The 69,420-nt window shown below is 56.7% G+C and overlaps 2 protein-coding genes across 4 annotated transcripts; one reads left to right on the top strand and one right to left on the bottom strand.

Moving 5' to 3' along the window:
• Window positions 1-33,956: 33,956 nt before the first annotated feature.
• Window positions 33,957-34,957, bottom strand: MRPL36 (mitochondrial ribosomal protein L36). The gene is made up of 2 exons (XM_045807998.2): window positions 34,823-34,957; window positions 33,957-34,403 (listed from the first exon to the last, which is right to left on the bottom strand). Exon 2 carries the CDS (start codon window positions 34,388-34,390, stop codon window positions 34,052-34,054), a length of 339 nt encoding a protein of 112 aa, XP_045663954.1. The 5' UTR covers window positions 34,391-34,403; window positions 34,823-34,957; the 3' UTR covers window positions 33,957-34,051.
• A 1,291-nt stretch (window positions 34,958-36,248) lies between these two features.
• Window positions 36,249-46,090, top strand: NDUFS6 (NADH:ubiquinone oxidoreductase subunit S6). 3 transcript variants are annotated; one of them, XR_006781511.2, is made up of 4 exons: window positions 36,250-36,419; window positions 37,145-37,198; window positions 45,005-45,221; window positions 45,925-46,090. XR_006781511.2 is itself a non-coding variant. In XM_045807996.2 (4 exons), the coding sequence occupies exons 1-4, from the start codon at window positions 36,288-36,290 to the stop codon at window positions 45,988-45,990; spliced, it is 375 nt and encodes a 124-aa protein (XP_045663952.1). In that variant the 5' UTR covers window positions 36,253-36,287; the 3' UTR covers window positions 45,991-46,090. The 3 variants fall into 3 exon arrangements, 2 of the variants coding, with proteins under 2 accessions (XP_045663953.1, XP_045663952.1); XM_045807996.2 differs by having other exon boundaries at window positions 36,253-36,419; window positions 45,005-45,127; XM_045807997.2 differs by lacking the exon at window positions 37,145-37,198 and having other exon boundaries at window positions 36,249-36,419; window positions 45,005-45,127.
• Window positions 46,091-69,420: the final 23,330 nt, after the last annotated feature.

Genomic DNA, 69,420 nt, shown 5'->3' with positions numbered 1-69,420 from the left:
GGCTGCAAGCCTGGGAGGGGAGCAGGGAAGAGAGAGGGGGTGGGGGAGAAGCCAAGGCCAAGAGCCTTCTTTCTTTAGATGTGACCTGTAAATCTTGTAAATATTCTATAGAATTCTAAGGAAACTTTCACAGTCCAACCGCTGAAAGCTGAAAGCTTAGCACGCCGGGGTCTCGGCGTGTGTCAAGTCCTGGGCACAGCCAGGCCAAAGCACGGTCTCAGCGACTGCAGCACACTGACCAGGACCGGACTCCAAATGGGAGGAAAGTCGGGAAAAGGCAAAAACGACACAGGGCGTCCTGCCTTCAGCAGGTGGCCCGTGGCCCAGCGTCCAGAGGCTCCAGGTGTGGACATGGGAGGAGTCTATTCCGGAAAGCTGCCCAGTTTATGGACAGTCTAGGGGACAGGGGAGTCTGCAGGGACCCGGTCACCAGGATCCCATCAGCTGAACAGACCTGAGTGCTGAGTCTCGCCACTTCTGGGGGGCTGGTCAGCAAGAGAAGCCAGCAGATTTGGGGAGCAAGGCCCCTGTCGCCCTTGGCTCTGGGGTTGCCCAGGGAGGCTTTGCGGGGTCCCATTGTTGCTGAACCCTCTTGGCACCTGGAGACGAGGGATGAGGTCGCCAGAACCTTTTGCTGGGTGGGAAGGGGAGGGGGCACACGCCTGGGTAGACGTGGGCACAGGGGTTTCCGCAGACAGGGGTAGCTGGGCGCACGGGGCCACGGTGGGAAATCGGGGCAGCATTGCCTCGGACGCCGCTTGCTTCTCCGGCTGCCGGTCCCCATGCCGTGCTGTCCGGGGTGTGGCCACTCCACTCCCTGGCTTTGCCGGCGTCACGGGGCACCCGGACTCTAGCACACGTGCGTGTTTCACGTGCACAACCTCCACGTCCACAGCATTCCCCCTCCCCTCTGCTGCGGACCCCCATCCCCCAGGACCCCGTGGCCCTCAAGCTAGTGCCCCCCAGAGACAGGGGACTTTGTTTTCTTTGAGAGAAAAGTCTGCACTTTGGCTTTGAGGCCCCAACGCTCCGGCCCAGCCGTCTAAATCACAAGGATGGTTTTCTCACTCCGTTTAATTTTTGTTTTGTTTTGTTTTATTCGATGTTTTAATTACCCAGCAGTGTATGCTCATCGTAGCAAGTCGAACCACATAATGGAAATGTTAGCCGTCCCTCCGGAGCCTTCAGACCCATCCCTCGGAGGGACGATGCTAGAAATTGGGTTATCATCTGTCTGTACGCTTCCCTACACTTGTGCAAACGTGCACAATTTAAATTCCACGAGTGAGCTTTTTCTGTCTTCTTATTTTTAAACAAACCCGGGACCCAGGCCACACCCGCGGCTTCGGATATTCTTCTTCCCCTAACGCGCAGGGCAGGCTGTTCCGGAGCCGCCACGGCCCTGACGGCTCACACGCGGGGAGGCCTGCGGAAAGCCAGACAGTCCTGGATGGCGGACGGGGCGCGCTGACCTGATGCTCTGCGGGATGGGACGGTTCCCTCGGAAGCCGCTCGCCTCCACGGCCCCCACGCACCGCGGTTGCTCCGCGTCTGCCCACGGGCGACTGGGGGAGCAAACCGGTTCTTACCAGCACGAACCCTTACATGTGTGCCACCCTTACAGGTGCTAGTCTTTCTGTGGGACGGACACTCTGAAACGTGATTGCGTGAACACGTTCGCTTCTAACTTAGAGGACACGGCTTTCCTGAAGGTTGTTTGGGTTCAGGCTTTGGCCAGAGACATGACGATCGCGCCGCGCCCCTCAGCACCAGGCGAGCGGGTCTGCGGCTGCAGACGGACGGGGTGGGTCCCAAAGGCAGGGGTGGGCACTGCTCCCCCCACCTTGCGCTTCCCCAACCGCCGGTGAAGCCGGGCACCCTTCAGCCTCCCTTAGCTCTGTGCACACGCCTCCAGCCAACGGCCGGCTCCCCTTCTTCACTATTTTCCCATTGGATTGCTTATCTTTTTCTAAAGAGGAGGCAAGAGGGCTTGTATGTGAGGGAGATCAACCCTCGACACGTCACACGTCGTGTTTCTGCAGTGTGACTGTGCCGTGCAGAAACACACCACCTGATAAAGTAAAAGGTATCCCATGTGCCTCTAAGGGCCGGGGTCTTAGGAAAAGCTCTCCCAACTTCCAGCTTATAAAAAATTATCATCACATTTCTTTCTAATGACTTCATTGTTTTATCTATAATCTAACCTCTGGTGGTCTGGCCTTTTCTGCAGAGACAGGTGCAGGCTGACGTTCATTTTCTCCCCAAGGGGAACTCATGCGGGCGCGGGCACTCAGGGCACGCCGCCCCCAAGACTCGCCCGCCTGCCGGGCTGACCTCACCCTTCAGGTGTCAGCCCTCGGCCGCCTCCTCCGAGGTCCAGACCCTCGTCCTCACCAAACTGCCGTCCTTCCCCCGACCAGCCCCCCGCCCCAGCATGCTTTCAATGTCCAGGAGCTGGGCTGCTCCCCAGACCGGGGGAAGATGGAGCTGAGCTCGGGCAGGAACCGGCAGTCCAGCATCGTGGAGGGAAGGCCCCTCATGGGGGGCCCCTCGTGCGGCCCCAGCCGTGTCCCCCCAGAAGCCATCAGAAGGGAGGGCTGCTAACAGCAACATGGACGTGGGGCTCCCTAGAGAGGCCACTGGCAGGAGCGGCGGGGCTCTGGGGGCAGGAGGGAAGCTCGTCGTCTCCCAGGCCTTTGCCGGGCACTCAGCAACCAGACAGAAACGTCCCTATGGGAAAGATGGCAGCTCTGGGAGAGGCAGAGTCCAGCCTTGTGACAGAGGGGCTGCCGGGCCTGAGCTCAGTGGCCCCTCGGACAGAGCCCGCGAGCTCCCTGTCCTGTCTGCCTGCTCAGGCCCCACAGCCCTGACGTGTAAGAGGAACAGATCCTTGTGCACCGTGGACACCAAGTCAGCCGCTGTTACTAAAGGATGGGCCCACCCCGAGACACGCAGACACGGCGTGAGACCTCCGGGTCCTCCCTCTGTGACTACAGAATGTAGATCCCATTTATACTTAAAAAAATATGTGCCACACACGTAGTGCAGACACGTTCACACACACTCAGTGTGTGCACACACGCACGCGTGCTCACACACTCACACGTGCACTCAGTGTACGCACACACCGTGAACACAGTGCATACACGCACATATAATTCAGTGTGCGCACACACACATACACGCCGTGGGCACACACATGTGCACAGTTAGAACCAGAGGAATGCACACAGAGCTGTCAGCAGCTCACTTCTGAGGAGTCCAGCGATTTGCGGGAAAGTGTTAAGATGGGGGCGCCTGGGCGGCTCAGTCGGTGAAGCGTCTGCCTTCGGCTCAGGGTGTGATCCCAGAGTCAGGGTCCTGGGATGGAGCCCCGTGTCAGGCTCCCTGCTTCGTGGGAAGCCTGCTTCTCCCTCTCCCTTTGCCCCTGCTGGTGTTCCCTCTCTTGCTGTGTCTCTCTTTGTCCAATAAATAAATAAAATCTTAAAAGAAAAGTGTTAGGATGCCCCTCACTTTTAATGTGGTAAACTTCTATGTCCTTTGAATTTTATGCTGTGAAAAAAGGAAGCTAACGGTCATCTTAAACAAGAACTCCCTTCCTCTGGCGGGAACTGGCGGATGCACGAGAAAGCAGCCCCACCCGTGCTGCCTGACCTGCACCCTTGCTCCGCACGTCTGGCAACCGTGGAAGACGGGTCCTCTCCCAGACCCCAAAAGTGAGCTGCTGCCGCCTGATGGTTCACGCTCCACGTTAGAACGGGAGGAGCTGCTTCCTGCGTGTGGGCCTGGGGACCACCTGCTGCCAGGGCGTGTTACTGGTTTTCCATTTCCGTAGCTCCCGAGTGCGACGCCGTCAGCCTAGGGACTCCAAGGCCTGCTCTCCCTGTGCAGTGTGGACAGCAGTGTGGATGCCCGAGGCTGCAGAGGCTGCTGATGGAGGGGTGATTGCAAAAAATATCCTTTCCTCCAATCCGGTTCTCAAGGACTGCTGGGTCAGCTGGAAAACGGGTGTGTGTGCACGAGTGTCTATGTGTGGGGGGTGAGCGTGCGTGGGGGGTGAGTGTGCATGTGTTTAAGTATGTCTGTGTGTGTGTGCCTGTGAGTGCACGAGTGTCTGTATGTGTGGGGGTGCATGTCCGTGAGTGTAAGCATGTCTCTGTGTGTGAGTGTGAGTCTGTGTGCGCACGTGTGTGCTGGCACACTTTTCCTGTCACTAGGAGTCTCCTCCTGGATTCTCATGGAAGTCCCCAGGGAGATTTTGGGAAGCACCCCAGGGCTGTTTTCTGGGTGCAGGGCCCGAGCTTGACGGACGTGATCAGGAGAGGCCTGAGCTGGGCATGGCTGGTGCCCCAGGGCGTGCGGGGTGTGTGCTGCGGGAGCCAACGTGACTTCAGCCTCACGGCTTGTGGGAGTGAGACAGGCACTGCGACCGGGGGCCTCACGGGCCCGGCGCGGTGAATCCCTGCCTGGTTTTGTAACTAAGGCTGCACTGGAGCTCGGCCGGCTGCTTCATTCACCCTCGTCTGTGGCTGCTTAGGAGCCATGGTCATGTGTGTGAGGCCTGCTCGCCCGGCGATTGCTGTCCGGCCCTCTGGGAGCGCTCACTGACCGGCCTGCTCCCCTCACCCTGACCCTGACCCAGGCCTGGCCTGGAGGACAGGAACGTCCTGCAAAGAAAAGTGGTTTTACGCTATTCTGTATATGGAGGGTTACGCGATACACATTTAATTATTCTAAGAAAGCGGTAAAGCCTACGTTCCTGGCACTCTGACAGCACCGCCAGCCCGTTCTAATGACAGCGTGTTTATTTTGCGAAGCGTAACATCTGACTGAGAAGTATTAAAAATTAATACTAAGTCCAAGTCTGAAAATGTGGTCAGTAAACCACCTTATTCGAGCTCTAGAGAGTGTCCGTTGTCCCCAAATACAAGGGTTCATCCAGGATCAGAACAGAGGGCCAACTCTCTACAAAATGCTGTTCTTTAAGTTAAAAAAAAAAAAGTCCCTTCTTGTATGGTGTTTGGCAACAGAGCAAAGTGAAATCCCAGCCAAATGCGACGGTTTGCTGCGTTCAGTTCTGTAGCGAGAAGCCTGCAGAGCCCATGGGACCGGGGACTGGAGTGAAAGCCACATTTGGTTTAATTTATGAGGAGAGAAACCTGATCCGTTGTGTTTAAAACCTGGTGACACCACGCGGGTGGGTGTGACGGCCAGCTCTGCCGTGGGCCACAGGTCGTACCCCGCAGACCTGAAACCCCACACGCGGGGACTGCTCCCGCGGTTCGGGGGCAGGACGACCCCTCAGTTACAGTAACTTTGTGGAGGAACGTTCCAGGCTGCAGTTTCCCCGCAGGGTGGCTGGTGGGTGATGGGGTCTGGAGGAGGGTCCTGCCGGTGCTGGGGGAAGTGCCCATTCCCACACCGTCAGGTGGAGCCCTGGGTCCCTCTGGGTGCAGCCTCAGAGCTCACAAAGTCGTTTTCACGGTTCTGTTGGCTGTTGAGTCCTTTTGCCAAGTCTGGGAAAGCTGGCCTTTCCCCAGGGGGCTCACCCCACTTTGGCAGCTGGGACTTGGGGAGGAAAAGCCCCTTGTCTAGCGGGGAGGGGGTCACATCACCGCCCCGGTGCTCTGTCCTGGTTCTCCTGTGCAGTGGGGTTCCTGTTTGGCATTTGCAAGTCACAGACGCTTTAGGGGGGCCCTTAGCCCTCTGTGCTCAGAGCCTCCTCTAAAGAGCTCTCAGGGCGTGGGATTCGTGCAGCACCCCTGTACGCCCCTCATTTTCCCCACGTACGCAGCAACTGGATGTGCGGGCCTCCTCTCAGCCAGCGGCTGACCTCACCGGTTCCTCTGCTTGGACCCTCGGGCAGGCCACCCACGAGTGCCACGTAAATGCCAGTCCTGCTGCTCAGGGGGTGTTCATGGGCACAGCCGGGCACCGCCATGGGGTCAACATGCCCACCCTGCTCAGCCATGCCCGGGAAGGGCCACCCCGGTGCACTCCTGGGGATGAAGACCTCGAACAGGTCCCGGCCTCCCCCGGGCTGGGCTGGCGACAAAGGGCAAGGCCCAGCTCTGTTGTCTCTGCCGAGGCCTCCGTGTGGGGCCCTGGGCTGGACATCTCACACTCTCAGGCCATTAGGTAGGGGGCAAGGACTGGAGGGGCCTGGCCAACAGGAGGTCCCTGCAGGGAGGGTCGTGCTAAACAGCTCAGCCCTGGGGCCACATGCAGCCCACCAGCCTGGGGACACAGACCCCGCTGAGGACCGCTCTCCTGCCGACCCCCAAAGCTGTTGGGCTCATGTCCCCTGGGTGGGGACATTCCTGCAGGCCCCCCCCCACGGGTGTGCCCCCTAAACAAAGAGCCTTTCATGTCCTGCCACCAAGGATGGTGCGGCTTGCTCATGAGAACCTTCACAGAGATAGCAACTCAGCTTGCACTTCCAACAAGGGTGACCCGGAATTCTAGATTCTTCTGTCACGGGGATTTAGTGGAAGGGCTCCTCATCCCCATTTTGGGCTCACCCTTGAGAGCTGGCTGGGGAGGTGGACACTGAGTGCTGTGCACTCGTGGAACCATGGACGGCGTCCCCAGGGCCATCGGCACGGTTCCCACACTGACCTACAGGCAACGCCCTGTGGTGCCAGCGACCCTGTCAGCTGCCCACTGACGCCCACACCTGCCCTGCAGCTCACTCCTGCATCCCTCTGGACCTGCGTATCCCGGGGGGTCCTGGAGGCCTCAGAATTGTCTCCATGCTGCGACCCCGCTCAGCACCAGCTGGAAGGCTGTCCACCGGCCCGGCCTGGCTCCAGGTGCGCACAGGTGGGTCTTCTTAAATTACCCCCTCGCTGCGCTCACCCTTCCCCGGGGGTGCGGACAAGTGTGCGTGGCTCCTGCCTGTGCTGCAGGTATGGAGGGGTCTGGGCGGCCCCGGGGTTAGAGCAGCAGGAAGCCCCCCGTGGAGGAAGGGGTGTCACTGTGTCAGCTGGAAACTTGCAGAGTGGGCCCTGCCGACTGCAGCAGCTCCCGTGTAAGGGTCAGTCCCTGGAAGGGCTGCGGATGAAGCAAGCAGGGTGCGGCCTCCTGTGTGTTTATCTCTTGCACGAGGACCCCTTCAGGTTGGAATTCACCAGGACCCTTCCTTGTTGAAGTCCAGAAGGGATTCCGGTTTCCTTGTCACATCACCAAGCCAGACTGTCCCTGTGAGGCAGGCGGCAGGCATGGCTGACCATTGTCTTGCCTGTGTGCAGGGCGGCCTCCCTGGCACCCGACAGCCAATGGGCTGCCTGTGGTGCTCGTGCTTGGGGCCTGGCGCGGTCTTCCAACTGACTGGCCGTGGATATCCGGCAACTGGCTCTGCTCGGTGCCCGGGGCAGGAGACCTGAGTACGCTGAGCCAGCCGGGCTTGTCCTCACCAACAGGCGGCTGTGCCTCGGGTGTGGACGTGGAGCCCAGCGCTGCAGTCCCGCCTGTGGCCTCTCGTGTTGTCTCTTGGACAGTTGCCTGGGGGGCACTGGGGTGGTGGTAGGTGTGGGGGACAGATCACCAGCGACCTGGCCTCCGTCCTGGCCTCCCAGCCTGAGTGTTGGTGAACGGCAGCTTGCGGCTCCCCTGAAATGCTGCCGTTTTCAGCCAGCCCTCTTCTGTTCCCTTGGGCGGTGTCCCTGACAGCAGCGACCTTCTCTCTGGGCACGGGGGTGCTGAGGCCAGCTCTCCTCCGCACGGGGACGGAGTCCACAAACAGCTCTTTCTGCAGTCGTGGGCACTTCCAAATTCTACTGCTTCTCGAGAGCCTGTAGCCGCCTGCCCTGAGGGTCTTCACGGACGTCCAAGGGCTATGAGACACGGGGCCACAGATGAGGCCGAACCCTGGAGCTGGCTCTCGTGGAAAGGGACGGAGAGCATGGCCCTGGGAGCTGCGGTGAGAGCGGGAGAGAGATGGGAGGAGGCGCACTGACCTCCCCGGGCTCGCGGGCCCTGGAGAAGCTGAGCAGGAAGGCGGGTCCGGGGAACCCGGTGTCCATAGAGGGCAGTCTTGGTATACTGACGGGAACTGTGACCCAGAATCGCATTTGTTCTCACTTAGCAGAAAAATATGCTATAAATTTGCCACTACAACAAAATCAACATGTCTTTTTTATTAAGAATGTCACAGAGCCAATTATTTCTGTTTATGTCACAGTTGTGTATGTTGTTCCTTTGAGGACAAACAACACTCTCTCTTTGCCGCAGAAGAGCATGTGTTGGTTTGAAATGAAGCCCCGTGGCTAAAAAGTTGAGCCTTCCTGGCTGGTGAGAAGTCACCGCGAAGCAGGCTCTGAGGGGAAGGAAGTCGGGGGGCCTCCCGGTGGACGCGGGCGCCGCGGGGCTGGCGGTGGGGGGGTCCCTGCCATGTTGTTGCAGGACGGGACTGTCCTCGCCCCCGATGCCACCGCGGCACGAACGAGGTCCCCCCACCACGGCGCGTACTGTGCCTGCGGGGCGTGTGCGGTTACGTGCGGCCCCGACCGCTGTGTCCGCTCGGCGGGTGCACCTGGCTCTGCAGGTGCCATACGGCAGCCTTGGGACGAAAGCCAGCGGGACCCACCCTGCGAGCTTAGTCTTCTAGAGGAAGTTGATGTGCAAGAAAAAGTTGTGGGCAAAGGGAAAGAATATGCTTTTGTTGGGAATCTGCAAGGCAGTGGGGCTGCCTCTCTGGGCTTCTGTGGCCGCTGCTGGAGCCCGCAGTGACAGGCGGCCCCGGGCACAGCCTCCGTGCCATGCACGTGGCTGCTGGGACCTTGACACGCTGCGGCGCTGCCCGAGTCGTGGGCATCTTCCCCGGAACGCTCCGTTCCCTGCCACCTTTCTGCTGCGTCTCCGAGGTCGCTGCGCAGACTCATTCATTAGCAAGTCCCGTTTTGCCCTGAGTAACGAGGGCAGGTGAGTCTGTGGGCTTCTCGCTCTGGGTCAGCCGCCTGCAGGACTTGCCCCATTTCCTCCTCTCAGGTGGCTTCCTGCCAGCCCCCTCCCCCGGGCAGGTCCGGATCCGAATGATGTATCCACACATCTTTCTCCCCCTGGACTCACATCGTCTCCACATCCAACCAGAAGTCGGAGCCCGACCCGTTAACAAAACGAAGCATAAATCACGAAGGGGGTGAGTGAGCTTCGGCACCCCCGTACTCGTACCCGGGGCTGGTGTTTGCTGTTGACAAGGGAGGAGGCCACATGGAGCAGCAGGGTCAGACTTGGCGAGGCCGTGGTATGGCCCCTCGCGTCTCCCGATAATGCGGCCACGTGCCCGTGTATAGTAGACTTGCTCTCTGTGGCTCCGGCCAGCACAGCCCGGGAGACGCTGCTGGGCAGGGGGCGTCACAGCCGGCTGACGGCTGGACGAGGGTCAGCAAACCTCATCACAGTGCTGTTGCTCGAAACTCATGCCGTGCTGCAGTTAGGAACGTCAGTGCGGCGACCATCTTCCTCTGACCCCAGGGGTCTGGAAGACCCCCACGACTAACCGACAGAGTGTCCCGAACACACGGGGCCTGTTTCTCCCCAGCCCACAGGCTGGTCCATGTGCTCACCGCTCTCCACCTCTTAGCCTTTCCCTTGCCCTTGGTCCTTCATGTTTGCAGCATGGCTCCTGAGCTCCAGATGTGGCCACGTTGCCACGTGGTGGGTAATTTTTTTGTATTGACCAGGGTCGGTCATGGTGCCCATTTGTTGGGTCAAACGTCTGTCCGGGTGTTGCTGTGAAGGTAATTTTTTAGATGTAATCAGCATTTATTTTTTATTTTTTTATGTTTTTTTATTATATTATGTTAGTCACCATACAGTACATCCCTGGTTTCCGATGTAAAGTTCGATGATTCATTACTTGCGTATAACGCCCAGTGCACCATGCAATATGTGCCCTCCTTACTACCCATCACCGGTCTATCCCATTCCTCCACCCCCCTCCCCTCTGAAGCCCTCAGTTTGTTTCTCAGAGTCCATAGTCTCTCATGCTTCACTCCCCCTTCTGATTACCCGAGCTGACCCAGCTCCTCTGCCTCCAGACGTGCACACCCTCCCCGACTCAGGCTCATTCCCTGGGATTCATGCAGAATCAGAAGCCTCCATCATGAGCTGCTCAAGCCACAGGGGCCCTTGGGCCGTCCGTGGCAGGGAGTCCCTGCACCCCTGTGAGGGCCTCAGGGACGGTGAGTCGGGACACAAACAGGACCATGGACAGTGGAGGCACGTGTGCATTTTTAGCTGTTTGCACGATCTTGTGTCTCGCAGGTGGTGCCAGAGCGGCAGGTCCTGGCCTGGCGAGGGATGGGGGTGGCAGCAGAGACGGGGACGGTGGTGTCTGGGTTCCCGCGGCCCACCCGTGTGGGGATGGGCAGGGCGAGGCATGCGGGTGAGAAGCCAGACGGGGTGACAGGAGCCAGGGAGAGAGGGAGGCGAGTGTTGAATCGGGGAGCGGCACCCATGTTTCCAGCTTGGAGCTTGGAGTGTGAATCTGGACCCCGCCACAGCATCAGCTCAGACCCTTGGAGGGGTGACCGGGAAGCCGAAGGCCACAGAGAGCCCAGCCTGTGCCGGCACGGTGTCCAGGCCGGAGCGGGGCCCCCTTGGCACGGGGGCCACCGCGCTCGCGGTCCCAAGGCGGAGCTGAGTTCTGGAGGCTCCCTGCAAGGACGGGGCGTGAGCATGAAGCGGGGCTGGCCTGGAGGCTGAGGGCGGGCGCAGTGCTGGTGGGGAGCACAGTGAAAGCAGCAGCCTCCTTGTTCTTGACATGCGGGCAAGGGGGGCTCTGTGCTGCCCGCCAGGCCCCAGACCACCCTCAGTGACGGTGCCCGACATCCTGCAGGAATCCTGACGTGTCTGGTCAGGGAGAAAGACCCAGCAGCACGAGGGGGCGAAGCTCAGGTTGGGCCAGAGCCACACTTGCCTCCTGCACTTACAGCGCTGGCCATGAGCTCAGGTCCACGGACTGCCGCATGGCTCCATGGCCAGTCCGGGCGGGGGCGTCTGTGGGGCTGTTCGGTCCCCATGCAGACACGGTTCTGCGCTGGCTCCCAGAGCGGCAGCTGCAGAGAGGTGAGGACGCGGCTGGGGGGCCTGGGGCCAGCCCTGCTGCCGTCAATGCAGACCTCACACCCACGGGCTGGACCCCACAGAGGGCCCTGCCCAGGCCTGAGTCCTCCTCCCTGCTTCCCGAATTGTCCCACTGGAGCCCCCCCCCCCCACGCATGGCCAGCTCAAAGCCGGAAGACCCCGCCCGAGGACACAGAGACCCTGGAGCCTTTGTGCACTGCGGCCGAGAACGTGGGAACATAGTCTGGGGGGCTCAGAGGCTAAACAGAGTGAGCGCGTAGCCCAGCGGGGGCGCTTGTAGGTCTAGACCCAGGAGGACTGAATACAGAGTCTCAAACAGGCGTGTGCACACGGCACTCACCGCAGCCAGACGGCAGGGCCGGCCCCTGGTGGGTTAGAGGTTACGGCGTCTGTCTGTCTGTGGCTGTATCGTCCGTGCGGCGTACCACGTGTATATAACGGGGTATGATCCCACTCTCCAGAGCTACGCAGCCGTGGTAGACGCTGCATGTGGACCAACTCCAAATGTGCTCCCGTGAGAGACCAGGCGCAGGGGACCATGGCGCGTCAGTCCTTGATGGGAAATGTCCACTAGGTGAACTTGCTGACGGAACACAAGCCCGTGATGTGGGGGGCAGGGGAGGGGCGGGGATTAAATCTGAGGGGGTCCCAGGTCTCCTTCTAGGCGGACAGAATGTTCTGGAAGCTGGCAGAGGAGGTGCTTGTGCCACACCGTGAACGCGCCACAGGCCATGCAGTTGCTCACTTCAAAATCATTGGTTTTATGCTTGAATCTCGCCTCAACTGAAGGAGACAGAACAGCCCTCTGCCCGGGCCCGGCTGAGGCCCCACCAGCTCCTGCTCCCAGCCAGGCCCTGGCCTCCTGCGTGTGGCTCAGCCCTGAGCACGCCCTGAGGGGGCACCCATGTCCCCCGGTGTGGCCGGTCACAGAAGGCGCGGATGGCGCAGTCTGAGGGAGCCCGCGGCTCTGCGCCCCCCCGTGAGGCCGAGCACGACCCCGGACAGGCAGGGAAGCAAGCCGGTCATTTGGAGGCTCCCCTGCGTGTCCGTTCCCACACGCGTTCAAGTTATTCACATTCTGTTTTATGGGAAATATTCAGTGGGTACATATGGACCTGTGGACCGACACACTTCTTGCTTGTTTCATTTTTCTTTAGGTTTGAGGCATATGCTATGATTTTTCTCGCAAGCACTCGGAGAGTTAGAAGCCCGCCCTCGCTCAACCCCTGTCATTGCTGCAACGAAAGGACGGCAGGGCCGCGCGCCTGGGGCAGAGGTAGGAGTCCGTCACATCCTGGAGGGGAGCATCTGGGCCCTTCGCTGTCCGTCCCCTACCTTCCTGCTTCCCTCTGTGTTTCCCAAGTCTTCGCGGTCTTTCTGGCATGGGGGCCGCCAAGATTTCCCAGGCCCCCACAAGCTCACGGTCTGGCGCCTTGGCACCAGGGGCTGGAGGGTGTGGTCTCCCTGTAGCTGCCACTCTCACTCATCCTTCACTGCCTGTTGCCCACCCACCCAGGCCTGGCTGGGGAGGGCCTCTGCCTCTGACACCGGGACGGGGCTCTTCTTCCGCTGGGGAGGCGACATCTGCTCATGCTCCTCGCCCCCGTCCCTGCCGGTGCCTTCTCCCCCTCTGGCTCCACTTATGGATGCAGGTGGATGACGGCGTGGGTGGAACCTTTCCCCCTGGAGCCTCTGAGCACACAGAAGCATCTCCCCTGGGGCCCTCCCGGAGAGCCGTGGACACGGTGCCCACCGTGAACATAGACCTCACCAAGCAGAAGATGGAGGGTGCCCGGAGCCCCGGCTGGACGTGCTATGCCTGCTATGGTGGACGGGCCACTCTATTTATGGAACTAGAAAGGATGATCTATGGGCTGAATTATGTGCCCCCCCAAATTCACAGGTTGATGCCGTAACCCCAGTGTGACTTCCTGGAGACGGGGCCGTTCAGGAGGTGCCTGAGGTGAGATGAGGTCACTAGGGTGGCCTTGTCGATCTGAGCAGTGTCCTTGTCAGAAGAGGAGATGTGGACACAGACAGGAACGGAGGGACATCCATGGGAGTGCATGGAAGACGGCCGTCCACACGTCAGGGACAGAAACAGCATCTCGATCAGGGCTGCAGCCTCCAGGACAGAGAGAATGTGAATATCTGTGGTTTAAATTCCCCGTCTGTGGTACCTTTCCTGGCCGAGCTAGCCAGGACACACAGTGACTTGGGAAGGGGTGGGAGCCTGGGGCAGCTGCAGGAGCCTGGCTGGTGGCTCTGAGGCTGGGCAGGGCCAGGCTTGGTGCCTCTGGGCAGCCCTGGTGACTCCCTTTGCCCTCCAGCTGGAAGCCCCGAGGCTGCTGGACCACGACGGGGCATGGTGGCCACAGGCGGGGTCACCGTGAGCCACAGAACCAGCTGTGCCTGAGCCCATCTGTCCATTGCTGTCTGTCTCGGGCGAGCCCCTTGTCCCTGAGAGGGCAGGGTAGGCACGCATGCATGTGCGCGTACATGGTGCGTGTGTGTGCATGTATATGTGTGTGTCCGTGGTTTGTGTATATGTGTGCATGCATGTGTATACATGGTGTGTGCATGTATACATGTGCATGTGTACATGTGCGTGTACATGTGCGTGTACATGGTGTGTATACATGTGCATGTGTACATGTACATGTACATGGTGCGTGTGTGCATGCATGTGTGTACATGGTGTGTGTATACGTGTGCATGCATGTGTGTACATGGTGTGTGTATACATGTGCATGTGTACATGTGCGTGTACATGTGCGTGTGTGTATACGTGTGCATGCATGTGTGTACATGGTGTGTGTATACGTGCATGTGTACATGTGCGTGTACATGGTGTGTGTATACCTGTGCATGCATGTGTATACATGGTGTGTGTATACGTGTGCATGTGTACATGTGCATGTGTACATGTGCGTGTACATGGTGTGTGTATATACGTGTGCATGTGTACATGTGCATGTACATGGTGCATGTGTGCATACATGTGTGTACATATGGTGTGTGTATACATGTGCATGTGTACATGTGCGTGTACATGGTGTGTGTATACGTGTGCATGCATGTGTGTACGTGTGTATACATGTGCATGTGCACATGTGCGTGTACATGGTGCGTGTGTATATGTGTGCATGCATGTGTGTACATGGTGTGTGCATGTGTACATGTGCGTGTACATGGTGTGTGTGTATACGTGTGCATGCATGTGTGTACATGGTGTGTATACGTGTGCATGTGTACATGTGCGTGTACATGGTGCGTGTGTATGTGTGCATGCATGTGTGTACATGGTGTGTGCATGTGTACATGTGCGTGTACATGGTGCGTGTGTATGTGTGCATGCATGTGTGTACATGGTGTGTGCATGTGTACATGTGTGTGTACATGGTGCATGTGTATACGTGTGCATGCATGTGTGTACATGTGTGTATACGTGTGCATGTGTACATGTGCATGTACATGGTGCGTGTGTGCATGCATGTGTGTGCATGTGTACATGTGCATATGGCGCATGTGTGTATGTGTGTACATGGTGTGTGTGTACGTGTGCATGTGTACATGTGAGTGTACATGGTGCATGTGTATATCTGTGCATGCATGTGTGTACATGGTATGTGCATGTGTACATGTGTGTATGCGTATGCATCTGCGTGTACATGGTGCACGTGTACATGTGTGCATGTGTGGATGTGCATGTACATGGTGTGTGTGTGCGTGTGTATACATGTGCATGACACGGGTGTCGTCTGTAAACGTTTTCCCTGGAGGAAGTGAGGGTCCAGCTCTCGTGCCCCCGTCCCCAGGGGCCAGGCTCTGGGGTCTCAGTGTGGATGGGGTGTCATCTCTGCTCCTGCGAGCCCTTGGGCGCCGGCGCCCCCAGACCCGTGGAGGAATTAGCTTCGCTCTGCTGGCAGTAGCCAATTCCCTGCATCTACTTGTTCCTCCTGAAGGAAAGCTTCTGTTTGGTTCTAATGAGTAGCTTTTCCTAAAGAGAAACAGTAATAACAGCAGCAACGTAAGTGGCTTCTGTAAACTTGTAATCACACGTGTCAAACACCGGGCAGCGTTTTCCCTCTAAAATAGACGCGGTGGGAAATAACACGGCGCGGCATAGGGAACGGTGTTTCCTCTGACAGAAGTTAATTCTAAACTAAGTATTCCCTGGAAGAAAAGCGGGGAAAACATTTTTACATGTCTATCATTTGTCCTCCGAGGACACAAAACAAATATGTTTTTTAACGCGTGACACCTGCATTATTCCGGTGGCCTCGGGCTATGTGCTGTTTCCAGTTTGCAGAGTTGGGGAAGAAAACAGCTCTGCATTAACAGGAACACACAGTACAGGCTAATCATAGCCACGCAGAAAACAGAGGCCGCCTGTGGAGGAAAGGGGCCCAGGCACCAGGAGCCGGGGAGGGCAGGGCAGGGGCAGCGAGCAATGGGCACCCACGACCGCGCACATGTGCAAACGCTCGGTTGGCTGAAAGCTCATTTCAGAGCTGCTCGAGACTTCCCAAAGATGTTTAATTTACATCTTGAAGGGAAGCTCCTTGGAAAGGCACAAGGAACCACATCAATGCGTCCTCTTCTGCAAGACCCCACTCAGAGCATTTTGTGCAGTGAGCTCCTGAGAGGCCCACGGTGCTCTCAGAACAGAATCCCCCGAGTGCGTCCAAGCAGAGTGGACAGGCTGGGGGACGAGAGACTGCTGGGCTGCAGGCCCCCGGCTGATCTGGTGAACACGGCTGAGCCCCTATTGGGAAGTGAGCACCACAGCCCACGTGGCCCAGACATTCAAGGGCAACAGGGCCCAGCTTTAGAAGGCACTTCCCAGAAGAGCACAGTGCTGACCCTCCTGGGATCACCTGTCCTGGCTCACATCTCCCCTCTGCCGGCCCCACTCCTCAGCCTGCGTTAGCTCGACCGTGGGTATCTCCCCTCCACCCTGGCCTCAGATGTCCCCACACTGCGTCCGGTCCAAAGGCTCGCCCACACCTGCACTCCCCAGGGGAAGCCAGCATGGCCCAGAGGGTATGGAGCTGTGGCCCTGGAGGGGGGTGGCTCTGATTGGGGGTCAAACTGGGAGGTCTCCTCTCTTTTCCCCAGGAATGCACCTCCATTGCTGGCTGGGGGGCCCCACGCCTGGATCTCTAAGCCCAGAGCCCCCATTGCCATCTTGGGGAGACCCTGGGGGGCTTTCTGCTGTGGGTCCTCCAGGCCCCCTCCCCCAGCCCACTCTGGGTGGGAGGGGCTTGTCCTTTCAGGGAGGGGGACCAGCTCACGGTGCACAGACAGCCACCCTGGGCCCATCACTGGGGAGCCCGCAAGCATGTACACCAGTCCCACAGGTGGTTTGGGGCTGAGAGGCATCCAGGCCAGGACCCCCGCTCCATCCCACCCTCTCTGGGGGCCTAACAGCCTTCCTAGATCGTCCGCGGCAGCCCCTGGATCGCTGGGGTTTACCATGGCCAGGAGTGTGAGCCTGGAGCGCCAACCTAAACTGTGCTCACTGTTCAGGCAGGAGGAGCAGAGACTGTGGCTCAGGGAGCTCCCCACTGGAGTGGTCCAGACCTCTGTCTCCCCACCATCTCCTTCCCCGGGCCTTTCAACCAGCCCTTACCCCGACCCCAGGAAGCGACCCTGGATGCCCTGGCCCTCACACGTCCCTCATGGGTCCACACGGGGTCCCACAGGGATGGCGTCTCTTGCCCTCTCCCTGCCTCTCCTGTGCACGCACACTCACGCAGCATGAAAGTGGGTCCAGCCACAAGCTGGCTCTGCTGCCACTCCCCCTCCAGGCCGTGGCCCCGCCACCACTCAGCTTTCTGGTCTGAAGAGGGGAGGACACGGTGCTCTGTCCTCAGTCCCAGGACAGCCACACTCAGCTCCGTCCAAATGGGCCATGGGATCCTAGCTTGGAAATGCCCACAGGGGACATGGCAGGCAGCCCAACAAGGGCGCGGCGTGGGACAGCAAGAACCTGGGGCCAGTCTGCGGGGCTCTCAGCGCTGGCTTCCGGCTCCCCTCTGCTGAATCCTCCAGAACTAGCAGCCCTGGGCAGTGCAGATCGGTGCCCACAGCAGCACCACAGGTGTGCACACACATCGCACTGTGTGACCCACACGCGTGTGCACACGTATGCACGCCACACCACGTGTGTGCACGCACATACTCACACACTCACACTCACACACCCTGCCCTTCTAAAGAGACCCAGCAGGTCTCTGCGAGCTCTCCCTTCGTTGAAGTCTGTCCTGTCCCTTGGGACGTCTGTGTCCCCCCGATGTCCCCACGGACAAGTGTGAGCAGTTAATGTGAGGCTGGGCTCTGTGCCCAGCGTCCTTACAGGTTCCCAGAAAGGCCGCGACTCTAACCAGCTCTGCTCCTAAGAACATGTTTCACGACAAGGCTTTTAAAACAGAGTCGCCCCTCTGTCTGTAGGTCATGGTGACCAGAGTCCCTCAGGCCGACCCTTGCCCAGAGTGGACGGGTGAGGTGCGGGAGGCCAGATTACTTATTAATAAGGGAATCTGGGGCCTCTGAGCAGCCTTCACGAGTCTGCAGGCTCCACGTTTGGTCCCGTGCGCCTGCTCCGCGGTTAACGCACCCACCTATAAATAACGGTGCTGACAGGTCCCCTGTCAGCAGCACTGATGGACGGTCCCTTCTCCCGCCATTACAGCCTTGTGACTATGGGAAAATTAATTTAAGTGGTAGTTAATTTCTAATGAATTCCACTCAAGCGGTTAATGTGGTCCTCGGTGTTATGGTAACCTTCATGGATCATTGCATTATGTAAATAAATTCTACTTTATGCTGGTTTATTAAAAAAGAGCGAGATTGGGGAGTCTGGCTAAATCCTGTCTGCACACGCGCACAGCACAGTCTCGGCAGGGGGACCCTTAAAAGGGGGAGAAATGAAAAATCCATCACGAGTTTTCGAATGCTGAGCTACTCACTTTCAGCGGCCCAGTTGACAACAATGCCCACTTTCACGGCTCTGGATAAACATCTCCCAAGCCACGTTGCTGTTGTATTAAATGAGAAAGGGGAGCATTTTTGCCTTAAAATCTGTGTGAAATTTGGAACCAACCTTAGAGCTGGCCTGAGGACAAGGCCAGGGTGGGGGTCGCTGGCTCTAGCGCGGACGGACAGGGCGGGGGGCGGTGTCCTCACATTCGGGGGCGTGAGGATGAACTCAGTGGCCGACCCCAGGGCTGGTGTGTGTGCTGGGGCGGCGAGAGCCCGGGGGTGCTCTGACCGACACGACTCAGGGTCACCTGTATGGGCTCCTGGGCTCGGCTGCCGTCGCAGGACAGCGCAGGCTGGGCGGCCGAAACCACACACAGGCGTCTCTCTCAGTTCCGAGGCTGGAAGTCGGGGGTCACCGTGCCGCACACCTGCTCCTCGTCCTTACCCGGGGGCGTGCGCATGTTCTCGGCGTCTCTCCGGGGGAGGGACTAATCGCATCAGAGCACGCCCCACCCTCACCACCTCCTACACGGCGCCACCTCCCCAAGCCCCGCTGTCACACACGTCACGCTGCCTGGGGCTCCAGCACGCGGCCCTCGGGGATGCAGATGCTCCGCGCTCAGCGCCGTGTGCTCAGCAGGTGTCTTGCCCGGTCACACGCCACGGCTGGCTGGGCTCAGCCGTCCTCCACACTGGCTGGCGTGTGGGGGCTGCGGCAGAGGTCACAGCCCTTGGTGGAGAGACCCACGCCCAGCGTCCTGGGGTATCTGGCCCTGTAAATGGCCTCTCCGCGAGGGGGCCTCCAGGGGCCGCAGGGTGAGTGCCCCGGAGAACCTCAGGCGTCTGCGGCTAGGAGGGGCTCCGTTGTTGGGACCCAGCCTGCAGAGCCGCCGGGAATACACTGGTGTGGACTAGGAGCCAGCCAGCCTCTGGGGGACGGGACGGTTAGCAGCAGCCAGACAGGGTCTCCAAAGGACAGCCGACAGGATATCGGTTAAGGAGCTGGCTCCAGGATTTCGGGGCAGGCGGGCAGGCTGGACATCCAGGGAAGAGTTGGTGTTGCAGGCCTGAGTCTCATTCGCAGGGCAGCAGGCTGGAAACGGAGGCCGGGCGCCTCCACCGCAGGCATGAGGCCAGATTCCTTCTCAGGCAAACCTGTCTTTGCTTTTATGATCGTCAACTGATTGGGTGAGACCCACCCACATCACGGAGACTCATCCACTTTCCCCAAGTCTACTGATTTAAGTGTGGATCGCATCTACTGGGGCCCAAGAGCCGCATCCCAACTGCTGGGTGCGGTCACCTGACGTTGATGCTTTAGCCGCTGTGACGCACCGTCTGTGCTCCTGACCCCATTGGCGGGCTGCTACGGCAGAGCCCACTGAGGGCACTCCCACCGGCCCTTCCCTCCAGCTGCTCTTCCTGAAGAATTCCTCGGTCACGACCCCCGACTCAGAGATCTCCCCAGCTCCCCCGAGCCTGCAGAGTTTACGTGGAACCCCTACCACGGAGGCCCTCGGCCCCTGCCAGCCGGCTGCACCCTGCCCGGGGACGGGCTCTGGCCTCTGTCTGCGGGCGCCAGACACTGGCCAGCCTCCTTGTGCTAGACGGGCTGCTGTGTGTCCGCGTCTCCCCCGAGGGCCCGCCCACCGCAAGGGCCATCTCCGGGATGGGCAGGACCCATGTCCCGGGCGCCTCACAACCAGAGGCTTGGCTTCTCGGACGACCTGCTGTGTTCTTCTCGGGAACGCACTCAGCCTGCAGTCTGCTGAGAGGCTGGGTCTCGTCTCCACTGCCCACGGGGCCTCTTGGAGCGCGGACTAGAAATCCCTCACTCTTGTCTCCTCTGCTGTGACCTTGACAGCGACCTCCACCCGGGGTGACTGAAGAGCATTCAGCTGTGCCTTCACACCGTGCATGAAGATGCCCCGGGCAGGCGCCCCTACACCGACGACACCTCACGGACAGCCCTTTCCAACTGCTGGCACTTGAAGCTCTCTGCTAGCCACAGATGTTATTCCCAGAAGCAGGGACAGCCAAGATTTCAGCGGCTGCCATGGCGCGGGGCGTGTGCTGGCATCTCCATCAGGACGTCCAGCGTTTGGGTTGGCCTCCACTGCTGCCCGGCAGCCAGGAGGGCTCAGGTTGCACTTCCCCTTAATGAAAACCTCGGGAGCCAACAGCCCACCCCAATAGGCCCCAGAGCCCCCTGCCCAGGGCAGGATATGGTGGGAGAGAGGGGCCCCCCTTGTCCTTCAGTAGAGCCTGTGACTCTGGGTCTCGGGGTCGTGTGCTCAAGTGTCACGTTGGGTGTGGAGCCTACTGAGAAAAACCACAGCGTCTGCAGGGGGACAGGGCGTGCACACACTGAGCGGTGGAGGGGTCCAGCCTTGCCTGTGCCCCTCTGCCCTGCTTCCCGCCCTCCGCACCTGTGACTGGACATGGAAACTGCTGCTCCCGCTCCAGTGTCTGCCTCTTTCAGACCCGGCTCCGTCACCAGCCCAGGTCCCAACTCACAGGGACTCAAGGAAAGGAGACAGTCAGGAAGGATGGAGGTCGGAGAGGGAAGGGGGCAGCCAACGGCGGGGACTTCCGGACCTGTGCCCACCCCAGCTTACAGGTGAACTCAGCACTGTGTCATCCGAGCAAGGGGCCATGCGGACAAGAGAGGAAGTCTAGAGAACCCAGGCCTGAAAGAAAACAGAGAAGAAGCCCAGACAGCAGGTTTAGGCATTGGAAGGGGGTAGGGAGGGCGAGGGAGGGAGAGGGAGGCAGAGAGAGGGAGGAGCGGGGGGAGGGAGGGGGGAGGGAGGAGGGAGGGAGAGGGAGACAGAGGGAGACAGAGGGAGGCAGGGACAGGGGCCTGGAGAACAGCTCCAGCCTTTGTTGACCCTGACCCCCAGGGCTGGGGCCATGGGAATCTGGAACTTGGTAAGACCCAGAGGGCCTGAGATGCCCGGTAGCAGAGCCAGGGCAGAAGTGAGCTGGGGTTCAGCCGCCCCTTTCCCTCCCCTCGGTGTCTGTGAGCCGTCCTCCAGGCTGACGGCCATCAGCACGGGCTGCGAGCCAGGCCCACTGCTCAGCATGGGGGAATGGGGAATGGGATAGAGCTCCTACTCAGGATCCAGAGTAAGACCTTCAAACTCCGACACTGATTGCATTAAACACTACAGCAAACAGCAAAACTCGCGTTTCAAAATCCCAACAGTAGAGAAGCAAATCTAATTCTGAATTACCGGGAGCCCAGAAGCCGCGTGAAGCTCTTAGGCGACCATGACTGGGATATGAATCAAAACTAACTGCTGGAATCCTACCACCTGCGATTCCTAAGAAGCAGGGTTTTTTGTTTGTTTGTTTGTTTGTTTGTTTGTTTTTAGATTTTATTTATTTGAGAGCGTGAGCGCGAGAGAGAACACAATTGGGAAGGAGCAGCAGAGGGAGAAGCAGACTCCCAGCGGAGTAGGGAGCCCGACACGGGACTCAATCCCGGGACCCTGGGATCATGACCTGAGCTGATGGCAGACACGTCACTGACGGAGCCCCTGGAGTGTCCGGAGAACAGGTTTACTCTGTTCTGGGAGTGGAGTTCTGCCCTCTCCTTACACAGAGACAGGCGCCACCCACGGTTTTCACCGGGAGGCACAGAAGGTTCTGGACACAGACGGGAGCACCGCGAGCAACTACGGGTTGGGGTCAGTTCCCTTTCTCTCCTCCCACAGCAGCAGACCCTGGCCAGCCCCACGCAGCTGAGAGATGTGCTTTTCCACCTTTGAAGCCAGGAGTAGCTTCTGGAAAGTTAGCAAATCATTGGGTGAGTCTCAGAGAGCTGCTTATTGAAAAGATGAGAGGGACATGAGGAGGGGTGGACGTCAGGTTTGTCCTCCAGCCCTTCCCGGCCTGTCTGACTAGAATGTTGGATGTAATAGCTGGGGCTACAGCCACCATCTTGTGCCATGAGGTTCCTGTGAGCATGGAAACGAAGCACCAAGAATTGTTGGTGAGGGACAGGACAGAAAGAGACCAGACACGGACAGCTGCTCTAACAGCTCCGAGCGCCTTCACATGGCCTTCCTCCGCGGACAAGGGCAGGACATTGCTTATTCTGTGTAAACCGCTGTGATTTCCAGCCCGTCTCCTACAGCAGACAGAATATATAGCTGACTGCACATCTTCAGGTGATCAAGCAGGACTCTTCGTGCATGAATCTAGATATGTACCGTGTGTTCAGCACAGGATGTGACGCAAAAGCTTAATAAATACTTGGGCGTGCGGATAAACAAACGAGGAAGCACGACGCTTGGTTCACTAATCAGAAAAAACACCATCTGTTCTTCTATCTCAAACGGCACATTAGGTACGTAAACTGATCAGGTTTTGCAGTAGGTGATCCCGTGCCATGAACCACCGAAGGAAGGGCTGTACCTGAGACAGAACTCTTAGGAAAAGCCACACTCAGGACTTCCCGCGACGCCACTGACCTGCCAGGATTTCTGCACAGTGTCACGTGCCTGCATCACTGTGTAAGCGAAAACACGCATCACTCTCTGAGGGAAAGCTCACGAACCCTTCACACTGTGGCCAGAGGAGGGAGCGTGTCTGAAGCGCACACGTGAGGGCTGCTTGGCTGGACCCCAGAGGGTGATATTGACAGAGCCAAAGTCAATTTCTCGTGCAACACAAAAACAGCTCTTTGTTCTGCAAATTTCTCCTTCTTTCATGCTTCTTAAAAAGAAAATCGACAAGTTTGTAGGGAAAAAATGACTGACCTCTAATTGGGAATCACACCACTAATTACAAATGCTCAAATGGTCAAAATGCTTTATACAATCAGAAAAGAAGAAAAGAGGAAATAAAAATTTGCACAAATGCAGCATCCTAAATCAGAAACAAGGCTTACATGATCCTATCCCAATTTGTTGAGGAAACGAGGGGTGGAGGCTCCTGGGACAAGGAGGACCCCCCCCACCGCCCCGGCTGCTCGCGTGCACCCTGAGTGGATGCGTTCCCAGGTCTGGGTAGGTGTGCAAAAGGGGGAGGGGGCAGGGATGACTGGGATTTGCTTGGGCATTCACAGGACCTAAGATGACCCCGCTTGTGGATACGTTATCTGTTAGCAATAACTTAAAATTATTTTCAAAAATATTCTGCATCTGCGTGTAGAGCATTGACTGGTGTCCTTGATAAATTTATGTCTACCCAAAACCTCAGACTGTCACCTTATTTGAAACAGGGTCTTTACAGGTGTGATTAAGGATCTTGAGGTGCAGTCGCCCTGGTTAGGGTGGGTGAATAGATTTGTGTTGCCTTAAGCCAGCAAGTCTGGTATCTGTTACGGCGGCCACAGGAACCAATCCACTACGGACGTTCCCTGTCACCTGGGCCTCCAGTAAAGAAGTACCTGGAATGTAGTTAATGAAACCCATTAATTAATGTCCATCATACGTTTGTACCCATTTGCAGTAAACAAGGGAAGGCACTACCCACACCTGGTGGGCACGTAAAATTACAGGGCTGCGGTTCACCTGGCTACTCAGGTGAACCACAGAGGCCACAGAAAGTTGCTCAATTAGACAAAGGAGATTTTTGTAAACACATGACTGATGTGTCCTTCACATTCTTCCCGAAGAGTAGTCTTTGGCCACCCTGAGAAGACCAGTTCAGTGAGCCGTTAAAGGCTTTAAACTTTAAATTTAGGGAAAGCACATCATTGCAGGACTTAAACTTGGCCACAACAACTAAAAGCCAGAACGGCCCAAGTTCAGGAAGGATCAGGTCCTATGTGGGGGCGAGTGTTTTCAAACGGCATGCCCGCTGTGACGGGAACCCAAAACACACGTGTGTTCGGTCGGGTTTAGAGGACAGCAAACACTGGAGGGAGGAGAGGATGGTTGTGACATTCTCTTTAAATCTTTTTGTTTTTTACACAGCGTGACTTTTCCAATGAGTAAGTGTGTTGTTTGAAGGTGTTCGGAGCTGAGATGAAAACCCCAGGGCACCCGAGAACCGTGTGCGCACCGCCTGCTTGAACGGACCACTGCGTACGCTCACATACAACATGGGCTCCCCTGGCTAGAGGCTGCGCTTGCCGGACAGAGGGTTCTAGAACGGGGTTGGCGGATGTCTTCTGTAAAGGGCGGGAGAGCCCACACTTCAGGTCCTCAACGCAGTTGCTCAGGTCTGCCCACGCAGCATGAAAGTACCCGCAGACGATGCATGACGGAAGGAACGTGACTGTGTTCCAATAAAACTTTATTGACAAGAACAGGCAGAGGCTTAAGACCAGCAAGAGACCCTCCTTTGGAGAAACTGATGGCGCTGAAGCTCAAACATACCAACGGGGTAAAGAAACAGTGGAACACATCTGTCTCCTCCACTCGTGTTCTCAGACTGAAGAGATGCTGTACGGGAAAACAGTATGGATGCTCCTCGGGAAATTAAACCGAACTGCCGGACGATCCAGCAATCCCACTATTGGATAGTTACCCAAAGAAAACAAACACACCGATTCGAAAAGACATCTGCCCCTGCGTTCACTGCCGCATTGTCTGCAGCAGCCAGGATACGGGAGCAGCCCGAGTGATGGGCTGATGGGTGGATGAGGCAGAGGTGGGGTACACGTAACGGGACAGGACTCCGCCACCAAAGAGAGCGAAATCCTGCCGTTTGCAACGACGTGGGGAGCTAGAGAGGATAAAGCAAAGTCAGAGAAGGACAAATAGCCCATGACCTCGTATATTCGGAGCCTAACAACCCAAAGCCAAACCTGAGCTCGCGGCCGCAGAGCACAGACTGGGTGTCAGAGGCAGGGATGAGGGTCCCACGGCGCAAACCTCCAGTTATAAAATCAGTAAGGCCCGGGGATTCACATACAGCATGGCGACGACAGTCCGTGACACCGCATTTCACCTCTGAAAGCTGCTCAGCCGCACACAGATTCTCTAACCGTGTGTGGTGACAGGTGCCAAGCAGACTCTGTGTGGTCGCTGGCAAAGTGTGCGCGAGTCCCACGTTGTACACCTCACACTAGTGCACTGTACTAGGGACAAAACACAGATGCTTACAAGCGGGAGACAATACTCAGTGGTCCCATGGCCCCTGAAGGGAAAGGGGGGATGGGAACGGTGGGGGGTGCAGGGAGGTGCAGCCACTTGAGGGGGTGCAGGCTGCACGTCAGGGCTCGGGCCAGCTGCCTCGTGCAGGTTCAACACAAAAAGGAGGCGGTCGTGCGGGATGGATAAGGAGGGCGCATGCAGGCTCGGGCAGGGCGCGCGGGGCTGAAAACCTGGAAACCTGCTCGGACCGGGCGTCCCCGCCCACGACGACTGCGCTCATGGCTGACACACGCGGAGCAGGCATGCACGGGGCCCCTGGTGTTAGCGGCTGGACCCCAGGAAGAAGCGGCACCGCATGGCCCAGAGAGGAGGCCTGGGGGGAGACCTTGCAGGGGCTCACTTCTCCTGCAGTGTTATGTGGCTCAAATTCTCTTCCATGGGGCATCCTGTCCACAGATCCCTACATTCCTCTCTCAGGCTATACAAGTGAGACACAAACCTGACTCCTAACTCCTCCAAGCAAAACAAAACACACTCTATTCCAACAGAGACAGCCGCTCCGGTCCTTCCCGCCCCGCCCCGCGCCCTCTAGAAGTACCCGTCATCGCTATTTGGTGTGTGCTTCTCGAGAACTTTTCTTACCGTTACCCAAATTTTTTACTTGGAAAAACATGTGGTTAGATTTTTAAGAGTGTAAGGCTCACATACACGAAAACAGGCTTTGCACACTGTCGTGACCTTTCTTCCAGAGGCAAGATGCAGAGACACACCCCAGCTGGTGTCCCGTGGCTCACAGAGGCCGTGTCCTTTGTCTGAGGGTACCTCCCAGACTTTCCGTAATCACTGACCTCCGCACAACCCCGAGCTCGTTCCAGCTCTTTGCCGTGACAATACTGCTCTAAGAACAGCCTCCCAGAATCCTCTTTGTGTGCAAGTACTTCACCAAGCATGCCGCAAAGTGGGGCCGGGAGGGATACACGTGTTATATGTGGAGGTTGCTGTCTGGTCCCTGCACAGGCACCACCATCCACAGGGGCCGGGAGTCCACACTCAGCAGCAGCTTGCCACGCTGGAGAGCATTCTCTGCTTAACTTCTGCAAATCCGATAGGCGAACACGTGCTTCATTTCTACTTTCCTCTCACTTCCATGATTACTAGTGAGATCCACGATATCTCAGTGTATTTTCTTGGACTCTCCCTATTCATGTCTTCTGTCCGTTTCTCTGTTAGCTTGTTGGACCTTTAGGGTTTGTGATGCCTTGTGCATGCCTGCGACCTTCCCTGAGATGCTGCCATCCGTGTGTGGATTCCCTCCCTGTCCGTTTTGTTCTGCAGAATGTGCTGAATGGTGACATCCCCCCTCGTCCTGGAGGGTCTGCGGAGGCCCTAGTGGACTGTCCATGCTTTTTCAGGGGGGACTGTGGGCCCGACCTCCAGGCCCCCGCCCCCTGAGACGGCATTGTCAGAGGGGAGACGGGGAGGGTGGACAGGACCCTGAGGCCCAGCAGAGAGGGAGCCACCCCAGTGGTGTGAGATCATGTCTCTGGGAACTGGGAAGCTCAGGCCCGGTTGCCGGCTTCCCCTGGGGGGACGGAGGGCCAAGGTGATAGGGTGTGCTCTCCACGGCAGGAGGGAGGGGATCTGATTTTCCTTCCCTCCTGACCAGGAGCCAGAGGCTGCACAGTGAGTTGGGTTTGGAGATTTGGCTCCTGGAGCAGACGGAGCCTGCCACGGTGTTGGGAAGCAGCGTAGCGAACGTGGACCAGTTCTCCTGCCATCCAGCATCTGGATCACATGCTGTGATTACCAATAAGGCTGAATTTAAATCTATGATCTTATCTTTCATTTTCTATTTATATCAATACACTGTTCCTTTTCCCTCTATTGTTATTTTTTTTTTTTAAGATTTTATTTATTTATTTGACAGAGAGAGAGATAGCCAGTGACAGAGGGAACACAAGCAGGGGAAGTGGGAGAGGAAGAAGCAGGCTTCCCAGCGGAGCAGGGAGCCTGATGCATGGCTCAATCTCAGGACCCTGGGTTCACGCCCTGAGCTGAAGGCAGACGCTTAACGACTGAGCTACCCAGGCACCCCTCTATTGGTATTCTTATTTTAAATTAATTATTTTAATATTGCATAATTTTTCCATTATTGGCTTATTACACTTATTTTCTTGGTGGCTGGTCTGATGTGTACGGTACACACTGTGATATCACAGCTCACCTTCACGTAATGTTTGCGAGAACCTCAGGAACGTCAGCTCCCATCCTTGTGATGGGGTGCTCTCACACTGCAGTCCTACAGATGCTATGAGCACCGTGATACTTCGCCATTATTTTTCCTTTGGTTCTGTCAAAAGGATATTTAAATGAGGAAAAAATCTTTTATATTTACCCAAATAGTTACTATTTCTAGCTCGATTCACCTCTTTATGTAGATCTGTGTTTCCATTTGAATGCTCCCAGCTCTTGTCTTTCACTTTGGTTTTGAGAGAGGTTCTCACTGCACATAGATTTCTAGATTGCTGCTCTCCCCAGCACCTTACAGAGGTCTTACCATCTTTTGGGCTGCATGGTCTCTGATAAGTATGTGGCTGTTTTTGTCCCTCTGTGAGGAATGAGTTTTGTTTCTCTGTCCTCATTTTAGAGGTCTTCTCTTCATCTGATAATGATGTATTATTATATGGTTTTCTTTATATTCCTCCTAAGGTTTGCTAAGCTTCTTGGATTGCAGATTTATTGTTTTCAAGAAATATGGAAACATTTTGCCCATTATTTCTTCAACTGTTGTTTTTTTCTCCACTCTCCCCGAAGGCAGCCATGTCATTTATGCCAGAATGCTGGATACGGTCCCACAGCTCAGTGAGTTCCTTTTTTTTTTTTTTGGATCTTTATTTATTTGATCTTTATTTGTTATCTAGAAATTCCATTTGGAAATTTTTTTTTGTAAGCTTTATTGAAGTGAAGTTCTATGAGTTTTATAAGCATATGTTGTCATGAAACAGCTGCCATAATCAGGACATAGAACAATTCCATCACCCAAAAGCACTCCTTTGTGTCCCTATGTAGCCAACCCTGGCTTCCCACCCCCAGCTGTAGCGGCAGATCTCCTGAGCCCATGATTGGGATTTTCTGTGACGTCACAGCATTGGAATCATGAAGTAGCTGAGTGCGGGCTTCTGTCAGTCGGTGGTGGATCTGAGATTCGCTCCTGTTTTTACCTGTAGCGCGTCCTTCCTGTCTGGTGCCGAGTATTCCGTTGTAAGAACGCACCACACCGGACCGATCCGTTCCCCAGCTGAGGACGGTGGTGGTTTGAATTATAAATAGCACCACCATAAACATTTCCATAAAGGTTTTATTGTGAACATCAGTTTTCATTGCTCTTGGACAAATACTCGAGTGGGACGGCTAGTAATCATTTCACTTGTGACAAGCGGCCAAGCTGAGTCCAACACGGCTGCGTCACCTTCCGGGAGACTTACAATCACTGCAGCATCTTGGCTTTTCCAGTTGGCAACCATTCTGTGAGGTATGTAGTGTTATTTTGTTGTGAAGGTAATTTGCTTTTCTCTGAAATCTAGTGTTAAACATTTTTACATGCTTACGTTCCATCAGTATGTGTTCCTTTGTGAAGTACCTTTTGCCCACTTTTAGTTGGGTTTGTGGTTTCCTCACTGAGTTCTGAGATTTCTTTATAGTGTGGATCCATTCCTTTACCAGGAATGTGTTTTGCAAATATTTTCTCCTAGTTTCTGGCTTGTTTTCATTTACTTAACAGTATCTTTCGAAGAGAAGATGTGAACTTGGATGAAAAGATCTTGAGGGCATAACTTTGGTGCACCCTAACTTATGAAGGCTTTCTTTCATGGGTCACGTTTTTGGTGTTGTTTCTAATAAACCTGCGGATCCCAAAGTCACATGAATTTCCTATGCTTTCTTGAGAAGATTTTCTAGTATTAGGTTTTACATTTAGGTCTGTGATCTATTTTTAATCTTTGCATAAGGTGGAAGTTGTTTTGTGTACATGGAAATTCAACTTTCTAGCACCATACCCTCAATCCTGTTTTGAAAATCACTGGACAGGTATGTGTGGGTCTATCCCTGACCCGACTTTGTTCTCTTCTGGGTGCTCTGCTGCACTGGTCCGACTTAGTGCCTTGGCTGCTGTGGCTTCATCGTAAGCTTTGAAATCAGGGAGCAGGCTTCCTTCAACATTTCTCTGCATTTTCAAAATTTTGGCTCTTTTGCATTCTTAGCCTCTCCATGTAAAATTCTGAATAACCATGGCATTTTATACAAAAATTCCTGCTGGGATTTTTACTGGGATTACACTGAGTTTGTAGAGCAGTTTGGAGAGAATTAACAATGTCAAATGTTCTGATCCATAAACATGGTGTAGCTTCCTATTGAGCTCTTACTCAAATTCTTTCAACAGTGTTTTATAATTTTAAGTATATGGAGTGTGCGTAAATTTTGTTAGACTGGTATCTAAGTATTTTATGGCTTTGGTGCCGTTATAAATAGTACTTTTATCTCAATTTCTATTTGTTCATCGCTACAGCATTTACAAATACAAAGATCCTTCGTACTGTGTGGATAACAGAAACACCATGAAACGTTTCTGCTGGGTTGTGGTCCTTGTGAAGTCAAATCCCAGGGGAAGACGGGAACTACTTTAATGATCTAAACAAGGAGCCGGCACACTTTTTCTGCAAACGTAACTCAAATTTTAAGTATTTTTAGGTTTTTCAGGCCATACGGTCTTTACAGCAACTGTTCGCCTACTACAAAACATGGATAATACAAACATGAATGAACACCGCTGGACAAGTTTGCCTGCTGCCTCCTGACCCACGCGGAGTTTGCTGTTACGCTGGACTCTCCGAGCTATAAATGCTGGTCCATCCAGATACTGGAAGGTAACTGAGCCGTAAAGAGGGTTTGGTCAGCACACAGGTTGGCACCTCAGATCAAAGAGAGACTAACAATCCCAGGAGGGACGAATGATTTAAAAACCCATCAACGCCGTGTTAGAATTCCAGCTTGTCCATTACAATCACAGGCTCCTGGGGACCTGGGCCCCACGGCTTCGGTACACCCACGCCTGCCAGCCCTTCGAATACCTCATGAGTCACTTATCTGTATACACAACACCAGCACCGATAGCCCCGCACAAGGGCCAGTAAAGACCTCACACTAACCTGTCGAGGGGGAAACAACTGAAAAGAAGCTCACGGATCGGAAGAATTAACATAGTTAAAATGTCCATGCTACCCAGAGCAATCTACACTTTCAATGCCATCCCGATCAAAATACTGATGACATTTTTCAAAGAACTGGAACAAATAGTCCTTAAATTTGTGTGGAACCAGAAAAGGCCCCGAATCTCCAAGGAACTGCTGAAAAGGAAAAACAAAGCTGGGGGCATCACAATGCCGGATTTCGAGCTGTACTACAAAGCTGTGATCACAAAGACAGCATGGTACTGGCACAAAAACAGACACAGACCAATGGAACAGAATAGAGAACCCAGAAATGGACCCTCGGCTCTTTGGGCAACTAATCTTTGATAAAGCAGGAAAAAACATCCAGTGGAAAAAAGACAGTCTCTTCAATAAATGGTGCTGGGAAAATTGGACAGCTACATGCAAAAGAATGAAACTTGACCACTCTCTCACACCATACACAAAGATAAACTCCAAATGGATGAAAGACCTCGATGTGAGACAGGAATCCATCAAAATCCTAGAGGAGAACATAGGCAGCAACCTCTACGACATCGGCCACAGCAACATTTTTAATGACACATCCCCAAAGGCAAGAGAAACAAAAGATAAAATGAATTTATGGGACTTCATCAAGATTAAAAGTTTCTGCACAGCCAAGAAAACAGTCAAAAAAACTAAGAGGCAGCCCACGGAATGGGAGAATATATTTGCAAATGACACTACAGATAAAAGACTGGTATCCAAGATCTACAAAGAACTTCTCAAACTCAATACGTGAGAAACAAATAAACAAATCATAAAATGGGCAGAAGATATGAACAGACACTTTTCCAATAAAGACATACAAATGGCTAACAGACACATGAAAAAATGTTCAAAATCGTTAGCCATCAGGGAAATGCAAATCAAAACCACACTGAGATACCACCTTACACCAGTTAAAATGGCAAAAATTGACAAGGCAAGAAACAATTGTTGGAGAGGATGTGGAGAAAGGGGATCCCTCCTACACTGTTGGTGGGAATGCAAGTTGGTACAGCCACTCTGGAAAACAGTGTGGAGGTCCCTTAAAAAGTTAAAAATTGAGCTACCCTATGATCCAGCCATTGCACTACTGGGTATTTACCCCAAAGATACAGACGTAGTGAAGAGAAGGGCCATATGCACCCCAGTGTTCATAGCAGCATTGTCCACAATAGCTAAATCGTGGAAGGAGCCGAGATGCCCTTCAACAGATGACTGGATTAAGAAGTTGTGGTCCATATATACAATGGAATATTACTCAGCTATCAAAAAGAACGATTTCTCAACATTTGCTGCAAAATGGATGGCACTGGAGGAGATAATGCTAAGTGAAATAAGTCAAGCAGAGAAAGACAATTATCATATGGTTTCTCTCATCTATGGAACATAAGAACTAGAATGTTCAGTAGGAGAAGAAAGAGATAAAGAAAGGGGGGGTAAACAGAAGGGGGAAGGAACCATGACAGACTATGGACTCTGGGAAACAAACTGAGGGCTTCAGATGGGAGGGGGGTGGGGGAATGGGATAGGCCGGTGATGGGTAGTAAGGAGGGCACATATTGCATGGTGCACTGGGTGTTATATGCAAGTAATGAATCATCTAACTTTACATCAGAAACCAGGGATGTACTGTATGGTGACTAACATAATATAATAAAAAATGATTATTATTAAAAAAATTCATAAAAAAAAAAAAGAAAAGAAGTGAGGTGTGTGTGGTGTGTGTGTCTGTGTGTCCTAGACCGGCGCAGCGTCAAACTTCTCCCCATGCGGGAGGTGGCTGCGTTCCCATGGACAGGACCCAAGTCTCCAGAACAAAGCTGTGGGCTTAGCCTTATAGGAGGAGCCTGTTCCACCAAGTGGAGAGGACAAAAAGCTGTCTGTTTATACGGAGGCATTGTCATGTCATTGCCATGTGATTCCACATGCATTTGTTGAGTGCCTACTACGGGCCAGGACTTGTGGCAGACTGAGAGCAAAGCAGGACAGAAACAGGCTCTGCCCAACCCAGGGCTTCAGTTCTCGGGATGAACCCTGTGGAGACGGGTGGATAATATTAGCCTCTACAGGGGAGCATGCCCCCGGGGACACCTGGCTATGTCTGGAGGTATTTTTGGTTGTCACGACGAGGGATGAGGGTGCTCCTGGCACCCAGGGGGAGGGGGCCAAGGATGCCGCACCCTACACTGCCCTAGTCAGCCAGGCGCAGAGAAAAATCTGTCCTAAGGGCCAGCAGTGCTGAGGGGGAGAAACTGCCTAATGTCACAGACCTATCCTGCAGTCATCGTGGGACTGAAATCTAGACAGGTAATTATCACCCTTCGAGCTTTTGCACTCAACACAGTTCAATTCAAATAAAACATATTATGTTCCAAATCTATGTGTTACAGTCTCTATGAGGCCTGGATGCACCTAAACCAGGGGTTCGGGAAGCACTTGAAGCAAGGAGGAGGAAAGAAGGTCTTTACTCCTGCAGAACAGAATCCCACCTTTTCCCAGGATAAAGCGCTCCGGGGAAGGACATTTCCTTCTTTTCGTTCTTCTGAGCTGCCTCCTGGGCTCTGTGCTGGGGATCTGGGATCCATGGTCAGGACCCCCAAGGCCAGGACTATGTGCCCAGTGCCTGAGCACGGCTAACGTAGCTGCCTGTGAGCTGTGGGGGTCATCCAGTTTCCCACGTGCCCGGTGCTGCTCAGCCCTTCACTGGCGCCACCCCTGCATCTCACCCTCCCTGGTCCTGCGGGTCTCAGCCTGGACCCCACCTCCAAGGAGCAGCATGACTGAGGAACCCCAGTCCCCGTGCTAGGCCTTCACTGGCCTCTGCACATGCGGCTCACCCACTGAACTCACCACCCTGTACCGCCATCCCACCTTGTATAACCCGTCCCGGCGGTGGGCTGGACAGGAAGGCTGCCGGGGAGGGCCACTGCGTGGAGCTCAAACCACGTGGGTGAGGCAGCCTAACTCTGAGGCAGGAGACACAGGGACCCCTGCACCACTGCCTCCAGGCCACACGCCTGAAGCGGGTCCCAGAGCTGCTCTGCTCAGCACACATCCTCCAGGTGGGTACCCTGCACACGCACACAACACACACACACGTACAGACACGTGCACATACCACACACGTGCATGTTCGTGTCTCATCACGGATGACAAACACGTTTAACTGATACCTAAAATATCTTTGCGCATGGAAAGTTGAATTATCCTTGACTTAAAAACTGCTTTCAAGGCTTTCACACTTATCCTCAAGACAGAAATGTTGAGAAAAGGGATTCAAAGTCCCTGAAGGGCAGCACTCTGGCTGAATCCAGAGCCAGGCTGAGCTCAGCCTCACAGGACTGTCCTTCCCAGGGAATCTGGTTCTTTCTGACCAGTTTGCATTCCGACCTGGGGAGGGGAGTAAGGCCAGCTCTCTCTCTGTCTTACCTTCTGCCCTCCAGCCGGAGCGCACACAGCTTGCACAGAAGATAAAACGGTGCGTTTCCCATATTGGGGCTCTGCTTGCGCAGCTGATGGGGCTGGGCTGCTACAGGTGAGGTGCCTGGGTAGCAGAGTCAAGAAGACCTGAAGATCGATTAGGCAATGTTTACATTTTATTTTTCTGTGGATAGATGGTACCATTCCGCAAGGAAGTGATGCAGTTGCACGTTATGTTAGTGACAGGAACTACATCTGTCTCTGCTTGTGCTTTGGGTTCGTTTTGCAGTAGATGAACCAGCGGCCGCGCCTCTTCACCCGGTAACAGTCCTTGCAGCGCTCCTTGATGACGCCCTTGGTCTTGAACCCCAGGGCAAGCTGTAGGCTGGGCAGCTGCAGGCCGGGCAGCAGGAGGCCGGGCAGTCCCGCGGGCCCCCACGCCCTGGGCTTCGCACCAGCGGCACCTGCAGCGCGATGGGGTCGGGACAGGAGAGTGGAGAGCGCGCGGGGCATTGCCGGGGGAGGGCTCCGACGGAGCAGAGGGCTCAGGGCTGACGCCAGCATCTTCGTCACAAGCACGGATGCCATGCCGGGGCCCAATCTACACGGGACAGAAAAGCAATCCTTAGAGCCTCTGCGCACGACGAAGAGCTTTGCCACCAGGCTCACCCCCACCCTCTAACCCCAACCTCGCGAACCCGACCCCTCCGCCCGCACTCAGGCCCCCGCTCCACCCTCACCCCCGACCCCGCGAGTCCCGGCCCCTCCGTCCGCACTCTGCACCCCTGCCCTCCCCTCCCCCCCCCCCCCCCCCGCTGTCTCCGAGAGCCTGGGAGGCCGCAGGAAGCGCGGGCCCCGGACATGTGCCCGCCGGCAGAGGACAGCACGTTGGTAGCCCTTCTCGGCGGCGGGGTCCGGGGCGCGGAGGGCGTGCAGCCGTGGCGTACCCAGGGACCCCCGAGCCCCCCCACTAGCCGCCTCCCCGGCCCCCGGCCCCTCGCGACCCTCGAGACCCCTGACCTAAAAAGCAGACAGCGACGGCCGGCAGCGCGCCTCCCACGCGGCTGCGCAATGGGGCGGGGACGCCGCCGCCCGGAGAGTCCGCCAGAAAGAAAGATGGCGGCAGGATCACGTGGCCATCCCCAAGGTGCCGGGCGCAGAGGCGGAGTCACCAGAGAGCCGGTGACCTCAGCCTGGGTCGCCCTCCCACCTCCGGGTGCCTATGGTTTTGGAGAATGCCAAAATGGGAACGGAAATAGATATTTAGAATGCAAAAGAAATCACAACCAACTAGATATTTTTAGAAAACTGACGAATACCGAAGTCAAAATAAAATCTAGAAGAACCTACTTTTTGTATTAAGTGGACATCCTGGGAGAAATGAGGCAAGGCTCCAGGAAGCAGTGGAGATAGGCAGTCGCCTAACTTGTTGCAGTTAAATATCTTTTTCCCCCTTCAACCTTTTATTATGAGAGATTCCAACAAAAGTTGAAAGACTACGGCGAGGCCGCATCTACCCACCACCAGAGCCCACAATGAATTCAGTACACCTGCCGTTCCGTGTATGCGTCGCGAACCCACCCATCTGCTGTCCGTGCACGAATGCGGCCTGCAGACGGCGGTCCGCCTGCATGCCCCGCCACGACACCATCGACTTGGCAGCTCATTCTTACACCTGCCCAGGCGAGCTCCGGGCTTGCCTGGGGGTACCCGTCTGTGGGCATCCTTCCGTTCCGAGAGGTTCTTAGTGCGTCTAGTCTCTCATCACCTCCACCTCCCGGAGTCCAGGCTGTGGGTGCACTCAGCTCCTTGGGGAGGGCACCCCAGCTCTGAGCTCTGAGTCTACTCCCCATACCCACTGCCCTTGTCCATCTGGGCGCTGGCCCCATGTGACTGGCCCTCCTGACCGGTCTATTAACGGGCAGGCAGTTCGGGGAGGGAAGCGCCAGGACCGCGAGCCGGAGTCTGCCCAGGTGTGCTCTAAAGCAGCGGGGCTTCTGGGCTCATCTGCGTGGGGGATGACATTGATTGTGCTTTACTGGTTGCTTCATTGGAGCGCTGCTGCAGAAACCCCAAATCATGCTGTCCCCGCGGACTCACAGAAATGCTCACTGCACAGCGTGAATGGACTTACAATTCACTCTAGGCAAGGACCCTTCACTAATAAAAACATTCGCTATGTAACCGCCCATGATTATCAATTACCATCGAATGTGAAGAGTGCACCTTCATATTCCATCCTCCCCTGTCCTACCCCAGGTAGGAATCACCCAACAGCTGCTAAGTGCTAAAGTTGAGCGTAAAATTTCCCGCCTTTTTCTGACCGAGCCCCGGCCCAACCGCTACACCTGCTGGGCGGCACCAGCCCGAGCGCAGCGCGCGTGCGCGACTCCCCAAAGCGCTCTAAGTCCGGGCCGCGAGGGCCCTGGAAGCCGTGCGCATGCGTCAGCGTGTCGGTGCGCCGGGTCAGGGGTCAGCCCACAAGATGGCGGCCGCGGTGACCTTCTGCCGGCTGCTGGGCCGGAGCGGCAAGGCGGCGCTGAGCCTGCCCCGGGGCGTCAGGTGTTTGGCGGTGCGGACGTCGCCAACCGGGGAGAAGATTACGCACACTGGGCAGGTAACCGCCGCGGCTGGGAGGCCGCTCTCCATCTCTGCTCCCCGTGCCTCCGCTGCCTACGGCCGGGGGACGCGCTGGCCGGTGGGCTGGGTTCCCGGGGAAGCGGCGGGTCTGCCCCGGGTCTCGCAGGGCGAGTCCTGTGCCGGCAGCGGTTCAGGTTAGGGTCGAGGTGTGTCGGGTCTCACGCTCTGACGGGCGGAGCAGTGAGGGTGCACCGGTACGGGCTTCCGCCCACTCCAGAGCGAGCCTGCCGCCAGTGCCAGATAGTACGTCCTAACATCTCAAGGGGCTGTCGTGGTTAAAACGCCAAGACGGTGTCAGTTGTTAGCAATTATGATGGTTTAGCGAGCACCTGAGTCTGCAGTCGGAAGTCGGGAGGTGACTGAGGGACCCTGGTATCACACCGTCGCCCTGTGATCTTTGATCTGCTATAGGCCCGCTGGGAAAGGAAATCGGGGGTGTCCCATCCCCTGCTCGGATTTGTCTCTGCTCTTTCCAACTCCACCTTGCTACCTTCCCATTCACATTATTGCCCCTTCTCACCTTAGGCATCTTGCCGAAATACGCCCCTGGTTACACAGCCATCCTTAGACCCTCCTAAGTTTGCTCACAAATGGCCAAAATGTGCAGAAAAAACACTTTCCTGTAATGTTTACTATTGATACTAAGTGACTTCTTTCAGAATTAGGCTGTAAAAATCAAACATGGTCTCTTTTTTTCCCCAGGTTTATGATGATAAAGACTATAGGAAAATTCGGTTTGTGGGTCGTCAGAAAGAGGTAAGCAAGAGATCTAGTAAAAGAGAGGTAGGCTTTCATAAAACCTTTATAGAACCCACAAGAAGTAAGTTAGTATATAGACTTAAATTCTCAAATCGTGAGCCCCCGAGAAGCTCTGGAATTCTGCATTTCTTTGAAATGTCTACGTGTCTGCATTTGTTTTGTTTTGTTTTCCTCTGAAATATGTAAGATGACATATTGTAAGTGTAGTCTAGGTTTATGTATAAATGGGAGTGGTGTTTTCTGTGCCTTATACTCCTGAGACCCTCAGATTAAAGGAAGTCACATCAACTTATAAAAATTACTCTTTCAGGCACCTTTTGGGGTATTCTTGCCATATTTCCTGCCAAACAGACAAGGCAGTGTTCTTACAGGGACTGACAGTCCCAAGCTGAAGCTGGGACAAGGACTGTCCTGCCCCTGAGTGGGTGTGAGAGGTCCCACACCGTGACTGCAGGAGAGAGGATGCTAATAGTCGTGTCTTCCACCTACAGGAGCCTGTGCTCTTCCTAATTCCTCTCTCACCCGTGTTGCCACATCCCCAGTCTTCATGCACAGTGGTTCGGGTGGTCTTCCATTTCTGAGTCCTTTTGTCCTCCATAGTCCCCTTGATCCTCTCCTTCCCTCAGTCAGCCTTCTTGTTACTCCTCAGCTGTCTGTAAGTTGTGTTTCCCCTCCCCTCTGATCTTGGTTGCATAGTCCATTCTTAAATTCTCATTTTCTACTTGGCGTTTCTGCTTTGTGGGTGTTGGGAGTAGGGGCAGGGTGGTGGAGACAGAGTTCAGTGCCTCCAGGGGCGGGGGAGCAGGTGGGTCCTGAAGCCTTGGGGTCGCACCTGCGGCCTGGCCCCCAGCTCCCTAGCTCAGCAAGTCTGATGCTTTGGCAAGTGCCTGAGTCTGTCCCAAGCTCCTCTCTGCTAGAGACTCTTGTGTGGCTTCTGGTTTCTGATTTCCTTAGCGGGGGGCAAGGGGAACAACTTAAAACCAAAACCAACCAAACAAAATCAGAATTAGCGAAGCCAGGAATGTGTGAACAGAGGCAGCAGAGCTGAAGGTGTCTGCTCACCCAGGTCCGGAACCCCTGTTCTGGCTCTGGGTCTCTGTGGCCTCTTCCTGTTTGACATCGTGAGTGTCCTGGGGGCACATCTTCAAGTTGTAAAAGTGTAAGGCATGTCTGTAAATGAGGAGCCCTGCTCTGGCTTTCATTCTTATGACAAAAATTTGGCATTTAGTAGTATTTTAAAACTGTTTGGGCTTCCCAGAGACATTGTTTTAGAAGACTTTTATGTGTACTGAAAACTTGGGCATGGAGCGCAGAGGTCCCCTGTTGCCCAGCTCTTGCTGCGCAGCCCGTTACTAACATCTTGCATTAGGGTGCTATGTTTGTTACGATTGATTACTTTGAACACTTGCTGGATGTTGATGTTATGAACTCAAGTCCGCAGTTTTTGTTAGGGTTCACTCCTTACGGTGTACGTTCTCTGGGTTATGACAAGCGCGTGTCATGTGTCCACTGTTACGGTATCACACAGAGTAGTTTCCCTGCCCCGAAAATGTCTTGTGCTCCACCTGTTCATCCCTTCCTGCCCCCGACCTCTGACAACCATGGATTCTTGTTGTCTGTCTAGTTTTGGTTAGTTGTATTTTAAGAAATCCACTGAATCTGAGCTTGATCTGAAGAACAAGGAGAGCGGGAAGCTGGATAGCCTAGCTGGCCTTTGCAGAGAAAAATGGAAAATACCTGTGTGTGGCTCTTAGCCACTCCTCACCAGAGGTCCCTGATACAGTTTGCCACGTGTCTGCAGAGGAATCCGTGTGGGCCTGTGATGGGGTCTTCCTAAGAGGGAACACTCATGTGCTGAAGAACAGGCCACCCAGCTCCCACCCCTCAAGGAGGGGATGGAAACCAGGCCTGCCATGGTCCTGGGCCGCCTCCTCGAGGCGGAGGGCCGGAACTGAGCAGATACCCGTCTGCAGGTTATAGAAGTAGTTTCATTGACTTTGTGGTCACATACATCAAAGGAAAGGCACACGTTTCCTGTCCTCTAGTGGAAGAGCTTGTGTGGACAATGGACCACAGTGCAGAATGGCAGTGATGGTGACAACAGTAGCACTGCCGCCTGGGTGTACTCGTCTGCTTTCGAGCGTGGCTGCAGGTCACTCTGTCTGACCGTGTCCGGACCTGTGCAGCCCCCAAGCACTGCCTGCCTCAGTCACTGACCTCACAGGGCTGAGGGTGCCGGTCTGGGCAGACAAGCCTCTAGAGAACACCTGCCCCCCGGGAGGCCGTCAGCGAGTGTGTGCCTTATTCTGCTGCTGCCAGGTCACGGTGACGGGGCAGGCATCATTTGTAGGTTAAAGATGCACAGTTAGGCAGAGAGCCCAGAACACCGGGAGGTGGAGGGCTATTGAGTACAGCTCCCCGCCGCCCTCCACTTTCTGCAGTGATGATGGGGTGGCTCTGCCCACGTAGACATGCCCTCACCAGCTGTGCGAGTGGGCACCCGTCCGAGGGAGGGTGCTCTGGGCATTTCCTGCCCTCCTTCGACCCTGTCAGTTGGCAGGCAAGTCTGGCTGTGACTCCGACTCACCTGCTGGGCCCCATTGTTCTTCGGTAGCAACTTTGAGGCACCACCCACCACTGACCTGAGGGGCGGTCTCCAAGGTGTTGGCGTCCACCTGACCTGCCGTGTTTGTTGCAGTAACGTGAAGCTTGTCCACCTCAGAAGAGTCTGGGGGTGTTGTGGATGGAAAGCGTGAACTGCGAGTGCTGGGGAGAGGAGCTTACGGACCGGGTCCGTGCAGAGTGGCTTCAGGCCCCACCCAGCAGTGAACAGTGTCCTTCCAGGGCTTGCTAGCCATTAGCTCGTTCGGCCTTGCTTCTCCTGGGACGTGGCAGAGCGGACCGCTTGCCTGGCGAAGTGACTTCTCCACCGAGGTGGCCCACACCCCCGTGCAGAAGCTTTGGAAAACTTCTTGGGTGTTAGCCAGGATCAGGAGCAGAGTGAGACCCTGAGCGTCGCTCATCCCCTGTGGACTGGTATTGGACACCGGCACCTCCGCATGCTGCCATCCAAACCGCAGGGACGCGAGGTGCACACACACGCATGCCCGGAAGGTTTGAGAAGGCCGAACGAGCCAGCGGGATGCAGTGCTACGTGGGGATTAGGAGCGGCAGGAAGTGGCCACCACCCCGGACTCACGGAGAGGAGGGTCCCTGCGCTTCAGGTGGAGGCAGGGGCAGCATGTGCTAGTGTGGGCTTCGTGCCGGGGGCTGCCTTACCGCCCCGCGCAGAGATGGCGCCTGCTGACCGGAAGTGGACCTCGGGCGGCCACTCCCTCCAGGCGGGGTTCCCTCCTCTGTGCCCCCCCCCCCCGTTTTGCGGCCCTGTGCTTAGTGACCCGCACAGTAGAATTGCCCACGGACCTTCTTTTCAAGAACCCCCTCGCTGCTGGTCTGTGTAGGCTTTGACAAAGACGGTGCCTGCGTCTGTCTGGCTGTCTTCTAGAAGAAGCAAGTGTGTGCCTTTGAAGGCGTATCTGGGGACTGGGGGGTTGTGTTCGCGGTGGCACGCTCCTCTGCAGCATTTCCTGGGCACATTGTCTTCCACGTTTCCCTTCCCAGGTCCATCCTGTCTACCTTGAGAGTGGGGTGAAGCCATGTGGGCTTTAAAATAAATCTTTGGGTGACTAGGAGCCATAGGCCTTTGGCTTTCCTGGGGGGGTGGACTGTCAGAAGTCTGTTTACCCCTCGGATCCAGAGGGGAGTCCTTGAAACTGGGCTCCTGAAGCCCAGGGTTCAGACACTGGTGGCCCGGGCGCTGAGCCTCGAGGTCTGTGCTTTCCTGTCTCCCTCTGGCGGCTCCACGTGTCCATGCCTGTCCTCCCTCTGCACCGGCCGGGTCGCCCAGAGCTCCTGTGAACACTCCTGAACAAAGAGCCTCGTGGTATTTTTGAGCATTTTCTCCAAATTTGTGTTAAAAATTAATTTGGATGAAAACCTCAGTTTTTATTGTGATTTAAAAATTATATACATGTGTGTATACACGTATGTTCAGTTTAACATAAGTGTTGGTATTAGTATTAAAGATACCCGAGAGTCTAAATAATTGGTTTGGGCTTTTACTTTATTTTAAATCTGTAAATTTCCATGAACAGGGTTAGCGCCCTATAGAATGTTGGCTACTCGACTAGGTTATTTTTCCTTTTTGTTGATTTTAATACTGTCTTGTATAGTCCCGTATTTTATGTTGTGCTTGAAACGGATTTGATCTCAGTTTGACGTAAGGGAGTTAACTTTCCGTAGGAACTGTCACTCCCAAAATACGAGTTAGAAAAAATAACAGCTTAGTGACAAATGAATTTAAACCTAAGTATTTTTATGCCCAAATGAATTGGCCATCAAGAGATAAATAAAAAGGTAGTTTCCTATTTGTTACATTAGTGACGTGTAAAGGACAGTCGTATAGCCATTGGACACTTTAGGGCGTGTGACCCCGTCTGCCTGGAGCCCACCGTGCTGGCAGCCGAAGCAAGAACGTGGGGCGCCGTGACATGTCTCTGCGTTCCTGCCCTCGGAAGGTCCGGTGGTTCTCCCCCAGGCCTTGCCTCAGTGAGGGCGGCGGGACGGAGCCCTGAGTAGTCACCTGGAGTCAGCTGCTGCGTGCGTGCTGGCTCTGGGGCTCTTCGTATGCCTGCGGGTGAACCGAATCCCGGGAACGAGATGTTCATCACGGAAGGTCAGGGTCACCCTGGAGCTGAGTGACGGGGGCAGTCCTGTGTCAGTCTCAGGCGTCAGCTGCCCTTCCCGCGGGAGATGGTGGTCTGTCTGACTGCCGTGATGGGGCCTGGGGGTTTGTTAGTGTGGCCTTCCTGACACATTTGTCACTTAGGTAGACGCTGTACTGGTTACACCACGAGGCTTCATTTGTGTGACGCGTGGCTCTGTCTGCAGTAGAGGTGAGCGGACAGCCCTCCCTCCGCAGCCTGCTGTAAGGTGCCGGTGTAAGGGGAGCGGCAAGGCCATCCGTAGCGACCACTGTGCTTACAGGAGCTTGTAGGACTGCGCGGCCTCCCTGCCTGGCTGCACTGCGCGTGGGGCGTGTCGGCTCTAATGTAGCCGTACTTCCCAGTAACTCCTGTGTTTGTGGAAACAAAACTTCACAAAATCAGAGTCTGTGACTATAAACCTTTGTAAAAATCATTAAACTTTTCCAGAATGTCCACATTCTGGTTCTGGGGCGTCCTCTGTGTTGGTGGCAGGCAAGGCCATCTGTTAGTGTGGAAGAGTGAGGGCTGGGCCACGCTGGATCGCGTGTCCTCTGGATGGAATCTGCTGGCTTTAGGAAAACTGCTAACTGAGGTTATTCCAGGTTTTATTCAAATTCAGAGGTCCCAGCCCCCCTTTACTTGTAAAGATTGAGCCATGCCTGGTCCTTGTTTCCTTGTCTTCACTGTGGTGGGACCTCTCCCTGTAGGTGGGGCTCTGGGCGCGCGGGGCAGGAATCCCACGGGGCCCAGGCGGCCAGAACCGACCTGCACGGCAGTCCTCACCCTCACGTACATGGAATACTGAGGTTGGGACTCCCCGGGCGGGTGCAGAGTAGCCCGGGCGGTGCTTACTCCTCTCTGTGTAGCCTCCGCTTCCTATCTCGTCTGCACGCGGCGTTGCTCCCCGTTGTGTCTACAGGGGTGTCTGCCAGGAAGTGTGATATTCCTCCTCTGACGTTATCCTGTGCTGCAGCAGAGGACCCTCCAGCTTCCAGAAGCAGGTGACTTCCCAGATATGGTTTTGCCATTGTTTTCCACCCTGGGTGGGCTGAGGATGATGCTAGGTCTAGAGGTGCCATCAAGCGAGCTGCTCCTTGGGAGCCTGAGTGTGGGACACAAAGCTCTGCTGATGGCCGAGAGCGTGGTCAGGATGACCGATGGCTGTGGATGGCTTCGGGAAGCACACGCATTTGGAGTAGGGAAATCCCTCTGGATGTCCTTCCTGGATTTGCATGGCTCTCCAGGGTAGGAAGCTGCAGCCCGTGGCATGGGCTGGCTCACCATGGTGGCACACAGGAGTCGGCTCCGTAACTGGGCTGTGGGGCACGTTAGGGACCTTTCCCTCCACACACACACACACACACACACACACACACACACATGCACACACGGGTGCTTTACTTTCCCAGCTTTCCCAGCCTCAGGAGCTTTGTCTCCTTGGCGTTCATTAGGGACGGCTCTGAGTGCCTAGCTCACGGCCGGTCAGATACAAGCGAGGCTGGGCTCCTGGCCTGGGTCCCCTTTGCCACAGTAGCTTGTTGTAAGACACGTTATTTGCCCAGCCAGGATGTTTGAATTGCTGTTTCACAAAATAGAGTCCACGAAGTGGAGGGAATAGTGTTGGGTCCCCTCGTTGTCCTATGAGCCCAGTCCTGTCCGACGGTTACCAACCAAGAGACTTGCCGAGGTGGCCACGCTGATTTCTGCTCTGACCACCCACACCCTGCCCCCCTCCAGCGCCAGCCTGAAGCGGGTCGCTGACATGGTTCCGCGGACTCGAGTTCCCTGGTGCACACGGATCTGCAGGAGGTACAGACTGACGACAGCCTCGGTACCGCACTGAAGGTCACAGCGATCCTTCAGTGAAATGTCTAGTGGGTGGTGCATATTCTCCATCGCGTCATAGTAAAAGGTTGTTTGTGACTGAGAATACAAATAGGCTCCATTCACTGCAGTCGCTGATGTGTCTAAGTTTCTTTTAACTTTTAGGTGTCACCTCCTCCCCGCGCACACACAGGCTCTCCCTTTACCTCCTTGGATCTCAGCTGTCCAAGCACCTGGGTCGTTTTCTCCTGTGGAGTCGCCCACGGCTGGGACTTGTGCTGTGGCCCTTCGTGGGGTTTGGTGCCTTCGGTCTGGGGGTGTGGAAGCACGGTTGGCTGTAGCAGCTCCGTCAGTCAGGCTCGTCAGGCCAGACTCGGGTTCTTTGTGGCCAGGTTACTGCGTGGGGGCCGAGGGCACGTCGTGGTGTGGGGTTCCGGGGCGGCGGCCGCGCGCCTCCAGACGGGGTTGAGGGTGCCGCTGTCTTCCCAGCAGCCCGAGCACTTGCGTGACGACAGTCGGGTCGGCCTCAGCCTCAAGGACGTACAAGGGACAGCGGTGCTCTCCTTTGCTTTACCAGTTTAAAATGAGGTTATTTAGGAAATTTGTTGTGTTTCGGTCCCTACAGTTGCAACCCTGTCGTCCCTCCAGTGTCCCCTGTTGTCCCGTAGTGTCCTCTGCTAGGTGTTTCCCCAGACTGGCTGCCCTTTGGACGTGGCTGTTGGCATCTGCTAGACCTTCCTTGCCCTGTAACCGCAGAGGGGCTTCCAGTGCTTCTGTGTGTGGTGCTGGCAGGGACAGTCAGCCCTGGGTGCCCATCTCCGTGTCACTCCTCCTCACGTCTCCCAGCGGGCAGGGTGAGGCGTGGGGCCGGGAGCAGAGGCTGTGGTAAAGCCAGCGGTGTGGTGCGAGCGGTCTGGTCCCCGCATCAGGCACAGACCAGGGACGAGTGCTTGCAGTCTGGCTCCTGCGCCATTTCTGTAAGTTTGAAGTTGTATCCAAATGGAAAGTTACACATGCATGAGTACGTGTGTATTAGTGTGTAACTTGAAGATCTGCAGCGATAATATATGAGAACCTACGGGAACGTTCGGAATGTGCCTGTGCCGGCAGGACCTGAGCGTGTGGGGGGCATTGTCTACATAAACTTAAATTCCGTGAAATTTTCCAGCTTATGTACTTGGCCACATGAGTTTTTCTTTTCATCTTGTTCCAGGTGAATGAAAACTTTGCCATTGATTTGATAGCTGAGCAGCCCGTGAGTGAAGTTGGAAGTCGTGTGATCGCGTGTGACGGCGGCGGGGGGGCTCTTGGCCACCCAAAAGTGTACATAAACCTGGTACCGTGTCACCTGTCCTTGCTGCCCTAGTCTAAGCCGTCTCGGTTCTGCGCGGCTTTTGCGGTGCTGACTGACCTTTCCTACAGACCACGCGGTAGGGACCACGTGAAGGGCACCCTTTCTACTGGGACGTGCCATGCGGTGCTGTGGGACATACTTAGTGTTACCACCACGGACCGTCCACTTTCCTTCCACACATGCAGGCTTGTCTTCCTGGAACCTCATTTTGGCGTCTGTGCACCCACAGAGCCTTGGAGAAGGGAGGACCTGGGACATTAGAGCAGAGGGGCGAGCTGGGGCTGAGGCTTAGGCCCGCGGCGGGGTGGATGCAGGGGAGGGAAGTCAGCAGCACCCCAGCGCCCATCTGCTAGTGGCCTGAGCGTGCGTGGACTGGACCCCGGCCTGGGGGGTGGCGGGCCTCTGTGCAGCGCCCCACCTGCTCCAGTCTGTTGAATTCTGACTCAGGGTGAAACCTCGGCCCTCCTGGGCCGGGAGAGTAGACGGGCACCGAGCTAAGTCCAGAAGACTTGTCCTCGTGGCGGTCCTTTGAGATGACCCCGTGTTCTGGGGCTGGAGCTAGGGTTCAGGCCACTGCCCGCGGCTGCTGGCACATTGGGGTGGAGCCAGAGTCAGACCCTGGCCCCCAGGGCTGTGACGGTTCTCAGTTCTGTTGCGACCTCAGAGGTTTTACGCTGTGTCGAGTTGAGATTGTATTTCGAGTTCTGTGCACACGTCTGACGTGTTTAGACGGAAGCAGAATATGGAAATGTGAGATCGTTCTTCTCGACTCTTTTCAGGACAAGGAAACAAAGACGGGGACATGCGGCTACTGTGGACTGCAGTTCCGACAGCACCATCACTAGCGCCTGCTGTGCATCACAGTCCCGGGGCCGTGCGCACAGCACAGTGCAAGTGTACAACAGAGCCTCTTGCTGGTGCCGAATAAACGGTGTTGTGATCAAGGATGGTGAGCCACGTGATTGTTTCTTTCAGAGAACCGACGGTGGAAAATGAAGGTTCACTCAGCATCCGAGATCAGACGAAATTGGGCGCGTTCAGGGTGGTATGGCCGTAGACTGAAGGTTCACTTAGGAGAGCAGACCAAAGTGGGATCCTCCTCCAGGCGCATGCCAGCTGCGCTGAAGCACGTCCTTTACTCCGTGCGACCGCACTGGGTGGCTCAGGGACGGGAGGGGGCGAGGGCTGCCCTGAATCTGCAGACAAAACATGGATTCATCAAGCTTAGGGCTCCCCCAGGGGCTGGTGCTGGGCTCAGGCCTCCGTGCTCTGAATGGAAGCATGTGCCCCCCGTCACTTACCTGCAGTCACACTTCCCTTCTGTCCTCTTGTTTGCAATGAAATGCAGAATCTTAAAGCCCGGGAAGCATCTTATTAACAGTCACATGGTGGCTGGATTCAGGGCCATCTGCGTGTGAAAAGAGCAGTAAGGTAACAGAAAAGTAACAAGAGGACTTTGGAGGGAAGGGAAGGGAGGCTGAGTAGAGTGCCCGCAAGCCCTGACACACGGTACGTGGGGTCCAGGAGGAGGCAGTGATGGGGCAACGCAAGGCGAGGCACTGTGAGCCCAGGAGGGAAGGAAGCTGAAGGGAAACGTGCACAGCATGGGGCACGCCAACATCCCAGCAAGACTGGCGAGAAGACACAGCTACGTGTATTCTGATTCTAAACACATGTCAGCTCCAAACTGGGGGGTCTAGAGGAAAGAACTGTTTGAGCTTCCAGATGAAAGGACAGATTCCCTAGAGGAGCCGTTACCAGAAGGACATGTAACCCTTCAGTCCTGGGAGCTGGAGACGGTGAAGAGCATCACTAGCCTAGAATATGGGTGACTATTCTAGGGTGACTAGTCACCCACCCAGAGGGGCGTGCTTTGTGGATGCGGGAGTGCAAAGCCCCTCCTGGACCCCTTGTGGGGCCAGCCCGGGCCTCGGGGGCAAGGGGCGGCGCTGGGTGGGGCCTGCCGATTGTGCTCACCTGTTCGCGCTCTGGGCACACCTGGGAGCGCACAGTGGGTCCTCATGAGGCTCTTCTGCAGAAGTGCCACTGAGCAAGCGGAGGAGGGGCAGACGGTGGGGGAAAGGGGTCCAGGGACTCCAGGGTCACGGGGCAGGTGTGGGGGGAGTGGAAGGGGCCGGCGGTCTCGTCGGGGTGGAGCGGAAGCAGGATGACAGGAGGGACATCAGGCGGCCTTGGTGTCCAGTAGCCGCAGAGACCTGTCTGAGCTGCACCTGGGTGGCGTGGCGCCCTCCAAGGGAGCGGACCTGACTGGCACATGCCTGGGACTGCGGGGGCTGGAGGGCGACGGGCAGCCCAGACGCCTGTGGGAGGGGGGCCCCCGGGCCGAGCTCTGATTACAGATGGGCCTTCTGTCCAATTGGCCAAGATTTTAAACTTGAGTGGAGTTCTACCAAACTCTGTCTCCATCTGTTGGAATGTGATGCTTTTTTCCATTAAATACGTGACACGGTGAATTAGTCTGATTTTCTAAAGTGAAACCATTCCTTTGCCGGGAGAGGGCCAACTCACTCCTGGTCTGGAATCCTTTTCCTGCGGGACCTCCTGTGGTTTGGGACTTGCGCATCTACGTTTAGGCTTGGATGAGGCTTTTTAACATTTCCTTTTTCTCTGTCCTGAGTCTTGGTGTCAGGGTTGTGCTCCCCTGCAGCTGGGGAGCCCCCAGGTTCTCTGCTGTCCAGAAGAGAAGGGGCAAGTTTGCAATGACGGACGGGGGTGCTCAGGAAAGTCCTGCGGGCCTGGTGCTGTGGTGGGAAGGTTTGATTTCCCGTCAGTTTCTAGTGCATTCCCGGTTCTCCTTGAGCCAGTTTTGGTGCCTTGTGTTTTTTTTCTCGATATCTAGCCATTTTACCTAGATTCCCACGGGTCCTGGCGTAAAGTCGTCGGGAGTGCTTCCTTGAGACCCCTCGGTGCTTCCCCGTCTGTATGGCCTCCCCTCCTGAGGGTCCTGGGTGCCTCTTTGGGGTTTTGTCCCGGCTGCGTCTCTCCAGAAGTTCATCGACCACTTAGCAGACTTTGTCCATCTGCTTGGCTGTAATTTGGGCTTTGTTTGATTGACTTCTGTCCATTACCTTCGATTTCTATGTTCTTGCTGTTTATTTTGAGGTTCTCCTAACTTCTCGAGGTGGCGGCTTTACTGTGTTAATGTTCAGCTCTCTTCTTCTCCTGAGTAACGCTATGAAGTTCACTCTACTCTCCGCTTTAGCTCACCCCCTTGTTTGGATGGGTTGTTTCCGTTACTGTTCAGTTTTAAGTGTAAGTGCGTAATTACGAGTGCTCTTAGTAATCTGTGTCCTGGTCTGAGAACATGTTCTGGACGATCCCGTCCTTTGAAGTCTGTTGGTTGAGACTCGCTTCACGGGGCGTTGCGTGGCTGGCTGCTCTGAGCGCCCTGGCTGCGCTCACGGAGGCTGATGCCCTCCGGCAGGTGCAGTGTGGCCGGCGGCGGATGCGGACGCCCCCAGATGTGGGTTGGGGTGCTCCTCCACCAAGTTCTCTCTCTTCTTTCTTGTTTCCCTTTTTAAAGAAGGATGTGTGAGGCTCTGCTCTTCGTTTCCTCAGACTTAAAATGGCCGTTTCACTGAATTGAACCTCTTACAATTATGAAGCGATCATGGTTGTTGCTCGTACATTTTCCTTTCAGTTGTTTTGCTTTTCTTAATTTGGCCGCACCAACTTCCTTAGATTGGTATTTGCATGTTCTGCGTTTTTAGTCCTTTTATCTTCAACAGGAATGTATCCTTATGTTTTTATTGCGTCTCCTGGAAACAAAATGTAGTTGGAATTTTTGCTAGGTTGTTTAAGATTCTTTATGTTCTAACTGGAGATTTCAGTCCATGTTTATGGAACGTAAAATACTTTGGTGTAAACTGTCATCTTATTCTGCTACCAGTCCCAGCTCTTGCATGGTTCTATGTCTTCTTTACTTGAAAGAATTCATTTTTTTGTTCTCTTTTCCCTGTAATACATTACAAGTTGAGTTTTCTTTAAAACAGAAAAGTCAAATGAAGACTGGGGAAATTACTGGCAGCTCAGATGGTAAAGAAACTCCTCATATCCTCAGAGGTCGAAAGGAAAAAGATTCCATCTTGGAGGGAAAATGGGAAAAGGCACAGACACCCGATGAATGGAGCACGAAGGGCCGTGCACGTGTGTGCAGGCAGATCGCACGTGCCCGGTGAATGTCCACACCCCGTGGCCCAGCCGCGTATGCCCCAGGGGAGCCGAATTCTGCACCGAGATGGACCTGCAGTGCTTCGTTGGGAAATTGTCCCAGGAAGTCCACCGGCACACATGGGAAAGATGCCACGTGCATGTTCATGCTCGACTGTTCAGGCAAATTATACCAAACGGGGGCCTAGGAGGTCGCTTCTCTTGCCTGAGGCAGTGTGCTGGCTGAAGCCATTAGAAGTGACCCTGTGGACTGTGGCGTGCCGACCGTGGCTGTGCTGACCAGTGTGTGCTGACTGCCGTGTGCTGACCATGGCCGTGCTGACCGCCGTGTGCTGACCGTGGCCGTGCTGACCGCCGTGTGCTGACCGTGGCCGTGCTGACCGCCGTGTGCTGACCGTGGCCATGCTGACTGCCGTGTGCTGACTGGCCGTGCTGACTGCCATGTGCCGACTGTAGCGTGCTGACTGCCATGTGCTAACCGTGGCCGTGCTGACTGCTGTGTGCTGACCGCCGTGTGCTGACCGTGGCCGTGCCGACTGCCGTGTGCTGACTGCTGTGTCCTGACCATGGCCGTGCTGACCAACGTGTGCCGACCGTGGCCGTGCTGACCGCTGTGTGCTGACGGCTGTGTGCCGACCGCCGTGTGCTGACCGTGACCATGCTGACTGCCGTGTGCTGACTGCTGTGTCCTGACCATGGCCGTGCTGACCAACGTGTGCCGACCGTGGCCATGCTGACCGCTGTGTGCTGACTGCTGTGTGCCGACCGCTGTGTGCTGACCGTGGCCGTGCTGACTGCCATGTGCCGACTGCAGCGTGCTGACTGCCATGTGCTGACCGTTGTGTGCTGACCGTGGCCGTGCTGACTGCCATGTGCCGACTGCAGCGTGCTGACTGCCATGTGCTGACCGTTGTGTGCTGACCGTGGCCATGCTGACTGCCTTGTCCAGACAGCCGCAGGTACACGGGGCATGCCCAGTCAGGAGCTTTTAGCCAGACTGCTGGACGTCCGTGTGTTGTTGCCGCTCACTCACTGAAACAATGGCTGTTTGGGAATGTGGTTTGGGTGACCCCTACTATCCTTACTGTCCTTCTTAGATTTTATAAGTCATGTAATAAACCATAACCCTTCTGTTTGCATACAGGGTTTTCTGGGGCGGTAACGTCCTGTGAGCATAGTGGTTTGGGAGTTTCGGAACCAGAAAGGCCACTGTTCCTGTCAGGCTGCAGAAGCCGGAGTATGGGGTTCACATGGGGTGCCCCGAAGTTGCACTAGTCCTCAGGTCGCCTGGCAGACACCATAGCCCCGGTCATTGAGGCTAAAATAGTGGGGTAGCAGCTGCCTGCAATTCTGCAGCCAGCAAGCCCCACCCCCAAAGCTGGAGCATGGGGTGGGTGGAGGTGGGGTGGGTGATGTCATCACATGGAATATGGGGGCAGGTCTGGATGACATCACACGGAGTATGGGTGGGGCGGGTGGTGTCATCAGGCAGAACATTGAGGCTAGGGGTTGGATAATATCACGCAGGGGTTCAGGGGCCTGGATGATGTCATCCACATGAAGCTTGGGGTTGCGGAGTCAGATGACATGGAGAGCATTGTGGCGGGTCGGGTGCTGTGATTGCGGGAAGCATGGGGGTGTGGGGTTGGATGATGTCACACGTAGAATATGGGGTGTGGGGTCTGGATGGTGTCATCTGGCAGAGGATGGGGGCTCATGGGGCCCGAGTGATGTCTACAGGAGCATCTGAGGCAGGGGATGCAGGGGTCTGGGTGACATCATCCCTGAGCCCCTGATCTCTGCCTCAAGAGGTAGGGGTCCCCCTGGGTCGGGCATGTCAGAAATGGGCTCATGAGTTTGAACCTAGTGTGTATGTGTGAGACAGTCACATGGGTTTCGGGTGGACGTGTTGGGCACCTGTCCCCCTCCCACCGTGACTTTGGTGATTTACAGCGTCTCTGGGAGTCCAGAGACAAAAGGTGAGGTTTCCCAGCCCTGCCTGAACGAGCCGTGCCAAACTGGAGGCTGAGAACACAGCACCGCATGCTCTCGGGGTGAAAGTCTGAAGTCAGGGTGTCCCCGGGGCCCCCGGTGCTCTCCCTTGGAAGGCACAAGCGAGCGTCCTCCTGGCCTGCGGGCAAGCCTGGGGGTCCTGGGTTTGCAGACCATCACCCATCTCTGCTCAGTGCTCGCTGGCTCTCCTGTCCTTGAGTGTCTGTCCTCGTATGGCCTTCCTGTAAGGACACCCACCCCTGGCAGGGTCCCCCTGCTCCACCGTGGCCTCATCTTCAGTGACACCTGCAAAGACCGGGTTTCCAAATAAGGCCCATTCTCCCATACTGGGTGGATGAGGGTCTGGGGGCACGCTCCCTGCTGTTGACTCCCGCACCCTGTTCACTAGACTGCCCACCAGGCATCCAGCAGCAGACTGCCATGGGGAAGAGTCAGGTGTGTGGGGGACACACCTCTGCGGGCATGATGATGGCATGACCACCCGCCGCCTCACAAGGGCTCGGCTCAGTGTGCACAGGGGGACAGCTTCTCTCCGCAAGGAGCCACAAAGCAAGTGGGGTTTCACCTTCTCTTTATGAGATAGTGTTCTGAATAAACACGCAAACCTGAGGAATTTGCATAAGGTAAAAACGCCATGTCTTCGTCTCCCAGTGAATCTGGAGACATAAAAATGGAAATCACTATTTCTGAAACCAGATGAAGCAAACAAAAACCTATTAAAGTGGGAACATCCAAATACAGATTTTCATCAAATGGACCAGACCACAGAGGAGCGATTGCGATCCCCGCCTGAGGCGCGAGGCTTCATTTGGGGGTCGCTCCCTCGTCCCAGCTCAGGAGTAACGTGGCTTTCAAGGCACTTCGCAGGGGACCTGTGTCTTCCGGAAGCTCTACGGGCGCAGTTCTGTCCGTGAGTTCAGCGGGTGCACCTCACGGCCCCCCAGCGGGCCTCCCTGTCCTGCAGGTGCGGAAGATTGATGGCCTACCCCAGGTGCAGCTCCGGGGCCTCCTTACGGCGCGGCCTCATCCTGACCCACCACGACCTCAGGGGAGCTGGTTCTCAGCCCAGCCCTGCTCCCCACGTGGCCACCTACCCTAACTTCACTCCTTGGGGGTCACTGAAAGGAAAAGCAAACATTACAAGCACTGGGCTTTAAGAAGAGGAAATGTGTCACAATGGCTGGTTTTCCCCAAGCAAGTCAGTAAGCTCCGCTTACGGGCCGTGTCCCCGCTTCGTGGTCACCCCGTGAAGCCTATCTGCCCACGGTCAGGAATGGCATCACCAGGACACTCACAGCCCTCTCTGAGGCCCTGCCTGTAGGTGAGCCCTTGTCCTTCTGCAAGCACGGCCCCCATGGCCTCCAGGCTGAAGACACAGCCAGCTCTCAGCACAGCCCGTGAAGGGAAGAACGTTAGACACGAAAGAGCAGGGGAGGCGAAGATCTGCCAGAATTAACGGAGGATGGAGTGGAACGCTTCCCCTGGGGCAGGGACAGGGCCGTGTGGTGGGCTGGCAGGTCAGTGCTCTGCAGGCAATGAGGCCCGGCTACTGGACCAGCCCAGCAGAGCCCTGGCGGGGGGTGGAGCGCGGCCGTTCAGAGCTCTGTCCCCAGCGGGCATCCTCTCCGTGGGCTGTGGGGACTCACAGGGAGGGCTCCACACTTCTCAGTGGCAGCTGTCCTTTGTAGGCCAGGATTGACACCAGGAGATGCTGTCCTTTAGCCAGGTCCCCGTATCCACAGGATGGTGGAGACCGGGAACAGCAAGCACGGAATTGTCAGAGGCCAAGTGCGTGATTCTGAGCAAGGGGCGTTTCCCTGGAGCTCCCTGAGGTTACAGCTCAGGGCCGCGGTGCTACCCAGGGTGAGCCAGATGGACAGACAGCTCTGAAGCGCCTGCTTGTGTAAGAACAGACCCACCCCGGGTTCCAGGTCTGAGGCGAGCCATGGCAGGAGGCGGGGAGGCTGGCGCACTTCGGGAAGGGTGCTGAGGAGCACGCATGGGCGCGGTCAGTGTGACGGACGCTCACGACCCTTCCAAGCTTCCCGAGGAGACTTCGCCTGGAGTGACAAGAACCAGGAGGGCCTCGGCTCCGAGCCCACGTGGGCGTGGCACCTGGGACGCACCAGGTCCCTCCTCTGCTCCCGGTCCGCACCGCCCGCACTACCCACACTACGTGGCCGCCCCTGCCTTCCCTGATTCGTGTTTGGGTGACGTTTCTCCCCCTTCCTCCTCCAGCCTGCCCGCGGTGCTCGCGGGGAGGGCCTCGTAGACTGTTGGCACTGAACGTCGTTATTGGTGTGTTATGTCTGCCCCTTTCTTTTTTTTTTTTTTTTTTTTTTTTAAGATTTTATTTATTTGAGAGAGAGAAAACGAGAGAGAACATAGGAGGGGAGGGTCAGAGGGGGAAGCAGACTCCCCAGCGAGCAGGGAGGCCGAGGCAGGACTTGATCCTGGGACTCCAGGGTCATGACCAGAGCCGAAGGCAGACACTTAACCAACTGAGCCACCCAGGCACCCCGTGCTTCAGACTCTTCTCAGACCTCCTTCAGCCCTGTGTCGGGCCCGTGAGGCAAAGGGGAGACCCAGCCACTGAGCAGCACGTCTGTAGCTCCTTGGGCCCAAAGTCCCTCTCAGAGTCCCTCTGTCCTCTGCTGTGCGTGTGGTGCCCATGTTCTCCGGGGCACTTAGCAGGAGCAGCGGGGAAAGCATGCGGGTTCCACCTTCCCCGAAGCAGAGGACCGCGGCGGATTCCTTCAGAGGAAGGACGTGTGGTTCGGGGACCGGCACTGCTGGGCTTTGGTGAGCAGCTCAGCTGGTGGGGGCAAGATCATGGCCTGTGCTGAGGTCCGTTTGTGCGCGGGCGTGTTTGTCAGAGCTGCCCAGTGTGTGGGCCCGGGCCCCTGCTGCCCCACCAGAAAGCACCTATGTATGAATCCCATCCGGGCTCGGCTTGGCCTCCTGGTGCTTACACACACAGGGGCCGCTGGGCCAGGGGCCATGGAGGCAGGGACGAAGGCCATGCCTGGGATCCCTCCCGCCAGCCTGATGGAGGTGTCTTTTACCAGCTCAGGGACCAGTGCTGGACGCTGGCATGGGCCCCTCTTGCAAGGGGACCAGCCAGGGCCTCGGGGTTGCCCTCACTGGGAGTGACCCCCCTCTGGGGATGGCGGCTGTCCCTGCTCCCCCGGCCTCTGCCTCACCTCTGGCAGGTGTCTGCACGGTCCTCCAGGGAGTGGGTGTCCCCGAGTGGTGGCCAGCCCATGGGCCTGGGGGGCAGGATGGGAAGCAGGACCAGCCCGCCTGCTCTGTCGCCAGGCTCAGGGGCACATTGGGAATGTGTGCTTCTCATTCCTGTGGCCTTGGGCTCCATGGGTTCCACATGTTGCACTCAGGTCCTCACCCAGCAGGCCCGGCGAGGGCTGGCCCGGCGAGCACGAGGACTCGCCACAGCTGAGGGCCCCCTGGCCGTCAGTGCCATTCTGTGCCCAGTCGGGGTCACTAATGGCCCATAAAGCAACAGACAAGGCAAATGAGCCCTCAGACTTCCTGGGGTGAAGGCCTGGGTCCCCCAGCAGCTGACGCGGCCGAGGAGAAGGGCGATGGGCGGTGTTGGCGGATGAGGCAGCCCCTGGCAGCCCCGCGGTCGTGTGCGGCAGCAGGGGTCTTCCTTCTGGAGCCTGCGCAGCTGGCCACCTGTGGCTGCGAGGGGCCCTGACCTGAGCTGAGCTCATGCCGCCAGGAGGGGCTCACCTGTGGCTCCACGTGAGCCCAGCCGCGATTCCCCACAGCCGTCACCTGCTTTCACAGGTGCCCGGGCGAGGCTGGGTTAGCGTCCTTAGCCAGGGCCTGTGCCCCCTCTGGAAACCACGCCCACCTGCTCACCGGTGTGTGGCTGTCCCGGCCGGTGGGGCACACGGGCCGTGGTCTCCCAGGCAGGGCTGAGATTCGTTGGACCCAGCTCCTCCGACGATGGGGACCTTGTGCTGCTGCGTCCGCAGGGGCTCGGGCCAGACACCCTGTGCCCTCACTACCCCCTGCACCTGGCGCCTGCACGCTTGGCGCCTCCCAGGGAGGGAGCCCGGGTCTGGCCCGACTCCGAAGCCGCTGGTGACGAATTCTGCTACCACCCTGGTCGTCGCAGGACGACGGGGCCCGAAGTACAAGCACCGACCCCCCAGTCACAAGGCGCGTCTGCAAAAGCGTAGCGACAGTTCAGAAGCGAAGAGGGTGGTTTTGCCAAGGGGCAGGTGGAAACCGTGGGAGCCGTGTCCTTCCTGGCTTTGCCGTGGCCGAGTGGCAGCAATCACACATGGCTGTGCGTGTGTCCTCGGGCGCAGGCAGGACGCCGGGAGCACCTCAGAGCCGGCTGATCACGGGCGAGGACTGTTGTGAACACTGGGTTCTTGTGAATCTCCATCCCACCTAATTTAAATTTCCTCCGAGAGCTCAGTCATGCCCCTGGACGAGGAGAGAGGGAGAGCCCGATGTCACGCAGAGCGCGTTTCCACCATTCTCCATTCCCCGTCCAGACACAGACTGGGGACTCAAAGACCCGTGTAAGGAGAGGACAGCGTCCACTCGTGGTGGCCGCCTTCCGACTCCAGGCGAAGCCACCTTCTGAGACGTGCATCATGTCGTGGGAAACGGCCACACTTAGAAGATGTTGTGTGGGGACGACCGTGTTTTCCAGGGTGGGCCCGTCCATGGTGTCACACCGGCGTGGGTCTGGCTCACAGCGGTTGTGGGAATGGGAGTGGGACAGGGACCCTGGGAGAGTTCGCATCCCCAGAAGACCCAGGATGACCACGTCTCACTGGACACCTGTGGGACACCAGCCTTGGCCTGGAACCTACCTTGGCCAGAGCCACCCCGACTTCTTTGGGGGTTTGCTGTCCTTGTTTCTCCGTAGGGGATTGGGTGCTGACGTCCTTAAGGCCCAGCAATGGGTGGGGTGTGGAGGCCGAGCACCCCACACAAGGTCAGAGCGGGATCCGGAGAGCTGGTGCGCCACGGCCAGGCCCAAGGGCATGCCTCCGCCTGACTCGCCTGTGTGGGAGCCGCAGCCCTGCTTGGCCAGGTGGGCCCTGGAGGGGGCACCCACGCTGCTGCCGGCCTCCAGTCCAGGGGAGGAGACTGAGGCCACCAGATATGTTTCAGGGACAGACAGATGGAGAAGGACGAGGAAGATGGAGGATGCCAAGTGACTAGAGGTCGGGGGTCAGGAAAGGTCCCCCTCTTGTAGGAATCATGGACACGAGCCAGGCAGGTAGTCACCGGAGGGGCAGAGGGATGGAGCCGACTCGGATCTCGGGGTCCTCCCCTGGCCAACTCCAGCAGGCCGTGGCAGTGGGGGCACGGAAGTGACAGCCTGGCCCTGCCCTTGCACCTCCTCTCGTTTTGTGGCTCAGAAATGAGGAAATTCAGAAACGACTGTATTTTCTAGGACTCTGAAGAGATTTTTTATGTGGAGAAACTAATTTCAGATTTTTACTTGGACCCACTTCGCGGCGGTCCTGCCTTCTGTTCCCCGTCTGCCTTACACTGTGATCCTTGAGAATTTATTTGAGTACACTACCATAAAATTTAGAAAGAAAACGTTTGTGGTTAACGGTTTCTAGAGAGGATGAGGAAAGAACCTGCAAGCCGCCGGGGAGCCCATCTCCCTGAGTGCAGCAGCGTGCTCTGGTCACCGCTCCTCAGCTGCGCCCGCAACCCACCGGCGTGGCACGGGGCCCACCTGCAAAGGGAAAGCCCGCAGCCACGGGCCAGAGCGTCGTCCTTAGCCGTTGAGTGGAGGAAGGAGCTTCGCTGTGTCAGGAGGCACTCCGACAGTGGCCAGGCAGGGGGCCCGCCCGGTGGAGGGTCCCAGGAGGCACCTACCCTCCACCAGCCGGGGGTGCAAATGCCGTCAGGGGGATCTGGAAGGCAGCACGTGGAGAGGAGCTTAAACTGGTGATTCCCCTAAAAGGCAGGTGCAGGGGAGGCCTCACCGCGCGGCTGCCCGGTGCTGGGCGGGCTCAGGAGCTCTCTGGGATGCCGAGTGTGGGCACTGCCAGCCCCTGCCCAGCCGCCGCACGCCCTGGCCTGTCCAGCAGAGGGCAGTGGTGCACAGCCATGGCGGCCGGTCCCCAGGAGCAGCCCTTTGAGCCCACACCTGCGCGAGCTGTGTCAGGGAGGCCAGGATGATGCTTGCCGCCCGATGCTGCCCCAGGAAAGGGGAGGGATGTTGGGGAGACCCGCCCTCTGGAGTCCTAGCTCTGTTAGGTGGACAGAACACCTGAAAGCCACTGTCCTGCAGGAGCCCCCTCTTCTGAGTATCCTCAGCTGGGACACCCCGCCAGGAGGCCATCTGGCAGGACCTCCCGATTGGAGGGCCGGTGTTCTCTGCAGAGAGAGCTGCAGCTCCCTGCCCAGCCAGGGGCTCTGCAGCCACGGGGGTGGCAGGTGTGCAGGTGGGCACGGCCTCCCAGGTGGGCTGTGTCTTAGGTGCCCCCAACCCCAGGGGTGATTGGCCCGGAGCCGCTGGAGCGAGGGTGGACCCTCCTGCTGGGTGGGTGAGGTGGCAGGTGAGCCTGACCGTCGGGGTGTCTGCTCTGAGGAGGGGCCCAGGTGTGACTGCTAACCTGGACCCTCCCGCCTGGCCGCCCCCCTAGACTCGAGCTGAGCCGCACTTGGCTCCTTGGAGGCCGGTATCAGTATCACGGTACTAATTTATTAGATGTGGGGAGATTTTAAATTTCGTATTTGTGCAGTTATTTATAATTTAAAGTGATGGTGTCTAACCCAGTTACCTTTCAGTTGGTTGCTCTCCAAATGCACCAACTCGTATAAAAGATGGATTAGGAGCCTTTTAACAACTTAATCTGCATGTAGATGATCTGCTTTGGGGACTGTCCTGTGGCACGGCCGGCCTCAGGACGTGAGGCAGGAAGGGTGGCCGCCGTGGGCCCAGCACTGACAAGTGCCTGGACCGGCCGCCTGCACGCGCTGGGACTGTCTCATGCCCGCTCTTTCCTGACTCGTGATAATTACGTTTTTCTTGTTTGACCTTTCTCTTTGGGGATTTCTGGCATTCTGCTAATTTAGAGACTCCAGTGGAGAGAGCCGGTTTTCAGCCTCGCCAGGAGGCCAGTGTTTCGCGGACACCGTGAGAGCAGCGAGGCCACGGCCCGGTGCGGCTTCTGTGGCTCTGGTCACATGGGGCGTGCGCAGCCTCTTCGCGGGCTTTGTGTGCATGGACCCCGACAACGGGCCGAGGTGCGGCGGGGCCTTTCCTTGTCCAGGAGCCCTCAGGGTATGCGTGGCTCACGACTCTTTGGCCGGAATATGCACCGCCCGCTGGATGTCCCCCTCTGACCGGGCAGGGAGGTCCCGCCCGACCAGGACCTGGAGGAGACACGGCCCCGGGTGGAGCGCGGCTGCTGCCGTTGGTCGGACCTGGACGCTAGTCCTGGGTTGCTAGTGACCGGTTGTGAAAGTCGCCCCATCTCCTCATCTGTAGCTCGCAGGCGATTCAGACCTCCTCTTAGGGGAGCTGTGTGCATTGAGGCGTGCCCGGAAGCTCAGAGCCCAGTGCCCGGCAGGCGTGGGTGAGGGAGGGGTGCAGGACACTGTACATCTGTGCACCGTGTCTGTGGGCAGTGAGGGCCATGCGGGGTCTGGATGTTAGATGACCTGACGGGGCACCAGGGGTCATGCTGGTGATGAGATGAGCGGGCTCAGGGGTGGAAGTCGTGGCCGCTCTCTGCAGACAGCGATTCTATCGTGACGCTCGGGACGTCTGCAGTCAAGGAGAGGTTTTGGGACCTCAGTCATGCATCAGGAGCATAGGCAGCTCGGAGGAAGCCATGGAGGGGGAGGCGAGGCGAGCGGTGGCCCAGCCTGAGCTCTGGGAGCACGTGGCCTCTGCGGCAGACCGTTGCACTTAGTGGCACGTTTGGAGAACCACGCTGTCCTCAGTGCACACCCGGTTGCCATTTCAGCTGAACTGTGACGCTGTAGGTCCCTTGGCGAGAAACCACGGTCCAGCCCGGCTGGGGGGAGCCTCCAGCGCCAGGGGCTGGAGTGCAGGAGTTCCCTCCCGGGATGGAGGTGGCCCAGAGCCGAGCACACGTTCCTTTCATTCCTGGGGAGCAACCCCGTGTGAGGCCGCCTGGCAGATTCAGGTGCACCACCGTGCACGTGGGGTCATGGTGTCCCCCTCGTGTCCTCCGTTCTGAGGCCCCTCTGCTTGACCCTTCCAAACCCACCAGGGAGCACAGTGTCCTGTTCTGCCTTTGGGCCTGGCCCCTGGGAAGACCACCCACAGAACTCCCATGTGCTCCTGCACCCCTGGGCTCCCCCACCTGAACTTAGCGCCCCTGCCCCTCCCGGAGACCCTGGCAGCCCCATCGCCTCCTGGGCCTTCCTGGCCCTTTGGTGACCGCGTGTGGCCAGCCTGCGGTGACGGAGCTCAGCCCTGAGGATGAATGGCCCCGACTGGGAGTGAAGGGCAATGGGATGGTTGTGACTTTGGTCCCAGGTGGCATCGTAGCCTCTGGTTGTGTGGACAGGCAGGTGTGTAATCTGTCTCCCGGGAACTCGGGGCTCCCAGACACACATCCTGGAGCGCAGAGAACCAGGCCTTGCAGAAGCTCGCACCACTGGCTGCCGAGTTCCCCTTTCTGTCCCCAAAGTGAAGGTCATGGGAAAGTGGTGGTGGGGGTGATTGGGAGGTGGGCCTGTGCGTCAGTCCCGTGAGCTGCCCTCCCCGGCCTTGGTCTGGCCTGACGAGGCGCAGAGTGGAACCTCTCACCACACACACCTGACAAGGGGATTCAGTGGGGGAGGCCCCGTAGCCGTGGGGTCCAGGCCGGAGGGCCTGGGGGATGACGGGGGCCTTGGGAAGGCTGCCTGCAGGGGGCAGAGGGAAGGGGAACCAGGGAGCTCGGTGCCCCCAGCCCCGATTCTAACCAGTCTGGACTCTTGCATATGTTGGGGGCCAAACCAGCCCCAGTGAGCAGAGGGTCCTGTGGCTGGAACCGCTGTAGGTGCCCCTCACCCAGCTGGGTGGACGTGTGGAGGGCAACACCCCCCGGGCGGTGGTCTGGGGGCACCCACCTCTGCGCTGTGGCCCTCGGGCTCAGCCCGGCCAGTCGTCCGCCACGTGGACGTGTGCTCGTGAACACAGTGTCCTCCCACTGCTGGGCCCGGAGTGAAAGGACATGATTGTTGCATTATCCACTTACATGCTCGTCCGATGGCCTCGGGTCCCCTCTTCTCATCGGGGTGCTCGTTCTGATGGCTCACAACGCCTTCCAACCTCGCCGGGCCTCCCCATCTTGCACCCGCTCCTGGCTGGAGTACTGGGTCTCCGTACTGCGACTGCCCTTTTGCTGCCGGCCTGGTCCTGATCACTTGTTTTAGGAATGATTTCTTCTTCTCTGTCACCTGTTCCGAGTCTACCGTTTGCTGTCTTTGTCATGGCCACTCTGGCAGTTACACGGTGCTCCCCTCCGCCGTACGGTATGAAGCCAGGCGTTACCGCGCCTGCAACACCGCAAGGATGCACAGCAGCTCCGCGGGATTCGGCCGTTCCCACCTTTTCTCTCGCTGACCTCTTCTGCTTGCACACGTCACAAACTTGTCACGGGCAATTTCAACAGCCAGGAGTGTCTGCTTTTGCTCTTTCCGGCGTGGTCATTTCTCCTGGCCTCCTGTGTTTGCATCGGGTCACTTGGGACTTCTGTGCTGACGACCCGTCTCAGGTTCTGCTGTCATGTGCGCAAGACGTATCCTGGGCGTAGAGTTTCCGGACAGCAGCTCTTCGTCCGCTCTGCGTGAAGTTGCCCTTCCCCCGTCAGCAGAGACGTCACGCGTCTTGGCTGTGCGCCCTCTTCCCTGGCGAGGTCCTGCGTCAGGGCTGCCGCCTGCCCGCGACCAGGCACTTGGGGTGATCTCTGCACCGGTCCAGCGGTTTGCCGCTGCCGGTGCCTGCGTCCTGCCGGGGCTGGAAGGCCGGACTTCCCCGCGGAGCGCGGCGTCAGGAACGCAGGGAGGAAGCACGTGGACGCTGACGAGGAGGAACGGGCACAACCACATGTGCTCCCGGGCGTCCTGTGTGTAGAAGTGAGCTGTACCTGCAGCCTGGCCACCGCTGGGCCCCCTTGTCTTTGTTGTCCTTTGTGATCTGCTGGGGAACGTAGGCCTCCTTTTGGGATCAGAGGATGACTTTTCACCATCTGCTGTATGCCTCTGGTTTGTGAGGATGTGTGCGTGCAAACACACTGGTGTTTGCTGGAAATGTCACCCTGTGGGGTCAGGAGGCCCACTGCGGTCTCCCTGCTGCGGGCGAGAGGAAGCAGAGGCGGGGGCGGTGCAGGTCGACGGGGCATGGGGGGTCGTCCTGCGTCCACATCCTTCCCCACGGCTCAGGCTCAGCCTCACTCGCCCACAGTGCTAGAATTCTCTCCAGCATCACTTCTCCCCACACCTGCACTGGGCAGATTGTGTTGCCTGGAGGAAGGTATTCTGTTTGGGGTGAGGGGAGAGGGGACAGAACTTTCCTTTGGAGCTGTGGGAAATATTCCCATGGGCTTTAGGATCTGGGTCAGCCCTACCGATGGTGCTCCCCAGCTTCTGCTGTCTGCCCGGTTGAGGCCCACCGGAGAGTGATGACAAGGCTGTAGTCGCCAGGTCAGGGAGCGATTTTCGAAGGCCAGATGTAGACCGAAAGCATGGCATCCTGTGGTTGGCCTATTTTTCCTCACTGGACCACACGGATGCTGAGAGCAGTTCTGAAAAGTCTCTGGGGCAAATTGCTGTCTTGCTGTGCGGTGCTGTGTTTTGACTTAAGTGGGGATCTTTGAGCCCAGCATCTTGGTTTAGATCTGGGTTTTCCCGATCCATCTGTGTTCTTTGTTAAATAAAGCTCCAATCATGACATCTTAGCATTTGGCTGGAAAGCTTTGTAAAGACGGTCATGTGTATTTCCATTATTTTCTGTGCGCACCTATGTCCGAGGCTCGAGTCCTGATCCTGAGGGTAGGGGCCACCCCGCTGGCGCCCTCCCGGCGTTAAACCTGGTGGGACGCGCTCTCTCGTCCTGGCCCTGGCCCTGTCATCCCTGGAGCACAGACTGACGTCGCTCTGTGGAACTCAAGGGGAGTTCTTTCTGTGGAGAGGAGGGTGTGCTCGCGGTTGAGCCTCATGACTCTGGTGCGGGGGCGGAGCCTCACGCCCGGGCCGGGCGCCTGCTGCCGTCCAAGCTCATGTGTGAGTCTCACTTTCACAAAACGTACATCATAGCCGTGGGTGTTTAAGCGGAAGATCTGAGGAGGCTGTCCATCATAGGCGCTGACCTTTTAAAAACCCAAACGATGTCTTCCCTCGTTTTAATTACCTGTGTTTTCTCCGGTTCCCATGCATGAGCACAGAGATCATGTAGCTAAATATCTTAGTTTCACGAAGGAGGAAGCTGTGCCTTGAGGAGTCTTTGCTGTGTCCTGAGTTAGAGTCAGATTTCAAACACCCGTCAGGCCCCACGTCCCTGAGCTATTGAGTGAAGCTCCCGTGCCCCCGCCAGTCTCCGCCACGGCCCTTCCTGCAGGTGAATGGTGGCAGCCACGCCCCACCGCCCACCCGCCCCACGCTGCGCAGCCCCGTGAGCTCAGCGAGGCCTGGCTCGCCCAAGTGTGCGGGGCTCACGCATGAATAGCCAGGGTGTAAATATGGTAAATATTTTATTTAGAGGAGTACTCACCAGCTTGAGGGCTGATTTAAATTTCTCTCTGTCATTCTGTCTCTATCTTCTCTTTGTCTCTCGTACCACAGAGCCCCACGTGCACGCACACCACACAGCCACGTGCATGCACACGTGCACACGCACACTTGCACACACCACACAGCCACACAAACATACACGTGCACACACACCATACAGCCACACGCACACACATGTGCACGCACAGGCACACTGCACAGCCACGTGGACTACGCACGTGTGTGCACGTGCAGTACACAGTCGCATGCACATGTGTGCACACACCACAATTGCACAGCCCCCGCAACAGTCTCCTAGCCATGATTTCATCCTTCGCGTCACCTTCCTCACTGACACTGAGCCCCAAGAATAAGCCACCTCCTGAAACCTGGAAGGCTCTCTGGGAGCCATGTCTTCTGGCTGAGCTTGCTGAATGCTGGGCCAGTGGCTGAAGGGCAGCCCCAGTAAAGGGTCCCAGAGCCAGGGGCCCTGGCCCTGAGTGGGCAGAAGTCAGTGAGGCACCACGGAAGGTGCCAGAAGACTCAAGGGCTCCTTGCAACTCTGCCCCAGCAGTGCCTGGGTGTCTGCTGTTATTTGGAGTTGACTTTTCCCCAGCAATCGAGGCGTCGCTGTATCTCAGAGAAGGGCATGGTCGATGGACGTGAGCACGTGGAGAGCTTCTCGCCTCTTAAAGCCCTGGTGGCCCTCGAGAGGGGCTGCGCGCTCACGAGGTGGCCGCCCCAGGAAGCCACCACCTGCCACGTTTGCACTTTCTTAGTGTGGCTTAGAGACTGATTCAGAATCTTGAATGTCAACCCGCTGTAGCATTAAGACTGGGAGGAAAGAAAAGAAACCACTCAAGGTCAGAAGAAAAAGGTTTACATTAGTTTAAATTGCCATTAAAATCCTAAGTGAACAGAAATAAGCGAAACTTGCTGTCAATCCTTAAAGCCCTTCACTTGGTTCACTTGGTTCTGCCCCTCTGCACCTCCCCCACACCCTGTGCCCGGGGTGCCCAACAGCCAGGTGTGGGGCTGCGGCAGGGGGAGCCTGTGTGAGCCGGGCACGGGGGTGGATGTGGGTGAGTGTGGGTGTGAGAATGAACATCAGCATGGGCGTGGGCATGAGTGAACGTGGGTGTGTGTGTGTGTGAGTGTGAACACGAACGTATGAGTGAGTGTGAGCACGAATGTGTGAGCACAAAGGTGAGCATGTGACTGAGTGTGAGCACGAGTGTGAGCGTGAGTGCGAGCGTGAGCCCACCAGGGGCGGGCCGGGGCAGGCAAGCAGGAAGGCGTGGGGGCCAGCCAGCATGGCTCCATGTCACGTGAGAATGTGGGCCCCTCCTTCGAAAGCAAGAGCAAAGCTCTCTCCTTTCCCTGAGCTTGTCCTCTGGGTTGTGTTTGTTTTTTAATGGCTTTATTGAGTTATAATTCATATACCACTTCATATATAACTCACCCATTTAAAGTGTACAATTCAGTGGTTTTGGGTATATTACATTATTTTTAAAATTATGGTATAATATATAAGCATAAAATTAACTATTTTAACGTTTTTTAAGTGTATGGTGCAAGGGCATCACGTACCTGCACGTTGCTGTGCAAACACCCTACCATCCATCTCCAGAACTTCCCATCTTCCCGAACTGGAACTCTGTCCCCATTAAACAGTAGCTCCCAGCCCCTCGCAGCCCCTGGTGCCCACCGTCCACCCTGTCTCCGTGGGTGGGACGACGACCACCGCCCCCATGAGCTGAGGAGTGCCTGTGTCATGGCACTGAACCCCGTCCCGTGTCGTTTCAGTGGAGGAGGGAAGTTTGCCCTTCAGAGAGGGACACGTGGGAGACTGTAAAGCCCCTCAAATGGCCCTCCCCTCCCCTGCCCTGCAGCAAGAGAATCAGATGTTGGTCCACATCAGAGGCGGTCGGCGTGGCCCTTCTGAAGGATTCTCCCTGGAGCCACACGAGCTCTTGTTCACGTGACAGAAATACATCGGGCCCCACGTTCACCCGTCTGGGCTGACGAGGATGAGACCACCTCCTCTGAAGGGACGATCCCATAGACAGGAAGCAAACGAGTCCTCCCAGGGCACTGGAGCTCTTTCCGTGGGACAGACGGGAGAACGGTCCGTGGCAGGAGCTCCAAGTGTGGCCCCCATGCCGCGAGCATTTTCATAGTAATTCTCAGATGTTGCGTGAGTTTCCCGTGGCCGCCATAACACGGCCGCAGCCTGGGTGCCATGGAATAGCAGTTTATTCCATCCCAGGCCCTGAGGCCAGAACTCAGAGGTGGGGGGGTCCACAGTGGACCCCCCAGCGGGTCCTTCTGGGGCCCCTGAGGGACACTGTGCCCCGGGCCTCTCTCGGCTTCGGCTGCTGGCCCCGACGGTCGTTGGTGTTCCCCGGCTCGTGGCAGCCTCATCCGGATCTCTGCCTCTCCTCCCACGTGTTCTCGCCGTGTGTCTGCACGTCTGAAACTCCCTGTCCCTGTGAGACATGTTGCTGGAATCCAGGGCTCATCTTAACCTGACCGAATCTGCAGAGACCCTATTCCAAATGAGGTCACACGCACGGGTCCCAGGCTCCCAGGACCCTGGGGGCCACCGTCACCCAGCTGGGGTGTTGCTTGCTTTCTCACGGTGCTAACATCTGCACTGGCAGAGAAGTCATCATGGTCAACTGCTGGCGATCACGCGAGACACAAAGCTCGACGGGGGTACGTGGCCCCTCCCCGCCGCCCGGAGGCACTGTGACAACAGCCCCACCCAACAGATGACGCGAAACCACCCTGACCGCAGGCCTGCTGGAATGGGAGCACGCAGGCGGCCCTGCGCCGGGGGTGTCGTCCTGAGCGCGTACTGGGGCCAGAGCTGCGCTCCCCGCTCCGTCCATGCAGCACGGCTGCTCGGGAAGAAACGGCTGGCAGACCGACTGACGGGACGTGGTCCGGAAACCAGAGGATGTCAGGTGACCAGTTCGAGAACAGCGGAGGGTGCTTGTTGTCAAAACGCTGAGCTTTCCAACAAAGAGCGGGAGTTTGGAAAGCTGTCAGCCACCGTGAGCTGGGCGGGTTCCCCGCACTCGCAGACTTGGCTGATGTGGTCCACGAGCGCATGACGAACGTAATTTCCTCATGTTGTGAAATAAAACGTCTTGGCATATGGAAGATCTGTTTAGCTAAATGATCTGAGGATTTGCTAATGACCAATGCGGGTAGTTACAAAATTATGGGTAGAAGATGTGCTTAAAGTTCAAGCTAGACCAGTGGATTTTAACACAACACACAAAATCTATTGATAGGGTTTCAGAGTTCATTTTATGACTAAGCTTTAGGAGCCTCTACCTTGGTGAGTTTTGGTGTGATATCGGAGAATAACCCACATGATCTGAGAGTACTATTAGAATACACCTTTCTCCTCCAGCTGCGTCTCTGTGCGGGGCTTGATTTTCCTCGTCCTTCAGCCAAAGCGGCGAATCTGCACTGATGGAGCGCGGCCGCAGGCGTGAGCGCTCAGCTGTCTGCTACCGAGCCAGGCACGCGAGAGATGCGAAAACGGTAAAACAATGCCACTCTTTCCACTATTTTTCTTGAAACATAATTTTAATAGAAAGTATGCCACTTATGTTAACATGTGATGGATTTATTTTTATTTTTAAATGAATTGACCCATATTTTTATGTGGCCTGCCCTAACTTCCAATACTGCGAACAGCCACGGATATAAGCCAGAAAGGAAAGCGTGTTGGCGTCCTCCATGATGGGTCCTGGGAACAAGGTGTTGGGGCCGTGGCTGTGAGGGCTGCCTTCCTCTCCCTGAGTTTCTGCCTTGTCGGTCTCTGGATGAGGGAGCACCTGTGCGTGCCAGGAGCGGCGCCTGGCCACTGCGCGGAAGACAGGTGTGCTCCCTAGGGAGGCGAGAGTGCTCCTCACGGAAATGCCAGTGCCGGCCGCTGGGCTCAGGGTGACGGTGGGACTTCAGCACATTCAGTATGAAACACCTTGCTTGACAGCGGACACAAGAGCACGTTGAGGAAAAGGGACCCCTCCTCCCCGCCATGTGTTCAGCAGCGGGGGGGGCTGCCGAGCCCCGAGATTCTCCGATGCGCTCCGGAGTTTGCACAAACACCCCCAACGTTGTGCTTCTCTAGTCAACAATTAGCGATGCATTAATTTATTTAGCGTAAATGTTATTAAAATAAAGGTTATGATTTATTTCCCCAAAAGCATTTTGGCCATGACCGCATGGGTCCGAGTCACCATGCCTGTGTCGGAGCACTCTACTTACCGTGGCGGTGGCTGCGTCCTGGGACGAGCGTGATGCAGAACTTAACAGGAAGAGCCGCTGAAGTGCGAGGTGAGGACCGTGAAGCGTGTTCTCCCGAGCAGGTGGGGACGTCGGCGTTGCTGCCCTGGGCTTCCCGGGTGCTGCTGGCGGGGTCCCTCCTCCCACAGAGAAGTGTCCTTCCCTGCAGGTGCTCGAGCTGGGCTGGCGTTCTCTGCAGCAAAGGGAAGAATCCTTCGAACAGGTGTGTCAGCTCTCTCTTCCCACCAGAGCCCCGCGTGACAAACAGCCGTACTCAGTGGCCTGGCGCAGGGAGTGGCTGATTTACTAGTGTGTGGCCCAGGCTGTGTCCCCGGGTCTTGGGAGCCCTGGCTGGCTGTTGGCCAGTGTAGGGTGGGCTCTGAGGGTGACCAGGCACGCGGCCCCATGCCTCATGTCTCCTGCTCCCAGGCTAGTCTGCCTGCATCAATGTCTGCTCCTTTCCTGATTAAAATTCTCCTGTAATCAGCAGGTTAGCCACCGATCAGCAGCAGGAGGCCATAATCTAAACACTATTCTAAGGTGGCATCTCAGTCATGGCCCAAAGAAGAACCCAGCCCACCCTGATTTTCCAGAGGGAGAAGTGCACACCAGGGCCTCCGATCACCCAGCTCATGGGTCCACCGTGGGGATGGGTGTGCACAGCCCAGCCCCGCCCACCACCGTGGACTCTGGGAGAAGCTGGAGCCTGGAGGAAGAGGTGCCAGGCAGAGGAGTGGGGACCGTGCTGCTTCTCCAGCGGGAGGGCCCCACTCTGGGCCTGAGGGGCCGACCGGCCGGTGAGCTGATGGGGAGCCGGGTCCCCGGGGCTGAGGCCCCCACCTGTGGGGCTCAGAGCACCGTCCCCTGTCCCATGCTGTCAGCCTGCTTCTTCCCCGCCCCCGTGCCCTTTTCACTGTGGCCGGTGTTCAGGGGCCGACGGAGGGGCCGCGTGGACACCACGGAGCAGCAGCGGAACCAGGGCATTCGCTCAACATGAAGCATGGCCTTTCCTGCCACCTCCGCCTGCTCCGGAGCCACGTGCCCCATGACACCAGCTCGCCGCTGACGCCCGCCCCCGCCCCACCTCTCGGGCCACCTGCTCTTCTTCTGCCCTTAGCTTTTACTTGGGAGCAGTGAACTTTCTGGCATGCAGTCCTGGACATCCGGCGTCCACCTGGTGAGAGGCTCCTTCCTCCCACGGCACGAGCGGTGGCTGCGGTGGGCAGGGGCCGCTGGTCTCAATCACTCTGGGCCTCTCCCCCGGGCGGCGGCGGGAGGCGCTTTATTACCCTCAGGGATATTGCTGATGCTTCTGCTAATTGAGTTTTATCCTCACCACCGGGTCTGCCTCTTGCCTTTGCATACGCATCTGCATACTCAGAGTGAGTTATGGCGGCTTGGCTAATAAACGGAGCTTGTTTTGTGGCTAGAATGGCCATCGTGTGCCCTGGAGGCTGCCGGGCCGCGAGGGGGTGATTCCAGACCTTTGCTGGCGTCAGGAGTTTGCACTCCATGCGGACACTCTAATAGGGAAAGTTTCCAAGCAGGAAAAGATGCAGCTGAGGCATTAGCCGTGCTGTCCAGTGACTTCACGTGACACCCACACAAAAAACTCACTTCTAGTGCAGCTGAAAATTGCAGAAAAGCGTCTCTCCCAGGCCCCATGGCCATGGCCATACGGCCCCGCGCTGCTCTGCACAGGGCTGGGGGCTGGACAGTTGTCAGAGACCCTTGTGTGTTTATGTTTCAGACGCACTGGAGGTCTGTCTCTGGAGCGTCAGGAGGCCCCATGCCCCCTCTCAGCTCGGCCTGCGCCCTGCTGGTGACACCCGTCTCCTTTGTGCAGCACGTGTGGGGAGGGAGGCGGCCCTCTGAGGGTCACAGGCAGGCTGCCTCAGGCATGCAGCCTGGCCGTGGGCACTCCGGCCCTGACCTCTGCCCCGGCTCACCTGTGGGCCCTCTGCTCCCCACCCAGGGCTGACGCCTAGGCCGGCTGGTCCTGCCCTGGCCCCCGTAGGGGTGGT

The sequence above is a fragment of the Ursus americanus genome, chromosome 15 (assembly GCF_024610735.1).
Source record: "Ursus americanus isolate L20-20 chromosome 15, mUrsAme1.1.p, whole genome shotgun sequence".
In the NCBI taxonomy this organism is placed as follows: domain Eukaryota; kingdom Metazoa; phylum Chordata; class Mammalia; order Carnivora; family Ursidae; genus Ursus; species Ursus americanus.
The sequence above is the reverse complement of the archived record's forward strand: the minus strand, read 5'-3'. Positions and strand labels throughout refer to the sequence as shown.

What these genes read in the sequence shown, in the direction of transcription:
- MRPL36 (XM_045807998.2), bottom strand. Translation starts at nt 34,390, where the DNA reads ATGGCATCCGTGCTTGTGACGAAGATGCTGGCGTCAGCCCTGAGCCCT.
- NDUFS6 (XM_045807996.2), top strand. Translation starts at nt 36,288, where the DNA reads ATGGCGGCCGCGGTGACCTTCTGCCGGCTGCTGGGCCGGAGCGGCAAG. An exon ending in AGATTACGCACACTGGGCAG is followed by an intron (nt 36,420 to 37,144) that starts GTAACCGCCGCG and finishes TTTTTTCCCCAG; the next exon opens with GTTTATGATGATAAAGACTA. An exon ending in TTGTGGGTCGTCAGAAAGAG is followed by an intron (nt 37,199 to 45,004) that starts GTAAGCAAGAGA and finishes ATCTTGTTCCAG; the next exon opens with GTGAATGAAAACTTTGCCAT.